The following is a 71,866-nucleotide window of genomic DNA, read 5'->3' as shown; positions in this document are numbered from 1 at the left end:
TTCTCTTCTGTGAAATTGAGATGGACAATCAGGTCAACATGTCAATTTGAACATGAGGCCTAGAAATTAGCTGAAAATTTTGGTTATGCATACTCTATTTTGTGAAGGTGATCTTAAATTTTCTTTTGACTAAACTAGAGAAAGAGGGTTGTGTACTAAAGATGATGAAGACGAGCGAGGCCCATCGACCAAAAAAGGCAATAGGAGAGGGAAGGGAGTGAGAGTAACAATGAGGGAGAGAGAAAAAGGAGGGTTTGAAATCTCCCAACAAGTGGAGCCCAAAAACATGTTCACTGATGTGGAGTGCCTAATATTTTCTACTTCTTTCAAACATGTGAGTGCTAAAAGTGGCAATTTAGCCATTTACCTTATACCTTAACACCATGTCATGATTCAGCATCAAAAGTGACATGGGATATAAAATAAATAAAATTATAAATCATGAACCAAAAAAAGGTGTCAACGCAAAGCTAGGTGGTACTAACCCTAGCCACTTAGGGTTGTTTGGTAACATTTCCAATTTTACATTCCCTATAACTGGAAAAGAATAAAAATATATTTGTGCATGTCGATTAATTTTTCTATTCTCAAGTATACATCAGTGGCCAATGAATATATTTGGAAGAGAAACAAGAAATTAAAAAATATATATTCTACTTTTTGTTTTTTTTTTTTTTTTAGGAACAAAAAGAGATAATGTCATTCTAGAAAAACAAGTTTAGCATAATCTAATATTCGTCTCTGAACTCCCTCTCAAAGAGAGGCAGCTTCCGACACTTAATTTTTACCTTATGCATCATACAAAGAAAAAACAAACTTGAGAATAGGGATTCACTACCACATCGTTTTCCTACATGTCAGGTTTTCTCTCTCAACTTGTAGAGTTTCCCTCTACCTTATGGTAGTCTTCTTCATCAACAAACCCTCAAACCCACATCCGGTTTCTTCGGTTCTCCTGTCACTGTGTTTCTCAATTGGTGTTTTGTCACCGATTTTCTTTTTTCTGGCCATGGTTTCCTTCATCGAATCCACTTGATGCCATTTTCCTTGGTTCCACCCATAATCCCCTTCCTCTTCAATCTCGTTCAGTGTTTCATTAATTTGATTTCTATCTTCGACATCAATGGATACCCTTGTCAACGTTCCAATTTCTCTGCATTCGCCTTGCATCCGAGACCATCGACCAAGCCTTTCAATTGCTTTACAGGAATCCTTCCTCTGTTTAGATATTTGAATTGCTCCTTTCGATAGTGGTTATATGAGATACATACCTTCTTTTCCAAGGCATGCATGCAGATGGAATCCACAAGTCAGGAAGGGGACGCACGCCTTGCTGCTCTATGTAACAAATTAGGTAGCCTTTGGTCCCAGCAAGAGGTTAATGTATGGGATGAAGCTGCTCCTGCAGAGACATTGGTAGAATGTCAATTAATTTTGGTTGGTAAAGTCCTCTCTAATCCGTCTATCAATTTCCCAGCTTTTCAGAATACACTGAAGCGAGTTTGGCACAATGGTAAAGTTGAAATTACTCAACAGGAGGAGGGATTATATGTCTTTAAGTTCAACTCGGCAACCGAAAAACAGAGGATGTTAGATAATACTCCATGGCTATTCTCGAATCATCTAGTTATCTTGAAATCCCAGATACCAAACACCTCATTTCATTACTATGACTTCATTACTTGTGCATTCTTGGTGCAAGTGTTTGGCCTTCCTCTTGAACGATGTACAGAGGAGATGATCAGTAAGACTATGCGAAATATTGGTAAGGTGCAGGAAGTAAAGCTTGAAGGCAGAGAAGGTACGACATTACGGGCAGGAAGGGCTCGTGTAGAACTCAATTTGCAAAAACCACTACAACCAGGGAAGCTCATACGATTAGAAGGCATAAATATATGGCTGGATTTCATATATGAACGATTATCCCACTTTTGTTACTCATGTGGGGTTATTGGCCATTATGCCATGTATTGTCCAACTATACCTTATGATGAAACGCAGCTGGATGGGAAAGATAAATTCTCCTATGGCCAATGGTTAAGGGCTGATGTTCAGAAACATAGCCCGTATTGGCGCGCTTTCTATGAGGCAAATACTACCCATGATGCTGTTGAGGAGGTCATACCTGAAACTCCGCAACACTCGACTCTTCTCTTACCTAGTACTCCTCAGGGCACAAACCAACAACAAACCACTCTGGAAGTTTGCTTAGCTCCGCAAGTTGAATCTCCTCCAGGTCCAGTCAACCAACAGGTATCTCTCACTGACTTTACACGAACAGAGATCGTGTAAAAGCAGAAAACCCCTGTGCAAGAACAGCATATCCTCATCAAAGATCTAGAGGCAAGTTCTTCAAAAGTAAAGAAATTTAAGGCTAGCAAAATTCCTCCTAAGACTAATCCACTCAAGAAGGCCAAAAGATACGCCCCTTATGAATCACATTCTTATATCACAGAAGATTTTAATGATTCACATCTAATGGACAATCCGATTTATGAGACTGACAGGGTAGACAGTTGGGCTATGGTGACTTGCCCCAAAAAGCCACCAATGGACAAATGAAACTACTTAGCTGGAACTGTCAGGGACTGGGAAATACCCTAACAGTTCAAGCACTTAAGGCCCTTGTGGCTCGAGAACGGCCTGACATAGTGTTTTTGATGGAAACGAAAAACTAGAACATAGTAATCCAGAACATTTAGAGGAGGTTGAAATTCCCGAAATCTTTTGTGGTGAGTCTAGTGGGTTTGGCTGGAGGAATGGTTGTTTTCTGGAATGAGCAGGTACATTTATGTATAGAGAGACATATTGCTTACTTTATTGACTTGTTATGCACTACTACTCCAAGAGGAAACCCGATGAGAATTACCTGTATCCATGCGCCTGCAATCTATCACCAAAGACAGCAGCTTTGGGATGAATTGTGACAGATCAGCTACTATAATAACTTGCCATGGATGTGCATTGGAGACTTTAATAAGGTAATGTACCATTGGGAAAAAGTTGGAAAAAAGCTAGCTGAGTCCTATAGGATGCACTCTTTTCGATCATTTATAAATAGTTGTTCGCTAATGGATGTCCAAAGTAAGGGCTATGCTTTCACTTGGGTGAATAATAGGGCAGGGGATAATGCAGTGAAAGAACGTCTTGATAGGATGTTATGCACCATGGAGTGGAGAGTTTCTTACCCGACAGCCAAAGTCTTCGCTTTACCTGCAATTGCGTCTGACCATAGTCCCCTCTTACTGAACACTGATATTCCCAAACAGAAACGTTATAAATCCTTCACTTTTGAAGCCTTTTGGACTCAGAATCAGGAGAGCCGACAAGTCATTGCAGAAGCTTGGGCTTCTTTACCACTACAGCAAGCACCCCTCGATCGCAAGCTTCGACTCGTCTCTACAGTACTTACCTGATGGAGTAAATCTACCTTTTCACATGGTCGTGATCGAATTAATCTGTTATAGCAGCAACTTCAACAGTTTATCAATCGACTAAGCACCAACTATGATAAAGTAACAGTAAATCAGCTTAAGGAAGAAGTTCAAAATCTATGGCAACAAGAGAAGCGGTATTGGGCAATGAGATCGCGCATTAACTGGTTGAAGTGGGGGGACAGAAATACAACGTTTTTCCATTCAACAACTGTATAAAGACGACAATATAACCGTATCACTATGCTTCAGGATGAAAACCATCGATGGATTTGAGATCCCAACCAACTGAAGAATATGACAATGGATTACTTTCGCAATCTATATCAGTCAGCAAGTCAACGTGATTATCTCCCTATTCTGACACAAGTTTCTTCAGTAGTTACAATGGAAATGAACCAAGTTTTAATAGCTGAGGTTTCTCGGGAAGAAGTTAAACATGCTACCTTTCAATTGGGGGCAACTAAAGCCCCGGGGCCATATGGTTTTAATGGTTTGTTCTACCAAAATTATTAGGACATACTCCAAGAAGATATATTTACCTCTGTGCAGAATTTTTTCAGAACAAGTGTGATGCCCCCAGCTTTAAACAGAATGCTCATTACTCTGATTCCAAAGGTCCCGCATGCTGAAAGGTTAGATCATTATCGTCCCATTAGCCTCTGTAATTTTTTTTGCAAAATCATATCCAAAGTATTAGCGAACAGACTAAAACCTTGGTTACTTGAGTTGATCTCGACGGAGCAGAGCACCTTTGTGACTAGTAGACAAATAGGATAACATCTTGGTAGTCCAAGAAGTCCTACAACTGAAAACCAGGGTAAGAAAGAGAAAATTCCAGGCCATTTTAAAGTTGGATATGAAAAAAGCATATGATCAAGTCGAGTGGGACTTTTTAGAGGCCTATTTGTGCAAGCTCGGGTTTCACAACAAATGGGTGCAATGGGTGATGCAGTGCATAACAACGGTTTCCCTTAGCGTTAAATTCAATGGGCAGCCGTTACCCTATTTTCATCCTACAATAGGCCTATTTTCATCCTACAAGAGGACTGCGCCAAGGCGATCCTCTCTCTCCATATATATTCATCATGGTGGCTAATGTTTTATCAACCCTCATTCAACAAGCAGTCGATATGTGAAATCTCAAAGGAATTCAGTTTAACAGGTGGTGTCCTACCCTCTCTCACCTATTTTTTGCCGATGATGCGATATTTTTCTTAGATGGAAGCCTACTTGAATGCCAAAATTTAGCCAACATCCTACAACAATATTGTCTAGCTACAGGTCAAGCAGTGAACAGAAATAAATCTTGACTTTTTCTTAGTAGAGTCTATCCTCATACATTAAAGCACAATTTGGCCAGTGAATTGCGAGTACCTTTGATTGAAAAAACTGGCAAGTACTTAGGAATACCATCTGATTGGGGAGTTTCTATGAATGATATGCTTGCTTGGATACTAAGGAGAGTTAGTGCCAAGTTGGCGGGGTGGAAAGAACAGCTTATATCCAAAGGTGGGAAGGAAATATTACTGAAATCTGTGGTACGGGCCTTACCAAACTATGCTATGTCAATTTTTAAACTTCCAGTCTCTCTATGCAAGTCTATTGAGCAGAAGATAACATAGTTTTGGTGGCAAAATAGTTGTACTAAGTCGGGCATCCATTGGAAAAGTTGGGACCTACTTCAAGAAAGGAAGGAAAATGGGGGGCTGGGTTTTCGCGACCTACTTAGTCTTAATAAAGCACTACTCGGTAAATAGGCATGGCGAATATCCCAATGCCCTTCATCCTTGTGGAGCCGTGTGTTTAAAGGTTTATACTTTCATTCTACTGATTTTTGGCATGCACCTAGAGGATCTACTCCGTCATGGGGCTGGCAAAGTCTGTTGTTAGGTCGAGATTTCATCTCAGCTCAGCTTCAATGGTCAATTGGGAATGGCCAATGCATTCACATTTGCAATGATAAATGGTTAGCTAGAGGAACTCTTGGTGGGCCAACTAGAAGAGGAGAGCCAGAAATGGTTTGAAGTTTTATTCAACAAAATCAGACTAATTGGAATGTTCCTCTTCTTCGACAAAGTTTTGATGACCAGATTATCAAGGAGATTGTTACCATACCTCTCAGTTCAATTCCGACCACATATCAAATTATATGGACAGGAACACCTACTGGAGACTATACGGTCAAAAGCGGCTACAAGTTCATTAAACAAAACGCTCCCAAACACCTTCCCAACTTTGCATCCATATCCCCTCAACTCCCAAGCCCTGTCTGGCGCAAGATTTGGCAACTGAAGACAGCCCCCAAACTTCGAATATTTCTGTGGTCCCTTTGCCACAATGCGCTCTCTACAAGGGAAAACCTATACCGAAGACATATCATCCTCGACCCAGAATGTCAGTTATGTCAAACTCATCTTCCTGAAACCACTGAACACTTATTTCTCCTTTGCCCACAGATATAGGGCCTTTGGTCCCATCCCAAAGTGCAGATTAATCTTTCAGCATACAATACACACAGGATGTCTAATTGGCTAGCAGATCTATTAATGCAGGGAGTAAACGTACCTAAACCGGAGACAGTAGTAGCCCTTCTTTGGCAGATTTGGCAAGCGAGGAATCACTTCATCTTCCGCAACAAGCGGTCAACACATGAACAGGTTGTAGATCTGGCACTTACAAATGCAGAGCTTAATCGTAGTAAGTAGAAGAACGCAACAACTACAGGGCGGTTGGTGTTGCCTACCTCTCGGATCTGGAATCCTCCACCACAAGGAAGAAATCAAAGTGAATATTGATGGAGCTTTCTCTATAGCAGATCAAACAGGCTCGGTCGCCTGTGTTTGCAGAAACCATGAAGGCAATTTGAATGGTGGATCCTCCCAGATCGTTCCCGCTTCATCTCCTCTGCAAACGGAGATTTGAGCCCTACATCAAGCTCTTCACTATCTGTTACAAAAAGGGATGACAGATGATCACCTGCAAATTGATTCCAATTGTTTGGTAATGGTAGAGACGATCAACGATCACCAATCGCCACCATGGGACTGCCGAAACCTAGTTGTGGAAGTTGCAGATTTGATCTCCCGATTTTCCCACTTGCGCATGTGCCACTGTAGACGGGAAGTGAACTCCCTCGCCGACTGGGCCGCTAAGGCCTTTGGCCGTGGCTTTTTGAACTCAAACTGGGCCTCCTCACCTCCTCAGATTATTCTGGATATGCTATGTATCGATGCCCTAAAAATGGGTTGTAATGCTTTCCCTTCGTAAATAAAGTGCTAAGTATTTCCAACCAAAAAAAAAAAACAGGGGCTATATCATGCCAAAAAGAGCTATTTAGCATTTGAATTAGTGTTGGCCCTTCAACTACGATTTATTTGTACTTTAATTTTGAAAAGTTAAAAATTTGACTTTAGAGTTGAATTTTTTGTCAAAATTTTATTTTAAAAAATTCAAAATTTGGCCAAAATTTAGCTTATTAATAAAAAAAAAATGGTGTCAAATTCATATTTGCACTTTCAATTTTAGAAAATATGAAATGGTCAACCATTAAAAAAAGGAAAAAATGGAAAAACTCACAAATCAACATATTTTTATTTCAATTTGACTTCTCTATCATCAATTTTGCAAAAATCAAATAGGAGTCGACTTTTCCCCAATTTGGGAATTTCGATATTTAATTGGCCAAAATAAAAATTAGTACATTTCTAGTCGTCATTTGAGATGGTTTCTTTTACGACATTTGATCTATAGGTCATAGTGCATTTAATTGTTATGCCAATTTTGAGATTACAACTCATCAACAAATTTCCCTATTTTGACCCAATTAGGGGTTTTGAATCAATTCATTATTATGAGTGCAAATTAGCCAAAATTGGATACAATTGATTGGATGGAACTCAATTTCAATATTAATTTTGAAAAAATCACTTCCATTTGGCTTAATTTGATCAAATTAGCAATCATGCACTTGAAAAATCAAGGATGGAACACCCTCATTGACCCAATTTCACTTGACCCATTTCAACATACTTTATTTTTTTCTTGCTCAATCAAACACAGCTTGGCTTGAAACACTTGCATTTGCTCCTTTTGTTTATGTTTAAAAATGTATCAAAGAATGAAAGTGTAATAACATAGTAAGAAGTAGAATTATAAGTACATTTTGCATTTTTTTCACTAAAAATAGTAAGGAAAATCTATAACAAAATTAGTATGCTCGATTAGGCCCATGAGCAGATCGAGACAAGTATCTTTAAGCTCGAACTAAACTCGAAAAACTAATTCAGTTACTTGAGCATGACTTAAGCTCAAAAAAAGTTGAGCCGATCTCACCTAGGCGATGAATCAAGCTATTGTCTTTTTCACCTCTATATCCAAGCTTATGCAATAGAGTATCAAGGACAACTTCTCATGGATTGAGAGTTGGGCACTCAGTTGGACCCAACCCCACGACATAGGTGCCAACTTATCAGGGACATTTTCGAATTACTTTAAAATTAGTCACCCCAGGTTCTCCAGCACCGTTAATTTTACGAGTGGCATGTCTATAGTGGTTCCACATTTCTGACACATGCTTTAGCATTCATTATAGGCTATGAGACTTATATTCTTTCTTCAGCATGTTCACATAATTTTAAAACCAGACTAATACACTCATATCGCTTAAAGAGACGATAAACTTGCTAAAACGTCCACACAAAGACGAAAAACCTTAAAAATATCAGTCCGCGCTGCACGACTTGCATAAACTCTTACAAAATCAGAGCATATCACTCCACATACTTCATATATCACACATCCCCACACGCATATATATAGTCACTTGATCACGATCTCTTCGTCATCGAGAAAGACATCAGTGAGAACCTTCTTGGAGTGAAATGAAGTCCTCAATAGCTTTATACCCTTCACAGTTACAAATCAAATAATTAATAAAGGACATTTACTTTATAAGCTCTGTATTAATGGTGAACACGATCTTGATTTAACCTACAAGCATATACATAATGGTACAAAAGCTAAAATTTTGATTAATCGATATATACCAAAAAATTGTTGAGAATATTTTTTATGGGATGGACCTAGTAATTTCTCTTTCACATAACTCATGTCGATTGAAATTCATTTGTAATTCGTACTTCTTTAAAATAGAGGTTTCACAAATCGTTGAGTCACTTCTAAAATCTAAACATAACCTAGTCGTAAGGGATGGCATGGGCTTACCTCGTCCATTCCCAAGCTGACCACCTTCTCCTCAAGATGCCTAATCTCCTTCACGTTGAACTGGGTAAGCAAAGTAATGCTCGAAATAGTCGACATTGGCTTCACCTCCAGATCGTCCATCACCATGTACGTAACCACCCCGTGCACGAAACCAACCCTACTATTTGATTCAGCTGCTGATGCCGCAGCAGCCGCCGGGTTACCGGCCAGTGATTTGACAAGAGTAATTGGGTGGTTCATGGAATTATTGCACTGGGGACATTGTGCAGAAGGGTCCTCTGCCACATAGCCTGAACAGTTATGATACGAACGTTGAGGGCACCTGTAGTAGGTTTTGGGCGTTGAATCTGAAGAAGTCTCAGGCAATATAAGTGGGATTTCAGAGACGCAGGAGGGTGCTTTGGGTTTCAAGAGAATGTCTTTCTTGGAAGGTTCAATGTACACATCGTTCAGCTTCTCGACGCTGCCGTAGAGATTGCCTAAACTGCCCACCATCCCGGTTTTTGTGAGGAGCTGGATCACCGTTCCAACCGGCAATGCAAGGAAGTGGAAGAGGAAGTCTACAAAATCTTTGCCTGCTTCAGCAAAGAGCACCGTTCGGTTGCTCTTGTTGACCAGAAGCTTCAAGCTCACTTTCTCTGTCGCCATTCTTTGGGTGACTGTATGCAGAGAGGAAGATGAGACATGTCAATGCTCCTTGTGAGTAGATACAATGGAGATTTGGCCGATCATCGTTTGTGCAGTGGCAGTACTTATCCATCTAAGGGCCAAATTGTTAAGAAACGGAGGGAGTGAAAAAGGCAGAAACAAATGAAGAGTCAGGGTGCTGCAAAGAAGTTGTTATCATCTCGGAGAGATTAGACGTGGTTGGTCAAATTGAAAACCGGTAAAATACTTGAACGAATCATATATATGTTCATGCACGTTCAGATCTTGTATTTGTCTTCCAGTAACTAATGAGGACTCATTCCAACTCTGTAATTTTCTCCGAGTTAAAAGATATAGCTCTCCTTAAGGAGGACGAACGAGAGAGATTGTTGTATTCTTGCAAATGAATCTGTATAGTAATTATATTGCTGTAGTCTCTTATTTATATTATTTACCTAGATCCATAGGGATTGGCCAGGTGCATGTAATCTGATTTTACAAAATATATCCAATAATAGAAAAAAACTTCTTCTCACTACTCAATGAAGTATATATAATAAATTACCAATTTATTACCTCTCCTTCAGTAATGAGAATTTTATCTAGGGTTTGCTTCAGTCTCGTTCTAGTCTCTTCTCTTCTTCATTCAGTTCTTGGTAGGCCAACTACCAATTGAACCAGGCGGGAAACTATGTAATCTAATATTCCCTGTGGTAATGGGTAGCTAGTTGAAAGCGCTGAAAAGGACGTAGAAAGTTATTCAAAAGTCTTTCTGAAGGAATCGGATTTGGGACGAGGCAGGGCAGGCCTATCTCACAAGAAAGATATTTATAGCTACTCTTCACATTATGCAAAAGGAAAATTAGGGTCGTAGTTTAGACCGCTCAGTTTTTCTTGCTCACCCTGTAGTGCCTTGTCAGAATAAAGGTAATTACTGGCAAGTGCCGCTTTATGACAGGCGTAGTTCAATTGGAAAAAGAAGTTTAAAGGATATCATGTTGCTAACTCTATTTTTGAAACTTTCTTGATGTGGCTTTCTAAATCATGTACTGGGATATTTATTTCATTTTTCATTCTATTGTCTCTAGCAATAGAATCGAGTTTGACTTCTTTTAACGGCTGGTCTATTCAATAGTCACCACTCTGAGCTTTGATCCAAGTTGATCACGCCAGATCATCACAAATTCACCGAAATATTTCAAATCGAGCTGGAACTAGAGAGAGCAATCGGGAGGCGGTCTCAATGCAAAGCAAGAGAAGATGAAGTATGCAAAAGTTTCTTTCTTTTGTTGAATGAGTAAATCTGCAGAAGTTTCATGAAGTAACATCTACATGAATTGGATGTGGTGATTTCAAGCGAACCACTCTTAATGTCAACAGAGAATAATCGTAAGCTGAGCTCACAAAACACAGAGTGATAACAAAATGTGCACCTCTGGATCGTCGCTTCGACCCTGCAAGTGTGAGGCTGCTTCTTCACAAGTCTTGGTTCCAGACAGAGAGCTTTGCCTTTCTTATCGAAGAGTTCCGGAAATGGGGGGAACTGTTGACAAGGTTGACACTTTTTCTTTTGGGTCAGGACGGGACGGAAAGAAAATTATCGAGACAGATTCTTGCTGGCGAAGCTTTTCGCTTTAGCACAGCCCCGTCGTGCTTCTTGAGGAAGTTATACGGTACCTAATTTTTTCGTCAACAACAAAGGGTTAATCCTATGATGACAATGTACATGATAAAGTTTCATTTTGATGATCAAACTGCTGGTATTCATTCTTTTGACTCTTTTATAGTATGCTTAAATACATTATATGAACATACTTAAATGTTACTCGTGTAAACATCGATTTGTTTAAATATATATAAACAAGAGAATAACATTTTTTCACCATTTAAAAATGATTAATTAAACTTTTCACTAACTTTTCTTGACTCGTTGAGACATAAGAAATAGTTTTAAATTTTTAATCTAACTTTCACTTCTACTATAAAGTTTGAATTATATTCCAACTAATAGTCATAACCAGGCCTTATACTCCATGATCGACGAAGCCCACATGTTTTATTATATAGCTACAGTTGAAATAGTACTTAAATGTGCTATAAAATATAATATTTTGGAATTGTTGCAATTTGATTCAAATGGCAATAAATCTAGGACTCGATTTCATATACTGCAAAATGAGGACTAGATTGCATTGTCAAAAATGTTAAGCACTTGATTGTACTTTGCAAAAAAGTTTACACTCTTAGTATAATTTTCTTTAATTAAAAGACCATAATAAACTATATCATATATTTAGTAAACAAAATGCGAGAAGACATTCAACTAATTATGTCCTACAAAAAGTAAAATCGGTTGGAGATCTCATTAAAATAAAATAAAAAATTTCCTAACCTCGGAGAATGATTCCTCTTGCTTTATTGGATTCGTAAATGATATGCTCTCTTCTCCCTCTTTCTATTTCTTTTCGCGTTGCTCTACTTTGTAACATGCCGACGCAAAAAGGGCCGATGTAGCATTTCGCCCTAAGACCATGCCAAGATGACAAGACGTCAATTAGTTACATGGAATAAGATATAAAGAGAGTTGAACAAAGCTGGGTAGTGGTGGACCTCGCCCGCTTATTGTGGTGTGCTTGAACGCGGCCGCATTAAGGATAAACGGAGAGCTCACGCCATAAATATAAGGCGTGCATGCATATCTTCCTCAAACCACATGAATAGCCGATATGACGAGAGATTTTTACTGACGTCCACTATTAAATTGACATGTGTCCATAGATGTGAAATCAGATTAACAGAATTGAATAAATGCTCTCTATTTAGCTATAGAAGCCTCTTCGCTTCATTGGAGTTGTTGGGCCTGAACTCTGCACCTCCCCTCATCGTCGTCATTGTGGAGTTGCTGACGCCGCGTCCAAGCCAACCATCGTCACTCACGGCTATGGACAAGTCACCGTTGCCAAATTTGGAGATCTCGAGCCATGGTTGCCCATCCAGCAGTCAACCACCGAGCGAACCGTCGCTCGAAGCTATGAGCTGCCATCACCAGGTCTGAAAGTCTAGAACAATGGCCGTGGATTTGGAAGTTCGCAGGGCAAAACTGGTGACTCCAAAACTGGACGTGCGAAGTTGCCGGCATTGGTCCAGATCATAATGTTTGGAAATTCTTGCAATTGGACACCTAGGATAGCAAATTTAGGGCAGAAGTACAGCACAAGTGCCATAACTTGGCACGGGGGACACTTAGATGCCATAACTTCAAAATGGTACACTTAAGTGCCACTTTTTTTTTCTAGTGGGACACTTAAGTGCCACCTCCGGCGACCCTTGCCGGAAATCCTACGTGGCAATATTTTATTATTATTTTTTGTCTACGTGGCTCGCTGGAGAGCTAAGTCGGCTCTAACTCACCAGAAACGACGTCGTCTGCATAATAAAAGCCACAAATCTTCCAAAAACGACGTCATCTCCCCAAATGCCCCAAATCTAAAACCCTAAATCGGCCAAAATCCCTATTGAAGTGCTCGAATTCAAGTCTCGAACCCTAATTTTCATTTGCCCAAAATTCCTTCGTCAAATCTTGGAAATGGAGAGCAGGACTCGCAGCAGCGCCTCAATTTCCTCTCACCGAAGCGAAGGAGAAGGCCAGCGTTTCTGCTTTTGTGGGTTACCGAGTCCAAGAAGAACATCGTGGACTCAAATCAATCCTGGGAGAAGATTTTATGGATGCGCCCGATATAAAGAAGCGTCGAAGTGCAAATACTTCAAATGGATCGATGAGAAGTTCTCTGACTGAGCCACAGAGGTGATATTGGATCTACTTCATAAAAGACAGCAATCTTCATCTGTGTTCGTGGACAACTTAGACGATGTTGACTCAATGCAAGCTCAAGCGTCTTCAGTTAAACTTTTCAAGAATGAAGTCTCAATGCACGCTCAAGCATCTTCAACTAAACCTTTCAAGAATGAAGTTTCAATGATGAAAATTGAACGAAAGTGTTACCAAGCGTGTATTATGGTGTTGTTTTGTTGTCTATTGTACTTTATGATGAAATGTAAAGTACTTGAAAATGAGAAAAAGTTTCTCCGACTGCCATAGTTAAAAATGGTGTTGTTCTGGATTAAACGTAGGGTTTTTTCTTTTTGAAAGATGCGAAGAAGTTTGTGTTGTTCCACAAGATCATTGTGGCTTTGTTGTTGTTTGTGCTGTCGTATGGAGTTGCCATAAGTTTACCATCATCTTCTCTGTTTTGATGCAGAATCATCTTCTCTGTTTTGATGCAGACCAACATATACACAAGACAAAGATGAGTGATTACCCGAGTGCCATAAGTTGTATTTAGTAATCACGTAAGTGCTAGTCGCGATGAAAAAAGGATCACTTAAGTGTCAAGTTATTGTTAAAGTGATCGGTTAAGTGTCACTTGTAGTTAAAAGTGAACAGTTAAGTGCCAAGTTTTTTTAGAATATGATCAGTTAAGTGCCAATTTTTTTGTGGGTTTTCTCTAAAAATTGCGCCAGCCACCAGAACCGGCTGCACCACCAACCATCACCATCACCACTAGCCACACTACACACTAGGTGCTCCAGCCACCACCATGCTGGTGGTGTTGCTGCACAAGATACTAGTGCAAGCTGAGCCTTGCACTAGTTTGCATCAGTACACATGGTGTAAGATGTGCAAACTGCACACTTGTACTAGGTGTAGATGCAGCTGCTTAAGCCTATAACCCCCACCACAAACCGATAATCACCAGGCATCACCACCAGCCACACCAGCACCCCAACAACAAACTAACTACCACCAAACATCACCATCCACCATCACCAGATACACCAGCACTCTAGCTATCACCACAGAACACCAACAAGAAGAAGAACAAGTAAAAGCGAGAATCCATGATAAACAGCAACATAAATTGACAAGCAGCACAAGATCATTTCATTGATATTTCATCAAGTCTGAGTCTGACAACATCAATGAATGAGAAACTAAAGAAAAAAAAAGATAACCATCCATAGAAAGTTTGACAACATCAACGTTTACATAACTGTTTTGACTCATAAGCTCCACAAATCCTATCGCATCTCATCTCATCAATCAATATGCACGACACCCCCTGTTCGTGCTCCTTTCGATGGGCCTTTCACTTGATTCATAATTCTGGCACTCTTTCTAACTGGACGTGCAACTTCTTCTTCAACCTTCTCAGTATCCACTGACTCAGATAGAGCTGCAAATGTCCTAGGCCGAATTGAATCAAAAGGAGCTGGAGCTAGAGCTGGAGCTAGGTTCTTTCTCTTCTTTTTTGTTGGCACAGTTGATGTTTTCTTTTTTGTTGGTGCAGCCGTCGATTCTTGAGTTGGGCCTGAGATAAGAACATCTGAACTTCTCCCAGGCTACAAAAAAACAATAAATTGTTAGCAAAAATCTACAGCATAAATTAAAATTAAATTAAATGTAGCCAATAAAACTTACATTGAGAATAATTGTTCCAAAGACGCTCATCCGTATAAAGGCTATAGCCATATTGTCTTAACCTCTTCCCAAGTGCCCCTCTTGTTTGAATAGGGCGTCACTTTCAGAACTTGTGATTTGTTGCCCCTTTTTCCTACTTTCTTGGGCCCTTTAACTACAGTGGGCTTCTTCAACCAATTGTGTTTGGGCGTCTTCTAGATGGCCTTTGTGTACCGCCCCTTCACCTGGCCTTTTTCTAGTTGTCCTTCCGTGTAGCCCTTCAACTTCAGGTGACACCTCCTTCGTTGGGCCTTCGGTGGTACCGGTGGTGGTACTTGTGGTGCCCCTTGCGGTGATTCTTCCGGTGGCCCCCGTGATGATCCTTGAGGTGGCTCCTGTGATGGCCCTTCAGTTAGTAGTTGAGTTCCAACTTGCTTTCTTCGAACCTGAGAAAAAGGCCAAAAGATACCATAAATATAATATCGAGACATATAATAATAAAAACTAAATACAAATTGGTTGAATTTACCACTGGGTATTTCTTTCGCTGCTAAAGAACAGTCGACTGCACTGGCCGTGATGCTGCTTGGGCTAATCCTTCAGCTGGCCCTGATGCTGCTTGGGTCAAGCCTTCAGCTGGCCGTGATGCTGTTTGAGCCAATCCTTCACCTGGCTGTCTTCTACCTTGCCTTCTTCGAACAGGATGTTCAGTTTCATGACTTACTGAGGTTCTTCTTATGACCTAACAAACACATTACATACAAGGCTAAATAGGATATTATGTACATTTTTATGATAAACGACAAGAAAGCAACATAAACATAAAATAAATTTCATGACTTACCGGGGTTCTACTTGTTGACTGAAGAACAGTCGACTCACTTGGCCCTGCTGTGTGCATTTCTCCAACTATCTATTCATTAGGCCTTTCACCTTGCCTCAACGGTTGTTGTTGCTTCCTTAATTGACAACCTTTAATATTGTGGCCTGTTAGGCGACAATAAGAGCACGTGATCTTTGCACCCTGCCTGCTCATTCTTTGCTGACCCGAGACCTCTCCCTCCACCATTCTTCGTCTTCGTTTTGTCCTTCCAATTTTCTTCTTCACTGGCAAAGGTTGAGGTGCTTCATGATCCGTGGGCTCCCAAAACTTGCTACTTCTAATTGGCTACATCATGAACTGATAGGAAGCAAGATATTTTGATTTATGGTACTAATCATCGATGTAATCATCTGTATTGTCACCTTTCAACTGGATGGCACATATGGCATGTGCACATGGAATTCCACTTACTTGCCATGCTTTACATGAAAACTTCCTACTTCCTAGATTGACAACATACTTATTTGCACCCTTCATGATCTCATATCCGTCATCTCCATTCCAAATGGGATGACAATGCGTACTTGCAGCCAAGTTCTCATCCAATTTCTTGACAATCCTAGGACCATATTATCTTGTCCACTTTGCAGCCTCATCTCTTTGTTTCTGCAGCCGAGTCATAACCGCAACTCGTATATCTTCAAGCATTGAGATGACTGGTTTGCATCTGGCATCTATTATCTTCAAATTAAAGACTTCACAAATGTTGTTGTTGACGTTATCGCACTTGAACTCCTCACTGAAGAATGCCCTGCACCAATGCTTCGGTTCTAGTTGAAATAGGGTAGTACAACCTTCCTTTGTCAACTGAAGTAGTCATTCTTTGGCTATTCTAAAGTTAGCCATGTTTGCACTCTTTGCTAATTGCCAAAATTGCAATTGCAACTTATCCCCTTTATAGTTCTTTGCCCAATTTCCGTATATGTGCCACGCACACATTCGATGTTCAGCATGGGGCAACAACTCGCCATCACGAACCAATCCCCGCAATAATTCAAAGTAAGAAATACTAGAGCAAATTACATGTTCATATTACAAAGCAAATCAAACTATTGACTAAATTTTTCAAAAAGCAACCATTACCTTTTGTTGGTCGCTCATGAATGCCCACCCTTCCCCGTTTGTTATCTCCAAGTCAGCCATCAGATTTTTCAAGAACCAGGACCAATTGTCCTTGTTCTCAATCTTTACAATAGCCCAAGCTAGTGGGAATATTTGGTTATTCGCATCTCTTCCAATCATTGCCAACAATTCTCCCTTACACAAGCCCTTCAAGAAACAGCCGTCCAATCCTATAATCCGTCTACAACCAGCTAAAAATCCTCGTCTGCATGCATCAAAGCACACATAGAACTTATCAAACTTGGTCCCATGATCAGGAAGCGGTCTCTCAATCACATCTACATACACTCTACTTGTAGGGTTTTGCAGCCTACACTCCCAAGCATACTCCCACACCTGCCCATATTCCTTAGCATACTGACCAATAAGTATCTTTATCACCTTTTGCTTTACTCTTTTGCACTGATTCCTAGATACATTGATGCCTACATGCTCCTTCACCAGCATCCTAAAGTTAGCAATTTTCATCTCGGGCATCACCTTGATCAGATCGAAGAAGTGCTTGGACAACCATGCACTTGTTACCCTTTTGTTTTGAAAATTAATGGAACAAGTGTGTTCCTCTTGGTATGCTCTAATCTAAAAAGACCCACTCTTCTTAACAAACGCACCGTAAATCTTCCATGGACAGTTTTGCTGCGAACACCTAGCTCTTACAAATTTCTTGGTATTTCTAATGAAATCAATATTTCTTTGTGCAGCAATGGAGTTCTTCAGTATAGCTTCCCTAAATTGTATCACATCATGGAATTTCATACCTACTGACAAAGTAGGAGAAGCAACAGATGGATCATAGGAAGGAAACTTACTTTTCCTTCTACGCACAGCTCGTTGATCTTCTTCAACTTCGTCCTGGGAAGTTGCGGTGTCGATGCTTTCTTCATAATCTGTCTCCGGACTCCGGCCAACAACACCAACATCTGCAGGGCCTTTGTCTCTATTTGGATGAACAGCTACATGCAAAGTTGCAAATCTATCGACAAAAAGTCCCTTTGTTTTTCATTGACTCGTGTAAGCTCCTCATCGTTGGCGTCACTTAAGATTAATAAATTTTCAGCTTCAAGCCAACCCTTCATCGTCATCGTCATCATCACCGTCACCGGATTCAGCTACTTCCCAATCTAATTCAGTGATTGTGACATCACCCATGTCACAATCGCTCCGGTGAACAAAGATCCGCGCCCCTCTCCTCCCCATCCTGTCCATCATGCCCTACTTCACCCCTAACCTCAGTACTAGCTTGAATACCATCTCCTCCTTCTCCTACTTGGGTGTTATCTCTATCATCATCTTCGTCCTCACTATCACTATTGTTTTCAACAAACACTTTCGCCTCTTCGCCATGAAGATAATGATATAAGACATCCCTAAAACTATTATCATCTTCCAAAACTCTCAAACCGTCTCTCAAGCCTTTCCTAGGAACACAATACAGTAACTTTTGTACTCTACAAGGCAAAAATGTCACTATATCCCTAACAAATCCAATATAAGATGCCTTCTTTATATCTACAAAGATAGTACCCTCATTCCCCCCCTCATACTCCCACTCATCATCCCCAATCACAAAATATCCACCGTAGTAAACGATGACATCAACATAGTCTTTATGCGCCATTTCTGCAACAAAAGAGGACAAATATACAATTAACTTTTGGGACCACATTCATAAAGAACAGACAATTGCAAGTGGAGGTCCCTACACTCTTTATTAAAGAAAAGAAAAGAAGAAAGAGAGAGGGAAGATGTGGTCAGACAACAGCTACAGCTTGAAACAAGAGGCCTCAGGACAAGGACAAATTAAAATAAAGATGGGACCACCCGACAATTGCTTTGATTATGCCGTTGCATTCCTTTAAAATATGGAGAGATTCCTCAACATGGGTCCTCAACAATGCAATTTATTAAAAAAATATCCAGAAGTCCCCATCCCCACAACCTTCGATTCGAACATGTCCAAAGTCCAATACTCTGAACCCTAACAATCACCAATCATCGCACATTTCACATTCGACTACTACAAATTACTTTCGCACATCACAATTCAACACCCTGAATGAATCACACATCACAGTGGATGAGGCGACGTCGAGCCCTACACCGAGCCCTAATTTTCCCCCCGCCGAGCCCTACACCGAGCCTATATTTCAATGCCGCTCCTAAACTGTCAATTCGAACCCCCCAATAGGATTGTAGCACCACATCTGAGCCATAAATCTCACATCAAGCCTGAGCTTTCCCAGTCGACCCCCAAATTTCAAGTTTGAGCCCTAATAAACGAGTCGGAGCCCTAATTTCACCACAGGGGAGAGGAAGAAGAGAAAAAACCTGAGCAAATCGACGACGGCGAGCGACGACGGCAACCGATCACCTGCGAACGGCGAGCTGTGAACGGCGATGGATGGAGAGGACGTCAAACTTAGTGTGAACTGACGAAAGGTTAAGATCCAAATACACCAAACGACGTCGTTTAACACTAAGGAAAAACGACGTCATTTAGTTTGGCCAAATGCACAATGGATGGGGCGACGTCGTTTTCCTCCTCCACGTGTGCTTTTTTTTAAAAAAAAAAATTTGCCACATCAGTTAAGCATATCGCCGGAAAATGTCACGTCTGCATTTTGGTCGGTTTTTGGCCGGATTGGCACTTAAATGTTCCATTTTACTCCGATAATGGCACTTAAGTGTATCATTTTAAAGTTATGGCACTTAAGTGTCCCTCCGTGCCAAGTTATGGCACTCTAGATGTCCCAACCTCCAAATTTAGAACTCAATTTCATATAGTGCAAAATGAAGACTTGATAGTAGTGCTCTATAAAATAGTTTGGACTTTTTTGTGTAATTTTCATTACTTAAAAATAAATCACAATAAATGATATCTTATGTCTGGTCTATATAATGCACGGACTTTCACAAATTATGTCTGACAAAAAAGTGAGATTCATTTGAGATATAATTAAAATGAAAAATAAATAAATTTCCTAACCTCGCTATATGTTTACTTTTCTTCTTCTTCTTTTTGTTCCTACTGCTCTTCTTTCAAACATGCGGACGCAAAAAGTGCCGATGTAGCAATTTACCTGGCATCATTAGTGACATGGAATAAAAAATAGAGAAAATTGGACACATCATCATTATTTCCCCCCACCTTCCTCTCTCCTTGATATGTTTTCCTCTTCTTCTCTACTTTTTTGTCTACTTTTTTATTAATATCTACTTCCAAATTGAAACTTTCCTCTTGTCTATTTTTTAGAAGAAAATACTCAGTGATCCCATAACACAACATCAATAATTGATATGGCGCCCATTATTTAAATACATTCACACGTGTCCATTATGTTACTAAATCATACGTCGATTCCAGAAAAATAATACTCGCAAATAATTCACTGGACATAATATAATAATAATAAAATAACAGAATTAGAATAACACACTAGAAAATTTGTTAACAAAATTCATCCAAACCTGAGCTACGTCTCCGCATAGAGGCACTCTGCGAATCCACTAGACTTCAAAAAAAGTTGGAATACAACAATGATTTTCTCTCAAGATCATGACACAAAGAGATTGAGAACCCCCCGTAAAGAAAAAAACTCACTTTTTTCTTCTCTCTTTTTCTTGCCTCTCTATTTTTCTTTTTCAGCATCTTAACGGCTAGCGTCTTGCCATCGTTAATATAAAGGTATCACTTTTAACCTAAAAGCAAATCTGATAGAAAAAATTTAAAAAAAAAAAAAACCCTAAAAAATATTTGCCTTCATCTATAGTAATCTCTCACTTGAAGACAAATACATCCAAGCACCAAACAACTTTGCATCCATCTTCTTCAAAAAATAGTAGTTGAAAAACTTGTGCCTCTGCGATACTCCTCATCAATCAACATGAAGTAATACCAATAGTAGTAATACAAAAAATATGCTTCTCTTTGTCTACTACCTTGGTCAACATGTCAGCTAGATTCTTCGAGCCATCAATCTTTTGTAGCTTTAACTCTTTATCTTTCAATACTGACCTAATAAAGTGATAATGCTTCTTGATATATCTGGTCCTTGAGTGATAAGCTGCATTCTTTACTAAGTGCACCGCACTTTAACTATCACTTCACAGTGTACTAACTAGCTCTTTTCGATGTAACTCCTCTATGTAATCTTATAACCATATGATTTCCTTGGAGGCTTTTGTGATCGCCACGTATTCTGCCTTTATCATTGATAAAGCCACTATTTTTTGTAGTTGAAATACCCAACTCACTGCTGTACCTATAACTGTAAAAACATATCCAGTGGTACTCTTACCACTATCTCGATCACCCAAATGATCTGCATCTACACAACCCTGCAACTCTAGAGATGTACCACCATAACAAAGTGAGTAATTGGAAGTACCTACTAGATAAATCAATATCAATTTCACTACATTCCAATACTCTCTGCGTGAGTTCTACATATATCGACTCACAACTCCCACTGCATGTACAATGTCTGGTCTCGTGCTCACCATGGCATACATCAAACTCTCAACTGCTGATGCATATGGAAATACCGCCATCTCATCTTTTAAAGCCTAAGTGCGCGGACACATACCATTGGAAAGTTTGAAGTGACTTGTTAGAGGAGTTGAAACTGGTTCTCTTTAACACCTTGTTCACATAATCTTCATGCGATAGCCATAATTTCTTATTTTTCCTGTCCCTGATGATTTTCATGCCTAAAATATTCTTGGCCTCTCCCAAGTCTTTCATAACAAACTGTGATGATAACATCTTCTTCACTTATACGATTCTCTTCATATTGGAACTAACCACCAGCACGTCATCCACATATAAAGCGAGATACACAATGTCACTATCATCATACTTGCGAAAATAAACATAATGATCGGACTCACAAAGTGTAAATCCTTTTTCTTTCATGAAACCACCAAATTTTAGGTACCATTGCCGCAAAACTTGTATCAAGTCATACAAGCTTTTATTCAAGTGTCATACTATGTACTCCTTACCTTTGACTTCAAAACCCTTAAGTTGTGCCATATATAGTTCTTCATCTAAGTCATCATGTAAAAATGTTGTTTTTACGTCTAACTGCTCAAGATGAAGATCCTCCACTACAACTATACTCAGCAGAACTCTAATTGATGAAAATTTTCACTACAGGTGAAAATATCTCGGAGTAGTCAATCCCTTCTTTTTGGCAAAAGCCTTTGACTACAAGTCTCACCTTATATCTAATACTACTATCTGCTTCATTCTTAATCTTGTACACCCATTTGTTTAATAAAATTTTTTTACCTGTGGGCAACTTGGTCAACTCTCAAGTTTTGTTCTGAAGTAACAAGCTCATCTCGTCTTTCATAGCACACTCCCACTGCAAGTGAAACGTGTCTACCTTTACCTCATCATAAGTCTCTAGTTCCCCTGAATATATATATATATAAAACATGACTCAGAACAGTATTAGCTGATGGATCAAAAATTTCCTTTGGCTTTCTCACACATGTAGACCTCCTCCAGACAGGTACTTCAGGCTTGTTAGTTTGCTCTGAATCACTGCGTTCCTCTTGAACTACCTCCTCACTGATAATAGGCTCATCTTAGACCTCTCTTTCTAGTGCACTTTGATCTACTGGAAACATCTTCACGGGCATTGTGTCTAATTCAACATATTCTGGTTCTACTACATTCTCATGCTCTGTCTGACGATCCTTGTACATCTTTTCTTCATGGAATACCACATTGCGACTGCGGATGATTTTGTTATTCTCATAATCCTAAAGCCTATAACCATACTCGTCACCATCATATCCGACAAAGATGCACTTCTAGGACTTAGCATCAAGCTTTTTCCTATCCTCCCTATCAATCAAAGCATATGCAATACAACCAAATACCTTTAGATGTGAATAATTAATCTTTTTACCTGACCATCGCTCTTGTTTATTTCTCCATCCAACACACTATATGGACTTCTGTTGATAAGATAAACAGCTGCATCAACTATGACAGCCCATAAGTGTAACGGGAGACCCGTGTGTAGCCTCATGCATCTCACACGTTCTAGAATAGTCATGTTCATCCTTTCAGCTACACCGTTCTCTTGAGGAGTTCTAAGAACAGTCTTTAACCCATGTATGCTTTCTCGACTCAAATATTCTTCAAATTCCTTACTTATGTATTCACCACCATTATCAAATTTCAAAGCTTTAATCTGATAAGCTGTCTCTTTTTCTACCATGGTCTTCAACATTCTGAACATCCCGAATAATTCTGATTTTTCTCTAAGAGCATAGACCCAAGTCTTTCTTGTTACATCATCAATGAAGGTGAAAATATCTCTTACCGCCATAAGAGAGTTCTTGAGCAGATCCCCATACATCAATATGAACCAACTCTAGCTTTTGGCCTTTATTTTGTCGCACATTCAATTGAAAACTAACAAGTTTTTGTTTTCTATAAATGCAACTCTCACAAAAATCTAACTCAACTTTTTGCAAACCTGGAAGTAATTAATTCGAGCGTAACTGTTTTACACATTTTTCACCAAGATATCCCAAATGATAATGCCAAAGAGCAAACGAATTACCTGTACCCATTGTAATTACAACTATATCATTGATACTGTCTCCTTGGAGAAAGTAAAGTGTACCTCTACGCTTTCCCTTTACTACTACTCTTGCCCCTAAGATTATCTTCCACTCTTCGCATCCAAAGATTGTTACCAAACCTTCTTGGTCAAGTTAACTGGTTGAAATTGGATTTTTTTTAAATTCCGGAATATGCCTTGTTTCACACGAAACTAGAAGTCCTCCACCTAAGATGTTCACGGTCACAGTTCATTTCCCAACAATGGGACACATGTGGCCGTTTCCCACAATCACTTGGTCGAAATCTCCACTAGCATAATCATCAAATATGTCTCTTTGTGAGGTGCAATGAAAAGAAGCATCGGAATCAATAAATCATTTATATGTTGTCAAGTCAAATCCGGTAGACAAACATAAATTATCTAGCAAAGATTCATCGCTAACCACATAAACTCATTAATTCTCATCTCATTGCTTCTTTTTGTAGGCTTCACACTGAAACCTTAAGTGTCCGATTTGATGACAAAACCAACACTCATCTTTTACAACCTGTCTCTTACCCCTTGATTGTGATCTACCACACCTGCTGAATTTTCTTCTACTTTTACTTCTTCCACAATTCTCCACTGCGAGTGCCGTTGAAGATACAGATGCAGAAAAATTATCTCCACCTGAGACTTTCCTTCGCATCTCTTCATCCATGATACTACTCACAGCATCATCAAGAGTTAAATCATCATTCATGGTGCTCGAAATTCCCTACATTGCAGTATTGTAGCTTTCTGGAAGAGAACATAAAAACAATAAAGCTTGAAGCTTCATATCTAAGTTTATGCCTGCGTATTCCAATTGACCCGTGACCTGCGTGAAACTATTAATATGCACTGCCACAGAACCTCTATCAGATAACTTTATATTAACCAGTTTCTTCAGCAAAAATACATGATTTGATATGGACGACTTCTCATAAATATTCATTAGAATATCCATGGCTTCTTTTGCAGTTTTTGCTTTCACAATGTGGTACCCTATCTTTTTCGTCAACCCTAGACGAATCGCACCTAATGCCTTTCGATCAAGAATTTTCCATCCGGCTTCAACTGTCGGATCCACTTCCACCATCTCGGGTTTCCAACCCTCAATGGTGCATAGAGATCTTTTTTATAAAGATAATCCTCGATTTTATCTTCTGCCGTACTGTTTGCTTTCAATTGAACGTCACCGAAAAACCCTTGATGTTCTTAAATAGCCAACCCAGACTTTTTTACGAAATCGTACGTCGATTCCACTTTAACTCCATCACAGCCCAACTCAACTCAAAATCTCAATCACCCACTGGTCTTATACTACAGCTTAATTCCAGCCACTTGCTCCAAAGTCCAGATCAAACCCCACAAAGTAACCCTAACTATAATAAATGTCTACAAGACTCATCATGAATTTCACAAGCTAAAAGACAGTGGGTTTCAACATCAGAATCCAGCTCTTCATTCCTTCAAATGTAGGTAACTCATTTAGAACATGCACATCCAAACAACAAAACTGAACTAAGGCACATTCAGCTTAAGTTACGATATGGATTGAATGGATAGCAGAGTTCAGAGAAACTATCCTGTTTGAATTGATCGAGGACGCTATCACAACAAGATGATGGTTTAAGTAATCAAGCTATCATAGTTGAACGTGCACAGGTGGGCTGTGTGTATGCATGGCACCAGTTGCTTTCAAATAACAAAATGAGGCAGCTGCACATTCCACCAACTCAAAGTGGATCGTTGAAACGAAATATGATGGCCATTAGAAGTCCATTGGACAAATTTCGACGTGCGAACCCTTAGAGTGCCATAACTTTGTACAAATGGACACTTAAATGCCATGACTTACGAAAGGTACACTTAAGTGCTAAAATCGGAGTAAAATGGATCGCTTGAGTGCCAATCCGGCCAAAACGCCGACGTGGCATTTTTTCCGTCGAACCAAGCCCAAAACGACGCCGTTTTGCACGCTAACGTGACCAAATAATGCAAAAACGGCATCATTTTGGGCTGACATAGTAAAAAAAAAGGAAATGGGGGGAGGCGGCTGAGGGTTGAGGGCCACCGCCACCGTCGCCGGGAAGGGCTAGTGACGGCGACGACCCCGGCCGACCAGCGACGAGGGCCGCGAGCTCTCGCCACAGGCCACAAATCTTGGTAAGGTCGCGGCCCTCGCCCGGATCCAACAAGGATCGGCGGCCCTCGCCCGACTAGGCCAAGGGCCGCCGACCCTCACCGGATCCGGGCAAAGGCTGCAACCCTCGCCGCCGTGGACCGGGGTCACCAGCCCTTGGCTAGGGCCCGACAACCCCAGCCGACCCTCCCCGTCATCGCCGACCCTTCCCGGCGACGGCGGGGTGGCAAAGAACGGCGACGGATGAGGACCGATCCCTTAATCGCCTCCATCCCTTTCCTTTTTTAAAATTTTTTTATTATAAAATTATTATTTTTAATATTTTAACTGAATTTAATTTTAAAATTATTATTTTTAAATATTTTAACTAAATTTAATTTTAAATTTAATTTAATTAATTATTATTTTTACTGCGTCAGCCCAAAACGACACTATTTTGCATTATTTGGCCACGTCAGCGTGCAAAATGGCATCATTTTGGGCGCACTTTGCTGGAAAAATACCACGTTGGTGTTTTGGCCGGACTTTGGCCGAAGTAACACTCAAGTGATCCGTTTTTCTTATAATGTGGCACTTAAGTGTACCTTTCATAAGTTATAACACTTAAGTGTCCCTTTGTGCAAAGTTATGGCACTTGAAACGTTCTTTTGCCGACAAGTTTCATATACTGGAAATTTCTAACAGGAGTTCTTGAGAAAATTTGTTAAAGAGTGTCCCAAGACCAAGTAAACATCCAACTAAACAAACTTTACAGTTTCCAGTGCACTATCTATTATCTTGTTACGTGCAATCAATGTTTAAAAAAATGAGCCATTCCATGTAAAGTATGTTTAATGCGCGCCTCACAAGCATTCGTTACCATGACCCTTATCAATAGCTTTAGGCATTCCAAATATTGATACTTGTACAATAATGCAGAAGCACTACTAAAATTTTATGGAGAATGTGTTGATTGTTCAATATGCCAAGGTCAGTCTCCATACCTGAGGACAATTCTCTACAGCCACTTGTGCAATTACAGTCTACAGGCCAACAGAGTCCTACTGTATGGGCAACACTACATGAACAAAAAAATTCAACCTTTAAGTCTGATCATTTCCTCACCTTGGGAAAACCAAGACTTAATTTTCCTTAACTTTTTACAAATTTTACATCATCTTTAGGAGCAAAAAAATTTAGGCATTTTGTAACTTCTAATGCCAAAAGTGAAATCTGATGGGGGCAACACATCTATTGAAGTTTCTCAAAATAAAGCACAAAGAGTTGCTTGACAATACTACTTAGTATTCCATATTTTGTAGAACTATAGTCAAGAATAGCAAGGCATTACTTGGATTTTTTCTTTGATGTTTAAGTACGATAATTCCACCACCTACATCATGCATTTGATGCATGCATATCGCGCAAACAAGCATATGTCTCTCTAGCGAGATATTTAGGATCCATCTGCTAATTTTTCAATCTGTTACTATAGCATGTCCTGGAACATGATGTAAACGCAACTAATTATTTCAAGCCTAGAAATAAATAAATAGATATATAATATTAGAAAGGGTTGCATGCCTTACCTCATCCATCCCAAAATCCGTCACCTTTTCTTCAAGATCCCCAATTTCCCGCACATTGAACTTGTTTATGAGAGTAATACAAGAAATGGTGGACATAGGCTTGACGACCAAATCATCCATCACCATGTATGTTACTACACCTTTCATATAACCACCCTTACTGCCAGATGCCTCAGAAGAGGATGAAGCAGCTGGTCCAACAACCATGAAAGTTTGGTACTCATGCTGCAACCGCAATAAGGACATTTTGCTGAAGGGGCATCAGTGACATAGTAGTTACAGCTTGAAGTTGAAGTATTAGAGCATCTGCAGTAGTTAGTTGGTGCAGAAGATGAAGCTTCAGGTAATAACAACGGTAGCGCTTGGTAGCTTGGGCTGCAACAGAGCCTCTTTCTGGTTTGGTTTCAAATATATGTCATTGAGATTCTCGATATTCTTATACAGGCTGACTAAGCTACCGGTTGCACCTACATTGGTGAGGAAACTAATGACAGTTCCAACTGGTAAGGCCAAGCAATGGAAAAGGAAATCCACAAAGTCCTTTCCAGCTTCAGCAAAAAGCACCATATGGCTTCTTGGTCAACAAGAAGCTTCAAGCTCATCTTGGTTGCTGTCATGCTTGTTTTTGTTCTTGACCTGTCAAGAGAATTAGACCAATCTAAAAACCAGCCTTCCTCCCTATATTACTGAGATAAAAACCAAGTTGAACTTTGACAAGCTTGGTTGTAGGCAATGGGAAACTTCCTTAACTAAAAGATCCTAAAAAGTACATAACATGGATTCACCAAATGCAATAAGAATAAAGAAAGGACAATGTTACCAATCAACCTCCAGATTTTCCATGAAGCATTGGAAAAATCAATCCATCCCTCTTCCTCAGAACTTTCTAACATCGCTGGATATATGTTTATCATGAAAAAGAACCTGACGGTACATGGCAGCATATCTTACTCATGTTTCAAGGTCATCCAGCACCACAAACAAGAATCTCCTTCTGTCCTTCATGCAGAGTGTTAAGTAGGGGCTTTGACCCATGTATCTCAAACATTGTTGCAACTTACTTCGTAAATCACAGGACTTGTTTCCATTTCATATGTGAGATTGTTCGGTTTGCTTTAATTTTTTTTAAGTTTTCCAGTGCTCTTAACAACGAATGAGTGAGAAAACAAAGTATAGCAAATATCAGATGCAAACAGAGAAAAAAAAGGTTGCACTTTGCCTCCTAAGGCGAAACAAAGTAAGAAACTATCAAAAAAATTCAGGCCAAACTTTAGATATCAGACAAAAGGCTTTAAGAGTTTTCAATACTCCAAATAGACCAAGCCAATCACATATAATAAAAAACCTGTGAACCAACATCGGATCAACAAAGCAAAAAGTAAAGATCATAACTTTCCACACGATTCCTACGCTATGATCGATTCTGTTAACCACATCATCCATAAATCAAGTCGGTACCCATCAATTGGTGGGGTTAAATGACCAAGGTATCCCGATTACACAACAACTTCGGACATGAACCAACCTCAGACATGAGATAACAAAGCGACCCTATGTATAAAAATGTGCACACCTCTACTCTGAGAGGGGGAGAAAGAGAATATTTTTGGGTATACTCGAAATTAAAGAGAATTTAATCTTTGGCACACCTCTTTGATCAGTACTCCCTTAGTTACAAAAGCTTCATCGTCTGGGTTTCGCGCGCGCGCGAGAGAGAGAGAGAGAGAGAGAGATAGAGAGAGAGATTCTTGAAGATTATTGGGATGGAGTCTGGAAAGGCTGGATTAAGAAACAAACGAAAAATAAAAGGTCGGCTTTTTGGCGGAGTTCCGAAAGTGTTTTCCGGAGTCTACTGTCGTCCACTCCACTTGGCGGGTATTTCTTTCCACAAACAGCGGTAGCTATGTACAAGGTATTATAGGGGTGTGCAACCGGACCTGGTAAACCCAGTTCCCGGACCGGCCGTCCCAAAACATAGGATTGGGAACCGGTTCCCATTGAAACCAGTCTAGGAACCAGTTCCCAAAATTCGGAACCGGTTTAAACCAATTCGGGAACAGGTTCCGAATAATTACCCATCCGGAAATCGGTTCCTAGACCGGTTTTGTAAGTAGAGGTCCAAAATCCTTTTTTTTTCCCGATTTCTATTTTTACTCCCGCAATCACACGTTTTTCCTCTTGGCTCTTTCAAACATGCACCTCCCTCACCGGCTCCCTCTCGCACCGTCCGATGGACCGACGGTGTTCGTCACCGCCAAATTCTTATGTATCACATGGATTGACTCGCCTACTTTCTCTTTTGTAGGAGCAGTTATGCTTGCATAAATAAGCAACTTCATGTAGTAGTTATGGGAATAGGACTAATATTAAACCCAAGTTATTGTTAATTTTTTGTCTTATGATTTTATTTATTATAATTAGCCTTGTGAATCATTAATTTTTCATTTAGTCAAAAAGTTCATGTATTTATTTATTATAATTAGCCTTGTGAATCCTCAATTATGAGGATTACGTTATTTTCTCGCGTATTAATATAAAATTCAAAGTCATTTAGGATATCGGAAAATTGCAAAACAAATTTAAGTGAAAACAGAGTTGACCCTGAAACCGGATCAGAAAAACAAAGTGAGTCAAGTACAGGATTCAATATAAATAGGATCGGGTATAGGATCTAAAAAAGATGAACCGGTTATAATAGGGTCGGGTTCATAGTCCAAGTTTAGACCCTACCCTACCTAGACCCGACCACCCCTACAAGGTAAGTGGTTTCAAATTCCGTACGGATTTTATATAAATTTAAAATTTACCCATTAAAATAAGTTCTTTATTTTTTTAAATTTAAAACTAAGAACCTACCCATCACTAAATTCATGGTCGGTTCATAGTTTTATCCAAATTCCGCTTCATTTATTAATTAAATAATTGTAATAAATCATCACATTTAATGATCATCATTTGCAACTTATATTTAAACACACAAAGAATCTGAAATATTAACAACATAAAATCTCTATAATAAAATGACATTGAACACTATGAAAAGATATAAACCAAGAAAAACATATAAAAAAAATGGTTATAAATTCCATCTATCTATAACTTAGAACATATCCATTGAAACAAATTCTTCAATTTTTTGAACTTGGAATCTACCTTGTTTACCTTAAAACCTAAAGCTAGATAGGTTTTCATTGGTCTAGTTCTTCAATTTCAATTCTGCTCTGGATCTAAGAAGCACCAACACTCTCCCAAAGCTTTTGTGTCGTGTCAGACATTCTGACACATATCCAACACTCCCGAGTACTCTCCGATACTCAGTCAACACGTGTCGAAAAATTCCGACATGCGAATTTTCGACATATGATTCCAACACACGAGGTCAATTTTAAAAAATTTCAATAAATGAGAAGTCAAAATATATATATATATATATATATATATATGTGTGTGTGTGTGTGTGTGTGTGTGTGTGTGTGTGTGAAAAATAAATAATAATAATAATAATAATAATAATAAATTAGGAAAGAAGAAGAACCTAACATTCTCTTATTTTTCTTACTCTCACTTCCCGTGATACACAATTCAACCCCAAGTTTTTTTCTCTCTTCTCTTCCGATAAGTTTAATACATGAGTCCAGAAATGTGAATTCCTTGTTTTTTTCTCATTTCATTGTTTCAATTTTTGTCAAATTGAATGATTTTAACAAATCGTGGATTCATTTTTTAGTGCAAATTCATTCTGGGCTTTGTTATTATTTATTTATTTATGAATTTGAATTAAATTAATTTGATTAAAATAATCATAAAAATGATAATTTATTATCTGTACATAAAAATACACATTTAATATATAACGTGTTCCAACGTGTCTAAATTTTCTATTTTTTTAAAAAACGGCATGTCAGCGTGTCGTGTCGTGTCATGTCGTGTGGCGTGTCGCGTGTCAACATTGATGCTACTTAGCTCTAGACCATGCTCACCTCTACCTTATAACTTTTCTTTTATGACATTATTGCATTTTATTATGAAGAACTATCATAATATCACAACATAATTTTATAACATTTTATACTTAATTACGAGAAATATGTCATTTTGTTTTGCACAAAGCACCCTCCACTAGACATTGCGACAGACCCATCGCATATGAAAGGAAACACCACAAATTTATTATATTTATGTCAATTCAGTTTTAAATTTTTCCAATCATACCAATTAACTTATAAACCTTTTAACAATTCGTTAATGAATCCTATCTAGCCAATTTTAATTGAAAATGTCTAATATAAACGGCGATCATCCTATATTGGACGATAAACATTAACTTGGATAATTTTTAATTTTTTCTTTGTGGGTTGGTGAGGTCTAGGCAAGGGCCTTCGTGCCCTCACGCGTGGTTGACAGTGGTTGACAAGCAGTGTCATCGGCCTAATGTAAGAAAAACAAAGAAAGCAAGGGGAAAAAATGAAAGAAAACACACAAAAAATAATATTAAAAAATTGTCAATGTCAACGCCGACAGTGGCATCTCAGCGATTTCCAACTAAATATACTACATTGGCAATTTGTCGAAATATTTAAAAATCAATTTACACAATTGAAAAGTTTAAAACTGAATTAGCACAAACACAATAAATTTAGAACTTTTTTATTTATTTTTCCCATATATATTATTTTTCTATTTAAGATCGAAGAAAATTTCCCATAACCATATCTTTGATTGACGTGGTATAAATTAATATTAATGTCCACATGGAAACTTAAATAGAACAAAGTGAATAGTGTAGATGTTTATTACTCATCAATCAAATATACCATTGGAAAGTCCTCCGACCCCAGATTAAGGTCATATATGGGGAATATAGCCTACAAAATGACATTTCACATGGCCCATTAGGTTAGTAAAAATGTTTTCATATTTCCATTTTCGTTGGAAACGATAATTATGCTTCTATTTTCATAAAAACTCTATTGGCATATATGAATATGAAAATTCTATGTTGGAATAGAAATTATGAAAGCATATTTAATGTGCTATTTTCACGATATACACATTTTCATAGATTTTATGCAATCTAAAGTTGTCTATCTCCAAAACAATTTTAAATTTTGATCAACTACTGCATAAGTTAAATGCACAAAATAGGTCATAGTAAAATTAATAGCTAATCAATTTAATTTTAGTACACCCTAGACTTTTCCTCCCATACATAACCGATGTGAGATCCCATGGCACCCCCGATGGGATGCTCTCAAATTGGCGCTAAGTACATTATGCATCAATAGATCATCTGCATCCGATATTATAACTACACAAAAATTATTCTGTTTCACATTTTCAACCTCCTATAGTTCTATTACACTTCTGAAACTGTTGGTAATGTTACTAATGTATAATTAGGGCGTGTTTGTTTTATTGAAACTTTCATAGTAAAGAAAATATTTTCATTTAAAATCATTTCAAAGAAAAATTGTTAGTTTTCATTTAATTGATGGTTTAAGAAAAATAATTTCCTTTTTTTCTAAATAGGGAAGTTTTTTTTCCCCAAATCTAAACTTCTTGTTTTCTAGTTCATTAAAAATGTTTTTAAGATCGATTAGTTTTCCATCATCCAAAATTATAAAGTCGAAAAATAAATTTTCAGAAACAATTTTCTTTCAAACAAATGAATCCGAAGAAGCAAAATTTCACTTGATAGCTTCTTCAAGAACCAAAAAGGCCAACGAATCCCAAGGATCTAATTATCTTGCACTATTGCATTTTTAAAAAAAAATGTATATATAAATACACACGCGCACGTGCCCACACACACATATATCTAAAATGGACTTTTTACATCTTTCTATAGCCTCCTAAATTTGTATCTCTAAAGCTTTCTAGAGTCTCTAAAATTCCTAAAAATTGGAAACAACATATTTCTCTAAATCAATCGCTTAAAATACTATTGAAATACTCGTCGACGAAATTGATATCCCCATAAGTCAAGGTCAACATGATCGATTACCAAATAAAACTTCAACCCGATCTATCCAGTGCATCTCAATCCCATCAATTTCTTCGGAAACATTCTTCGGAAACATTCATATATGAATTCATGAACATTTCCCAATTCCCTTTTCTTCATAATTATCATCCATGGATTGATTTTTCTTTTTCGAGATGGTAAGGCCAAACAATGCATGATACACTCTTCACTGTCTCGTTGTCTTCCTCCAAGCCCCTTGGACTCCCTACCCATGAATGTTCCAATGGGTTAAACTGTGAAGCAAATAGACTCTGCTCCCCGAAAGAAGATAATGGAGTCAACGCCAAAGTTAAAGTTGAAGCTCGTGGTCGACAAGAGCAAGCAAAGATTGGCTTCTGCAGAATCAGGAAAAGACTTTGTGGACTCTCTTCAACGTCAATGGCTCGACGATCGTGACTCGTGCGCACATTCAAGCCGGGAAAGCCGACTCCTTGGACAGCAACTTAGGCAATCTTTTGCAAGAGCCTCGAGGACCTGGAGGATGTGTATAACATGATGCCTCACCACAAGCAGAGCCTCTTGAAGCCCAAATTCCCCAACCGTGGTTCAAGCATCGCATTCCCGTTCGCTCTTTTATTGCCTATTTATTCACCGCCTTCATCACGCCAAGGCTGCCGGGATTGTGGACCAGTTTGAGGTAAGCCAAATCGAACTACATTTGTTTTCCTGGCTAGTTCCTGGATGGATGCTTTTTCTTTTCCGTCTTCCCCCACGTGTACGGCATTTGGTTTTATCCTTACAACTGATCCAATTGGTGAGTACTGGACCAAAGAACGTCGATCAAAATTCAGAATTTACAGTATGTTCAGTCGACGACAATTAACATCCTACATACCCTTTGTTGTTTCTTTTGGCAGGGAAAATTGCAGCTGGAGGCATTATTGCTGTCCCAAGACAGTTCTAACCGATGTCTTCCGTAGCAAGAAAGGCCGAAATGATTTTGCTACGATCAGTGCTTGTATTACAAACTAGGGGTGAGCATTGGTCCATATTACCGGTCCAATCCTACAAATCCTGGTCCAGTTCCCAGGAGGATTGAGTTAGTCCTTGGTCTTGGGATCTCTGGAAAAGCACAGTGCGGATTGGTCCTCGATCCTAAAAGTTTAGGGTCACTCCAATTCAGACCAACCCTAACTGCATATATTATATATAATATATCTAAAATATATTATATATCTAATATATTATTTATAATTTTCTTTATATATTTTAAAGAGAAAACCTAAAGTCAATCTCATATCTTTATGAGCGGTCTTAATCGTTTTTATGGTTTCTTGCATTTAGCAGGTGTGAAATTTGTATTGATGTCTTATCTTAAATTTGTTGAAGATGTACCGGCATTTATAGTTTGGTTTCAAAATGTCGTATTATCGATGGATATGTAATTTGAAATTGTAGATTTGCCTTTTCAAGAAATACACAAAATGTAATGAAAAAATTATCGATCGGTCCCGAGTTGACCCTAGAATCGGACCGAATCCACTAGGTCAGTTTAGTCCTTGGTCCTAGGCTTAATGGGGTTGGTCCTTGGTCTCAAAAATTGAGGACCAACACTGTGCAGGTTGATCCCATGATTAAGGGGTGGGCCGACCCAACTCAGACCATGCTCACCCCTATTACAGACCCTAACTCATCTATAGCAATGCGGCAATAACAGAGGAATTTTAGCGATACCTCATTATAACTTACTAATCGTGTGATTGTCGCACTTATCTCGCAAATGTTTTCATTTTCTTTGGGAAAGCAGTTCATAGGAGATATATTAATTTCGTGAACCAATGGATCTATTCACATGAGACACATTTGTGCAACTTGACAATCATGTGTGTACATTAGAGGCAACATAGTCATACACACCATAGGACCACATATCAGTCATCACCAGAAACTAATTTCTGAGTAAGCTCACATATGGAAGAAACTAATTTTCTCAACGGCGATTGAATAGCTTCATCAGCATCTTACAAACCAGCACGAATAAACCAACGCAGGAAGCAAATATATCATAAGGACTAATTTTAAGAGCTGAAGGGTAGCGTTTCACCGATTTCCTCTCGCTGAATATGTCCGTGAGAACCGTTTTGGAGTGCAATGAAGCGTTCAACAGCTTTATGGCCTGAGCAAAGATCACATAGAGCAAGACAAGTAAAAAAGGGGTACTCGAGAAAGTACAGCGCGGCTGCCTTTATAAGAAACGGTAATAGCGCTTTTGCAATAGCTAACATATTCAGAACTGAATCATAAATGTAAGTTGAAGAACTATTGTGGGCTGCGGGTGTTAAAGCATACAGAGACTCAGATAAGTGTTTACAGGAATCTTCAGTTTCTTCTTCTGTATAACCGAGGATTGATGTGCTCTTAGTTGATGAGTTAACAAAATAGTAATCGGATGGATCGAGCCTTCCGATCTCACATAAGCATTGCAATAGCTTAGAACCGATTTCTCTCAAATGCCATGGCTCAAAATTGAATCGACGAACATTTACCAGTCGAAAAAACCCTCAGGTGTTATTGTAGAATTTCAAATCTCGTTCAAATATTTGTAAGAGGTTGCGAGTTTTGCAGGCCTTACCTCATCCAAGCCGAAGTCGACGACCTTCTCTTGAAGATCCTCGATTTCTTGCACATTGAACCTCTTGAGGAGAGTAATGGAAGAGATAGGGGACATGGGCTTCACAACCAGTTCGTCCGTCACCATGTATGTGACGCCTGTCACATAACCACCCTCCCCACCAGGTACCTCAGCCGAGGATGCGGCATCGGCATCTGGTCCCACGACCCATGACAATTTCTTGCTCATCACGTCGTTGCAACCAGGACATTTCGTAGAAGGGGAACCCGTCACACAGCTACGGCATGAGGTGTTTACACCGAAGAGATCACTGGAAATACGAGGACAAGCGTAGTAGGTAATTGGCACAGAAGGTGGAGCCTCGGGCAACAATGAGAGCAGAACATCTGGACTGGACCTCTGTGTCTTGGGATTCAAAAGAACATCTTTCTCTCTAGGTTTAATGAATGTGTCACCGAGATTCTCGACACTCCCGTAAAGATTGCCAATGCCACCCACCGTGCCTGCTTTGGTGAGGAGACTCATAATAGTTCCGACCGGCAAAGCCAGGCAATGGAAAAGGAAATTCACAAAGTCCTTCTCGGCTTCGGCAAAGAGCACGGTCTGGTTTCTCTTGTCGACAAGAAGCTTCAAACTCATCTTGGTTGCTGCCATGCTGGGACTTGGTCTATGCAGAGAATGAACTGTACAAACAAGATGGTTTTAATCCATAATTTCACTATAACAAGGAGTGAATTAGGGTGCTGTTTGGTTAAAGAAAATCATAGTTTCCATCCAACTCAATGACTCTTCAAAGTACGAGATTCATCGAAATGCAGATACAACTATGCAAATCATCTGTACTGAATTCTTCCAGCATTTAATATTTCAATGATCGTTACTCGGTGCCTCTTGTGCTGATGTGGCGAGGCATAATCATAGTTACCGCATCATAAATCCCGTAACTTCCTTTTGGTTCTGGTTCCAGAACTTCGCTAGTTTTTCCTCCCAGTTTTAATTTTCTCCATGAAGTTGGAGACATATGACATCGGTGGTGTCCAGCGGGGCTAACTCTGATATCGAGCCCAGAAACTCTGCCTTTTTAACTTGCATTTTTCTTTTCAATTGAACCCTTTACCTCGTGCAATTCGTGCAATCAAATCATTTAACCATCAATTACTAGTGGTATTACAAAATCTAATCTAAATAAATCGAGAAAACAGATCATCACAAATCCACTGAAAATATTTCAAATCAAGCTGGACTTAGAGAGAACAATCGCGAGACCGTCTCCATGGAAAACGAGAGAAAATGAAGAAATACGCAACAGTTTGTTTCTTTTGTCGGATAAGCGAATGTGCAGCAGTTGGAAACTACATGATACTCTAAAATAACAACAACTCCTGCTGGAGAAAATCATCAGCGATGCACGTCAACATGCGGAAGCTTCTCTATACAATCATGGGTAGTAACCGAAAAAGCAAGAGCGTGTCTACTTCAGTTTCTTTCTGCCAACACAGGCTAGCAAGAGCGTCGACCAGATCACATGAATGGATGTGGCAAGAACCACTCTTAATGCCCGCAAAGAATAAGTCGCAAACCAAGCTCGTAAAACAGAGAGTGATAACGAAAATGCGCACCTCCAGACCGTGGCTTCGACTCTGCAAGTGCAAGAGCTGCTTCTTCTCCAGAGTCTCTTGGTCCCGGACAGAGAAAGCTTCGCCTCTTTTATGGTGGAGTCCGTTTTCCTTTTGAGACAGGGCCTTCTTGACTAAGTCTTTCGCTGTAGTGCAGCGCTGGAGGTGCTTCTCGAGGAAGTTTTCGCAGTTTTTTTTTAATTTTTTATTCGAAGTTGCGTTTTTTCTAGGTTTTGCATAAAGTTCGAACTTTATCCGGTCGATGATCCTAACAACTAGACGGTGATCGACCAATCTCACATGTTTTATCATTTAGGATTTGATTGTGCTAGTGCATATTTTTGTTCAATTACAAAAGATAAATCTTGATAAATGAAATCATATGGTTTGGTCTGCAAAATGCGCAGGGCCTTTTTATTAGTTATGTCCAGCAGAAAATTAGATCGGTTGAAGATCTAATTTAAAATGAAAAAAACAAAATTAAGATTCCTAACCTTCTGTATGTTCGACGTCGACGGGGCTTCAAAGAAAGGTGCCGGGAAAAGCTGTGTGGCGGTGGCTCCTTCGGCCAACCCTCGCCTTTCCTCTCTCCTTCATATGATTTCTTCTTCTTTTTCTTTACTTTAATAATCTTTTTCTTAATTAAAACTCAGCCCTTGGTGTGCTCTTGAGGCAATTTTTGCTTCTTCTTTTTTTTTTTTTAACTTGTAGCGTTTACCATTAGTTTTTATTTGGTTTTAATTTCTAAATTCAAAAGCATATAACTGTTGACCTTTAAGCTCATATGATTTTTTTTCTCTGTTTTGTAATATTTAAACTATAGATATATATTTTACATTTCGGAGGAGATCTAATCGGAGACCCACTATTTCTAACAAGAAATTCCTACATAAATAAGAAAAGCCTTGCCATTTAGTGTTATTTGAACTATCAACGGTATAGTTCTAAGTAACCATTTAGTTTTATACCGAAATCTAGAAATTGATGACTTATCCAATCTCAATACCTCTAAAACATAGATCTACAACCCACGTATATAGCTTTTTACCCCGCTAGACTTGTATTTCCCACTTCATACAAACCATGGACTCGTGAAAAAAGAAAAGCCAGTTTTGTAATATCGGGGATTACCAAAAAAGTTCTAAACTTATCACACTTATATCAATTCAGTCATAAACTTTTAAATTTGATCGATTTAATTCTAAACATTTTGATGATTTATCAATGTAGTCATTTTAGATAATTTTGATAAGAAAACGTTAACGTGGATGCCAGCTATCCACGTAACATCGTCAACGCAAATGTTGATTTTGGGGTGGATAAGGTAAGCCAAATCCAACTATATCTGTTTTCCTGGCTTGTTCTTGGGTACGTGCTTTTTTCGTCTTTCTCCACATGCTCGCCATTTAGTTTCATCCTCACAGCTAGACTATAAGAGCCCTGAACAAATTCAGACGATGTATGTGGTCAGAATTCTTCTGAAATCTTTTTCAGCATCTGCCGTTTGCTCGGTCAACAATAATTAACATTGTATTAACCCTTTGGTGGTTCCTTTGGCAGGGAAAATTGCTGCTGGAGCCATCGTTACATTCCAAGACAGTTCTAAGCGATGTCTTCCTTGGCAAGAAAGGCATAGACGATATTGCTACAATCACTTCCTTGTTTTACAGAGCCTAGCTTCTCTAGAGCAATGCAGTAATAAATTAGGAATTTTGGTGCTACCCAATAACAAATTACTAATCATGTGATTGTCGCACTTATTTTGCACATGTTTTCATTTTCTTTGCCATGTCTGTTTACAGTAGACCTATCAATTTGGTGAAACCGGTTTATCCATTCACATAAAACACATTAGTGCGACTTGACAAGCATATGTACATTAAAGACAACTTACGTCTTACGCACCACTGTACCACATACCAATCGTCACTCAGAAACTAATTTCTGAGTAAGCTAATACATAACAGAGACTAATTTCTCAATGGGGATTAAATGGCTTCATCAACATCTTACAAAGTCACACTCGCAGGTATAAACTCCCCCAGCAAGCTAATACATAAGAGAACATAGTTTCTGAAGATGAGGAGTAGCTTTTCACTGATGTTTCCTCTCGCTGAATATGTCCGTGAGAACCGTTTTTGAGTGCAAAGAAGCATTCAACAGCTTTAGGGCCTGAGCAATGATCACATAGCAGAAGACCAGTTAAACAAGTGGCACTTAAGAAGGGACACCGGTGGCTGCTTTTTTTGGCAAGTTTAGAATGGGGACAGTATGTTTCTTAAAAACTGAAACAGCACTTTTGCAGTAGTGCACATAATCAGAACTTGATCACCTTGTCAAAGACTTCTGATAATTTAAATCAAAGAATTCATGCGGGCAGCAGGTCTAAAAGAATATTAACATGGAGACTCAGATATGTGTTTATCGGATATGTCCCTGTAATTAGAAAGGAATCTTTAGTTTCTTCTTCCATATATCTGGGCATTGCAGTGTTCCTAGATGATGAGATAACCAGATAATGTTCGGATGAATCAAGCCTTCTAACCTCACAAGAATATTCTAATAGCTTTAGAACCGGTTATTCTTAAATAATTGAATGCCACGTCGCCAAACTTGAAGCAAACCAAAAACCGCCAGTCAAAAAAGCTCTCAGATTTCATTGTTGAATTTCAAATGCGGTTGGAATATATGTAATAGGTCGCTACTTTTGCGGGCCTTACCTCATCCAAGCCGAAATCGACCACCTTCTCTTCAAGATCTCCGATTTTCTGCACATTCAACCTGCTGAGGAGAGTATTGGAAGAGATGGTGGACAAGGGCTTCACAACCAGATCGTCCATCACCATGTATGTAAAGCCACTCACATAACCACTTTCCCCACCGGGTACCTCCGCTGAGGATGACGCATCTGCAGCTGGTCCCGCAACCCATGAGACTTTGTTGCTCATTGCATTGTTGCAACCAGGACATTTCGTAGAAGGGAATCCGTCACCCAGCTATGGCATGAACCGTCTGGACTGAAACTACTCCTGCAAGAAAAAGAACAGGTGTAGTAGTTGATTGGCGCTGAAGGCAGAGCTTTGGGCAACAGTAAGTGCAGAACGTCTGAACCGGAGCTCAGAGCTTTGGGAGCTTTGGGATTCAACAGAGCTTCTTTCTCTCTAGGTTTAATGTATGGGTCGCTAAGATTCTCGACACTCGCATAAAGATTGCCAAAGCCACCCGCCACACCGGTTTTAGCGAGAAGACTCATAATAGTTCCCACTGGCAAAGCCAGACAATGGAAAAGGAAATCCACAAAGTCCTTCCCGGCTTCAGCAAAGAGCACAGTCTGGTTTCTCTTGTCGACGAGAAGCTTCAAACTCATCTTGGTTGCTGCCACACTCGGCCTTGATCCGGTAAGACGTCTGCAAGCTGTACCAACAAGCCAGTTTTAATACATAATTTTACTAAAACACAAAGTGAATCGGGCCGCTGTTTAGTTACAGAAAATTAAGATTTAGTCTGATTCCATGAGTCTTCAAAAGTAAGAGATTCATTGAATTGCAGAAATAATCGTGAGATGATAGGAAGAGCAAAAGGTTGCAAATCAATTGTACCAAATTCTTCCAGCATTTTATTTTTCGATGATTGTTACTCTGCGCCTCTTTATCCTGTGCTATGCAACGAGGCATAATCATATGAGAAAAATATTCGACATTAAGACTATGCAGTAGAGGTCATGCTCGACAGATCGACGTCACCCCCATAATTAATCCCGGAACTTCCTTTTGTTTCCTATTTCAGAACTTTTCTAGCTTTTCTTCCTAATTCTCTCCATGAAGTTGAAGACAAATGACATCAATGGAAGCAAAGTACTGCGAGGGTCGATGATTGATGATGGTGGGAAGTGAAAATAAGAAACGGGCTGGTTTGGCTGGGCTACTTTTGATATTAAGCCTAGAAAATCTTCTCATGCCGGCCATGATAAAGGAAAAAGTCAACTAGTCCTTTTAACTTGCATTTTTGTTTTCAATCGAGTCCTTTCGATTGGTGCAATCGAGCCCTTTAGTTCGTGCGATTTGAGCAAGCGAATCATTTAATCATCAACTCCTAGTTGCATTGCAAAATCTAATCGAAAAAGAAGGAGAAAACATATAATTTTAAATGTAGCGTTTAAGCTAATAAAAGAAAAACAAGAAAGGAGAAAATTGTAGGAAATGCAAGGCACACTGATTGGGGGCATCGCCACAAAAAAAATGTTAGCCCGTGACGCTAGAGTGAGAGAGAGCTCACGAAATGACAATCGAGTTAAATGTCTGCTTGACAACAAAGGTGATCATTCGATTGAAGGTCAAGCCTAAATTTTTGCCCCAGCATACCATTTTATAGAATTTTTATTTAAAAATCTTAGATTCGGATGGACCGAATTTTCTCGGTTAATTTCCTTGTCCAAGCCTGTCCAAAAATGCCTTCAGGCTCTTGTGGCTCGGGCTGGGCCCGCCGGCACGCGGGTTGTTTGACCCATGATAGGATCTAACCGACGGTCCCTGCTCTAAGCTTTGGTCCAAGTCGATCACACCAAATCATCCCAAATCCACCGAAATATTTCTAACCAAGCTGGACTTAGAGAGCGCAATCGAAGGTGGTCTCAATGGAAAACGAGAGAAAATGGAGAAATACGCAAAAGAGTGTGTGTGTGTGTATGTTTTTTTTTTTTTTTTTTGGTTTCTGGATAAGTAAACGTGCAAAAGTTACATGAAGAAACATCTTGATGATATACTAAAACCAACTCCCGCTGGGGGAACATCATTAGCGCAGCATGTCGATATGCGGAAGCCTAGCTCCAACGAATAAACAACAGCATCCCTACTTCAACTTCTTTATGCTAACACAAACTCACGAGAGCATCAATCAGATCCAGCGAATCGATGCGGCAAGTTCAAGCGAACCACTCCTAATGCCCACAGAGAGAAATCCTGAAACCGAGCTCATAAAACACAAAGTGATTCCGAAATGCGCACCTCTGATTCTTCGTGGCTGCATCCCTGCAAGTGTAAGAGCTGCTGCTTCACGAGTCTCGGTCGCGGACAGAGAGCTTCGCCTTTTTTTGTAGTGGAGCTGGGAAGAAGCCCGGGGGTGGGGGCGGCGGCTTTTTGAAAAAGACAACAGTTCTTTCTTTTGGGTCGGAGGAAATTATTGAGACAGGGACCATCGAGGCGAAGTTTTTCACTGTAACACAGCGCTGAAGGTGCTTCTTGAGGAAGTATTCGCAATGGGAAATTATCATTAGGAGCGGTTAGTTCTCGATCTGGCTCCGATTCCCATTCCAAGGGGGATCGAGAACCAGACCGGGAGGATCAATTCCCAAAATTCGAAGCCTGAGCCCGAACAGTTGGTCTTAGGATTTGGAACCGGACACTTTTTTTCTTTTCCACTACTTTTTTTCTTATTATTATTTGTTTTCATTACTTGGAACCTGAGATAGTGTTTAATTCACATTTTACTAATTTTTTAAAGAAATACAAAAGTACATTTAGTCGGTCCGGTCCGGTCCCGTTCCCCCTTGAAATCAGGAATGGGACCACCCTGACATTGGTTCTACTTTTAATAATCGGGAACTGGACCGACACTCTCAAGAACTGGACAAACCAGCCAGTCAGTCAGGTTTGGATGGTTCTCAATTCGAGCAGTCCGTTTTGCACAATCCGACGCCACTTTCTTATTCATCAATTGGAAATAATGAATTCGATAGTAGAATATAATTACTCGGTAGATTATTCATCGTCAACAACGGACTAATCTAATGATGAAAATATTAAAATGTTATTCGCATAAACCAGACCCATTCATATAATATATCCAGTAAGTAGAATAACTTTCCTACGCCTTTTTCTTCGCTTACATATAATAAGGATTCATTTTTCAAACGTGCCATGTCGAGAATTGATGCAAGAGCATCAGGCTTTATCAATGAACTCTCAAGCTCACCTTTGAACTCGTTGATTGATCCTTATTCCAACAAGCAAAGATTGATTTTGCCTATACTTTGATTCAAGGGGAGTTGAAGTTGTCAATTTTGATGATTGTCAATTGGCTACCTAGATGTTGATTTACACGGTCGGTGTCCACTACAAGACTCTAAATCCATTACCTAGAAACTAAAAGTTTTCCAAATCGATTTCCATCGCTGTTTAAAGATCTCATTCGATCATTATTTGGCTTCCAAGGCTAGTGCACAAATTTGGAAGAGTCAAAATTCAAGTTTTTATAGGTTTCGTTTCTAGTTCCTAGAACTTTATTGTGTTTTTTAATACCTATGTATTTATTAGTTGGGTAGTTCCCATGTCTCAAATACTTTGTCCATTTCCTATGTATTAGATTCCTCTATAAATAGAGTAGAGTTCTTAATTGTATTGTTAGGAGAATACTATGTAATTGAATACTTATCCAATTCTTTATCCAACGTCGTTAGTGGTGAATCAAACAGTTCTGTATCCTTGAACGATGGAGTAATCGTTTGCACCTTAGCCGGTGACTTGTGCTTTTATGCTTTGATGGTGAACCTTCTTAATCTAATTTTTCTCAACACACTTGTCCATGCACATAACCATGCAAACCCCCATTTTGGGATCACTTGTTCTACACACTCATCAAGTTAGTATCAAATCTCGAGATTGAACTTATTTTGAGTGATTTCTTCTATTACCCACCTCCCATCCTATTTCAGACTCTCTTTAAAAAAAAAAAAAAAAAGTAAAAAAACTAGGTTGATAAGATTCTAAGAGGCTTGGCTTTGGACCAAGTCAACAACGAAAGGCATGGTCGTGCAATAAAGGATCTCTGGCAGTAAATGAAGAAAGCCCTCACCCTCCTAGAGACATGACTAAAGGGTGCCAAAATATATTCAGCTAAGCCTTTAACTAAAGGTACACCCTTCTTTAAGGATGCTTGTTCTAATTAGGTTGAGAATACTTTGAAGTAGGAAACAACATATATAAGCCCCTTGAGTTCGTTAAAGAGTGCCAAAAAGAATTAAATGGTGAAAATAGCAAGTGCTTTAAGTGTCACGACTTTGGACATCTACAAGTATATCGTCCAAACTAGAGGGCTATCTCCACACTAGAAATTGAAAAATTAGGTAGTTCCCATGTCTTTAATACTTATTCTATTTCCTCTGTATTAGTTCCTCTATAAATAGAGGATAGTTCTCAATTGTCACGAAGAGTTGATGAATATATGAGAATTTATCCGTGTGAGTGAATATTTATCCAATTCTTTATCCAACGTTGTTGGTGGTGAATCAAACGATTTTGTATCCTTAGTTGGTGGAGCAATCCTTTATGCCTTGGTGATGAGTTGCCATTATCTCGGTTCTTTATCCTTGATTGGTGGCTTGTGCCTTTATGCTTTAGTGTTGAACCTTCTTTATCTAATCCATCTCAACACATCCATCCATACACATAACTAAGCAAACCCTCATTTTCGGAATCACTCATCCCACGAACGCATTTGGAAAGGATTTCATAAGTTGTGACACAAATAACATACATTCGGTGAGAGATAATTTGAGGTCGATGAATGGGTTATTTAAAATGAGACCAAAGTAAGCACTTCATATACTGTCAATATTTCACAATCAAAACAAACAATGTAATGTTGTTCAGAGATTATGTGCATAATGTATAATAGATTACTAAATAAAGTTAGACCAGCATAAGATCAAGAGCAAAGTGGTGCAATAGAGTCAATAAGTTTGGTGGCAACTGTCTTGTGTAGAATGAATTAGTTGATAAGCTTATAGGCCTTTGGCTGACCACAGCATGAGCACTATTGTCTCCAATCGAAACACACATGCATGTGAAGATAGAGGGAGAGATAGAGTAGGAGAGAGAAGTGGTGACACGTGGCCATTACTCAAGCCAACTATAGTGGGATCAAGCTACCTCAGCCCAATGAGAAAATATTAGGTAGAGCTCTGAGTCTAGGTGTCAAAATCTCAGTTCATTCACCAGGCGACATGCCCTTGCTCATCACGCCAGAACCCTTCTCCTCCCTCATTGTCTTGCCTCTCTCTTTCCTCTCTTCTTTTTTCCTTTATTTTTCTTTTTTCTTCCTTTTCACTCCAACAGGGACGATAATAGACGTTCGTCCCCTTCCACCACCACCACCTCACCACTATCTCAATCCTCCACATTGTTGTTGTTTCGATCCTCCATTGTCGAGCTCGAGCTCGGCCGACAAACTTGAGTCTCTGATTTTGGATCTAAGGCCAAGTGAGTCCTAGATTTGTGATCTAGAGCTCAACTCGACCTTGAAATGAGTTGATTTGAGGTTGACTAGGGCCAGCTTAGGCAATGAATGAGGTGGAGGCGTGGTTAGTCGACACAGCATAGGGCCTCAACCTCTTGGCCAATGCATACGTTGACGCGGAAGGTGCCAAGAGGAGTCAGGTAGGTGGCGGCAACGCTGGATATCAGAGAAGGAGCAAGCGAAGATGGAGGTGATGTGTTGGAGGCGGCAGCAAGTCCATAGTCGGGCTCGAGGTTGAGGTCAAGAAGGGAAAATGGGGCAACAAAGGAGAGAGAGAAAGAGGAAGACCGTGAAGAGAGGAAAGAGAGAGGAGAGCCAGTGAGGTGAAGTACGACACGTGTCGCAAGGTGAATGAACTAGCTTTTTTTACACACCGACCTCAGAGCTCTACTTAATATTTTCTGCAAGCCAACTGTTACCAAAGTCCCGCAACCCCCGGGTGAGAACTGGCACACCGTGGGTCATGCTACCTCGGCCAACTATTGCCCTAGTCGTACAGCACTGGCCATCATCAGCTTATGGGCTTTGGCCCCAATCAATGGCCTCAATGCTTGCTGGGTCAAACGTTTCTTTTTTCTAATTTTCAAACTTTTTTTCTTTTATTTTTATTATTTTTTTCGAAAACTTTGAAAGCGATGTAGGTTATTGCGTCTGCACCACATCACCATCTAAGGATGACTAATCAACCCATCAGTATTTCTATTTACTTTTTAACATAATAACCAATTCAAATTAGAAAATATATATTGCTTAGGGACTATATTGGCCAAAAAAAAAAATCTCCATTAACGAAATTAAGCAATAGCTTCCACCGCTGAAGTAAATAAATATAAACATCTTATCAAACTTATATTGAAATTCCTCCACAAGCTCAACTGGTTGCTATGGACTAGTGAAAAAATTTGTGGTCACTATTGCACCGTAATTAGTCAGAAAAAACGGCACTGTCCTGAGCAATTTTAGTTTTTTATTGTATATGTTATTTTGTGCACGGTTTAGCCAGCCCTCTTAGTCGTTACCCCTCTCCGTTCTCTTCTTTTGTCACTATTTAGTTATAACTTCTTGTATTTAAGAAATAGTTTTTCACTGTAAAACTTCATTTATTTCATGAAAAATAAATTATTTAAATAAAAATTTCTTTAAAGAATAACTAGTATCGCTTGTAAAAATAAATGAACCAAAAATATTCTCACCGTCAATGAGAATGTTTAGATGTAAATTGTTGTCGGTAATAAAAATATTTTTTATTGACTAAATATTTCAAGTATTACAAGCGATCATTTTATTCATTTTATACGAAATAAACCAAGCATAACATAAGCTAGGTGTTGTGGTGGCCCCCGGCCACTTTTGACCGTCGTCGCTTTCCTAACCTTCCTCTTGCCGTCATATGTTTTGATGTTCTTGTTCTTCTGTCTTAACTTTTTGTTTTACCTTTTGTTCCATTAAAACTTAGCTCTAGGAGTATTTTTAGGGGATTCTAACATTTCACTTTTAGCATTTAACATTAGATTTACACAATTTTAAACTTTCGGTTTCAATGGTATATAGCATTAGTTTATGTGTGTGAATAAATTTTCGCAGCCGATCTTGGGTGAACATGGAGATTAGCTCCTTCCAAGTATTAGATCTTTGTTTTTTCACTCTTTTGATGTTGGCACCTCTGCACGGTGATAGGAATGAGGATGTTAAATCTAGATGTGCACTGCAAGCCATTGCAAATGGAGTGGGAGATCTTGGCATTTGCTTATCATAGAATTTGTCAAATCTATTTTTTAGGGATGAGAGTTCACTTCTAGCTGCAGATCTATGCTTTGTTATTTGCTTTCTGGTTTTGCTTGGTTCTCAATTATTTGGGCTTTGCTAGGCTTGGAAACCTTCCATTTACCTCTCGAGTATCATTCAGATATATGAATGTATTTTTGTTTCGAATAAAAAAAAGCTTGTAAGAAATATTTTTATAAATTTTAATGGAATATAGAAATTCATGTGGAAATAGAAAATGCCTTATCATTTAGATTCCGTTTGTTTCGCGGAAAATATCACAATTTTGGAAAATGTATTTTATAAAGCCATTTTTTAGGAAAATGACAATATTTTTCGATGTTTGGCTAAAACCTAAATATAAACTAGAAAATATTTTCCGCTATTCAATATTGGATTTGATTTTTTGGGAAAATTTACCGTAAAAATCTAAAATTTTATATATATATATATATATATATATATATATATAATGAATTTTTAATTATTTTTATTTTAAAATCCAATTTTGTTTATATTTATTTCTTTCTTTTTTTTTTTTTTTTCCTTCCTCCTTCTTCCTCCTTTTTCCTCCGCTGGCCACTTGCCTTAGCAATGGCTAGCAGCTCGGCGATTGGCCAAGATGCGGGTTACCGAGAATGAGGCTCAATCATCTAAGTGAGCTCAAGCTTGCTTGAGGCAAGATGGGCGAGCTTGACCCTCACCAGATCCATGCGAGCTGGGCAAGGCTTAAGCCTTATTCGAGGTCACCATACATTGGCAAGGCTTTAGCGACCGTCGAGCCAGGCTCAAACTCCCCCAACTTGCTGGATTTGGCCTCAAGCAAGCTTGAGCTCGCTAGATTAGGTGAGGTAGAGCCTCACTAGCCTCGACAACCTCGCCACAGGTTGACACGCTTGAGTCTTGTCAGTATCTAGCAATCTCGAGCCTCACCAGCTTGTGGTGAGGCTTGACCTAACTTGTGGCTGGTCATCAGCTGCCGCCATGACTAGCGATCGGCCAAAGAAGAAGGAAAAAAAGGAAAAAAAAAGTTAAAAACTCAATTTTTTAAAAAAAGAAAAAAAACATAAAACATAAAAGGAAAATGTGTTTGGTGAAAGTTGGAGAGGTGAAAGAAGATATGGAAAATGTTTTTCACTTTCTGAAAAGTGGAAAACATTTTCCCCACTTTTGAATGTGTTTTTCTATTAGTGGAAAATGTTTTTCGTAACTAGTTTATTTTCTATGAAACGAATGCTGAAAATCAAGAAAACATTTTCTTGGATGTTGTTTTCCACAAAAGGAATGGAGTCTTAGTGTTTTTAGAACTACTATTTATATAGATGGGAGTAACCATTTAGTTTTATGTCGAACTCGTAAATCGATGATTTATCTAATCTTAATATCTCGAACAAAAAAAGAAGAAGAATGAATCCATTGTAATATCATAGGCTTTTAAGATGAATATTGTCTTTTCTTTTCTCACAAAAAGCAGCTGTATGTAAAATTATATACAACATAGGTTTGTTACTGGCTAGCATTTGCGAAGAAATCAACAATTTTAAGTGAAAAATAAATTGGATAACGGGAGAGTATATTTGTTAAGAGTGACAAAGTTGAGAGAATAACTTATGGAATGGAGGGGAGAATTACTAAAAAAAAATTAAATTTATTACAATTGTGTTAATTCAGTTCTAATTTTTTTTTTTATTAATTCATTCCTAAATATTTTGTAATAATGCCAATTTAGTGCATTTAGTCAATTTTGGCCGACCCAGACGGCGCGTGGATGTCGAGTGGCATCTGTCGTCCGACTAACGTTGATGTGATAATTTTTTAGCAAATTTTTTAGTTTTCAGCAAATTTTTTATTTTTTGAATTTTTATATTGATTTTTTTCCTTTTTTTCCTCTTCTTTTTCTTTTGCATTTTCCCCCAACAATGGCTGGCCAGCTAGGCTCCAGTGAGGGCTGCAAAGCCCTTGTCTGCCACCGACGAGGGTCATGGCCCTCGCCGGCCTCCCGGGACACGCTGGGGACTCTGCTCGACCCATCGAAGACGACCCAAGCACCTGCGTTCTTTTTTCTCTTCTTCTTCGTGCATGAAACTCAAGTCTCCCCACAGCAAAATGTCAGATGGAATGCCGACCAACTCCGGGGGAGAAGACGAGCAGCCAGCAGCATCCCCCACTTCACGCGTCCATCGCTTTGCTTGTTTCGCAAGTCTGACTCTCGCCATCGATCCTGGTTCTTGGTCTCGTTAAGTTTCCTCAGCAGTCGAAACGGTCGCTCCCCATTCAATCCCGTCTCTTTGAGGTCTCCTCTTCGCTCCTCTTCCCCACCACCCAAAAAAAAAAAAAAAAAAAAAAACGAAAACTTACTTTATACTTCCCCAATGTCTGCATATCTCTCTCTCTCTCTCCAGTCGACCCATTGAAGACGCCTAGGGAGTTGGCATCGGGGGTGACGAGGGAGGTGAGGTCACCTTCGCCTGCAGCCGGCAAGGCCATGGCAAGCCCAGCCTCGCCAAAATCTGGGCAAAGCCGCCTCATCCGCAGCCTTGAGCGAGGACCCCTACCATTCCCGGCCGTTGTGGGAGGAAAAAAGTAAAAAAAGGAAGAAGAAGAAGAGAAAAAAGAAAAAAAATTAATAAAAAACTTGAAAATGATCAAATTTATTAAAAAATTGCCATGTCAGTATTAGTCGAACAGGCGACACCGATCGGCGTTCATATTAGTGTCGGCTGGCCAAAATTGACTAGATTAACTGAATTGTGCCAAAAGGTCTAGGACTGAATTTGGAAAAAAAGAGAGAGAGAATTTGGACCAAATTAGCACAATTACAAAAGATTTAGAAGTTTTTTTTAGTAATTTTCTCTAGAACGGAGCAAACATGACATATAATTTTCACCAACTATTGGAAGAATTTAGAGTAATTTATTATGAACTAGAATTATAAACACCATGCATGAGACAGAATAATAAATACAATCATAAATCTTCACATTCCTTGGTAAAATAGGCTAAGGATAAATAATTAAGTAAGTACATTGTTACTTCTAGTTGAAGTCAATATTAGCTATTTTTATTCAATGATACATTACTCTAAAGCAATAAAAAAATTTATGCTGGAAAGAAAGTAATTTAAAAATGAATTTGCTTGACGTCCTATTAACATATCTAGCTTGCTTCTATCAATTCACACTTGAAAGATTTGTGTGTCTGTGCATGTACACACACACACACACACACACACACACACATATATATATATATATATATAATTGATTAGATTTTATTTTAAGTTCTAAAAGTCTTTTACCGGTACTTGAGGATCCAATAGCTAGATACCAACAACATATAATTTGTTTTATTTCATTGAATAAGATTAAACAACGTCTTAAAAAATCGGCATATTAATTTTATCATAGATATTTCCACTGATTATGAGCATCATTAAGGGTGTTGCCCTGCAAAGATCTGAAAATAAAGTATACTGATGTATGATTAGCTTCTTTCATGCGATATACGTTTGCTTGAAAGACAGAATTGTATATTGATTTATTATTAGATGTCACATATATATTTACATATTTAGTTATATCAAATCATTTATTAGATAATACACGCACTTATACCAATACAATCGAGAACCGAGTGTTAAATTTAAAAAGTTTTCAACTTTATTTGGAAAAACAAATTGTCACTTCCGACAATGGTTATTTGGGTGCGAAAACATTCATGAACGATGAATTGAACAATAGCAAGACCTTACTTTGTAATATTGATCAAGGATACTTTGAAATGAAAAATAGTCTTAAAAATCACAAATCCAATTCTAATACCAAAAAGAAAACAAAATATAAAAATGAAAAACATAAGTCACCCACCAATTCTCCACAAAATTGAAAATGAAAGACATAAAAATTAATAAATTCATGAAAAATTAGGTACATCACCCTTTTATTATTCTGTCCGAAGCCAAAATTCGGCACCTTATACTTACTGCAGAGTTCACCATAAGTCCATATTTGCCTCCCAAGGTCAATTCAGATGGCATGTGGGGTATCCTTCGGGATCGTACCAACAATCGTTTGAATTATTTGTTGACTCGGCTGAACTTGGCGCCGATTGCCGTGTTCACCGTCATCAAAGCTTGTCATTTGGTGCTCAGGGGGATTGGGATGACAAAGTTGGTCGCGCAGATTCTTGTAAGTTAAATTTCGCTTCTTTTCCAAATCCTTGAATGGCATGAAGTGTTTTCTGGGATGAGAAGGTGGTGGAGAAGATGAATTTGGTTTCGATGGTGGGTTCATTTTAACATAGAGTTTGGAAACAATTTGCTGATGAAGAATGTTCTGTCGTCTTCACTGATCCTTATGAGCATCTTGATGCAATCGATGATCTTGTTTCTTTATCTGGACAAAGTTTTTCTTTTTTCTTTTTTAATGGTTTGAGATGAGCCTTGGCAAGTTTTGATAGCATTAGATATGGCAAAGCTAAACAAATCCATGGCTTTTGAATGACTTTTGGACATCATGCTCGATAAAAAGTTCGGATGCGATGAAACACGTTAAGTCATAGAGGACTCTCTTTTCACTGTAGCGTCTTCCTGGAAATATATCGAAACTAATTATGTTCTTCAATGTCGGAGAAAGATGTAATGCTTTCCCCATTTATCCATTCCGTTCCATAAATTAAGCAGAATCTTTTTCATTGGCTAAAGACGGTGTGGAACCAGGCTGGCATGGTTTCTCTTGACGGTGTGACGATTGACATCAGCATGGTTCTGATGACTGGAGAAAACGGTCTATACGCTGGCGTGGCATCATCGTTGATGCCATTGCGGCTTGGACTATTAGGTGTGGTAAAACACGGTGCTGTGTGACACCTTTCTTGTGATAGCGAACTGGCTCTAATAAACGTCGCTGCATTGCAGTCTATAACTCCATGTCCCGTCATTGCTTGCCTCCTCGATGACCTCAAAATCTTGAACTCAGAACTCGGCCGTTTAGGACTGTCTTCTGAGCTGATCACTGACATGCTGAGCACGTTTCTTCAACTTATAACCACCTCGGCTATTAGTGGAGTTAACGCAGATAAGCATTTGACAGCTATACGAAGGGTTGTGGGTGTGCTCGTGTACCTTGCATTCGTTATCGAAGTGATGCGGCCAGCGATGATTCGGATCATGACAAACTCCAGAAGGTGGGCCAGCTAAGAACGTGTATGTCTTTGCCATAATTCTGTATTTCCTCGCTTCTTCGGTGATATTCCATTTTGCGGGGATTTCTAGCTTCCTTGCGCCGTTTATTCTGGGTTAGGCCATTCCCGATGGCCCGCCATTGGGAGCTAACTTAGTGGATAAGTTGGACTGCTTTACTACGGGTGTGCTTTTGCCTCTCTTTATAACGACAAGGGTGATGAAGGCCATCTTCTCGGAGATCCATTTCGGCAGAGACATTGTCCAGGTTAGCAGCATCTCCCTGCTGTAAAAGTTGTGGCAAGACTCATAGGCTCCATGGTTCCTTCGTTAGTCTTGAATTTGCCTAAACGAGACACGTTGGCCCTTTGCTTTCACAACGAGCAGCAAAGTTGTGGTGGACTTGGTTGGGATGAGCTTTCTCAGGGGCTATAAGGTACTCCACAGATCAATGAAAATGAATTGTCACCTCTCGTCTGATGTCCATTTATCATGGAAACTCTGTATTTTGAAGAGTGTAAACTATTTCTAAAGTTCTCTTTTTGGCATATGATCTTTTGAGAAATTTCCTTGATTAATCAACATTTTGGAAAATCCACCAAATAACAAGGAAAAATCACAAGAGGAGCTCATTAGTGATCACCTTCGAGGAAATGGGCGGGTTACCAGTGGAGGAACATCTTGCATCTGAAACCTTATGCATTGTAGCCATCACTCATAAACTAGACAATGTTGCAGTGATCCCCTGTTGGGAGAGCGCAATAAAAGTCTAATACCTTCATTTGAGAATATCGCTAAGAAGAAGCCCAAATTTGAGTCTGTCAATATATTCAATTGGATCTATATTCACTCAAAAGCATAAGTCAACAAGTTATGGGCCAACTACGATATATTAACTGCTTTACACCACATCAATTTTTAATGTGAGATTTCTCTAACTTAACTTACTCATACGTGCATCCTAACATCCTCAACTTATTAGATGCCATCTATCTCACCAAAGAACTAACAATTGCCCTCTATGGCCTCCACCTTTTTGAGCTGGTTGGTCGAGCCTCCCGTCTTTATTCTCATAGGATGCAGAAAAGGACTCTCATCAGGAGCTTATACTTGGAGAACATCGTCACTGCCTACAGTCACTACGGGCAAGACCATTGGGACGTCGTGTCAGCGTACGTCTTCACGGCTTTCTCACTGCCAAGGTTGATGGGCAAGGACATATGCATGTTGGCACTTGACAAACTTGCCTCCTTCATAGCTTACCTTTTGATCATAAGTGGTCCGAGGACGGTACCTGGAATTGGAGGACAAAAGCGGAGGATCCTGAGCAGCAGTGCTCTCGAGAGGACTCCTCCTTCGGTCGGTATACTAGTGGACTGCGGTCGCCTAGGATGCTCCAATTCGCTACTGTCGTCAGAGCAGTCACCTTTTTGAATGGCTATGATCTTTCTTGGAAGGCAACGACGACAGGGAGGCATTGACTCTAGCGAATCGCATGGCGAACGGTACAAACATCACTTGTAGTCGTCCACATCACCCACCATTCGGACCAAGGCATTACCAACTGGGAAAAGATGTGTGATTCTGAAATCCTCAATGACGTCAATAATGGCAGTATAGGTAACCGGAATGTTTTGTACATGAGAGAAGGTGGATGAGGGACCTAACACTGCACTAATAGTAATAAGACCCATGGAATTGAGTATGATCTAATTATAGTGGGGCGGTGCTAGAAAGAAGCATCCCCTTAGACAGTAGGATTTTTCGAATGGAGTGAATTCCTCGAGTTAGTAGTGATCGGTGACCTGCTGGGAAGACGCTTGATTTTGGGGTGCAACTATGACGGAGAGTAGATTTTCGGTCTTGGGCATACAACAACAGAAGATTTCGCCCAAAAATGGGAAGACGGTGTCGGTCGATTTGGGGGTGCATCTAGCTGTGAAGATGGAGATGCTTGTATCTCTTGAATTTTCAATGAAGGGAAACCGATTTCTTCCCTTTCTGCAGAGTCTAGATCTTCGATGGAGTTGTATACAAGGCATTCTTATGCTTCAAATTTGTCAAAGACTAGCGTGACAATCCCGTTGCAAACGGTCAGATGCAACAAGCTATAACACTTTGATACCAAACAGTGAACCCGGTGGCAGAATGTGCTGGACGAAATAATTCTTCATGCTTTTAAGAACAACGACAAGTTTTAATACTTTGATACCCAAAATAAAAGAAGTTTCAATAGATGGAGGACCACTGCCACCGGGACCTCTGCCTGGCTTTGAGGGACACAGGCACCAGGCACTGGAATTGGGTCCCCAAGCCTGGCCATCGGGGTCTCGGGCATGGGTGCCAAGGGCTCGGCTCGGGCCCAACCTCGAGAGACTTGAGAGAGGGCACGAGCGCTAGCCACTCGAGTGTGGGAGCCGGCCACCGGGGCCTTGTGCAATGCCACAGGACCTTATCACAAGCCTCGTGATCCTGGGCCCAGCCTAGGGGATCTGGTCCCGGTGCTAGAGTTGCGAGCTCGAACACTGGGTACCATGACTCATGGCGCTTGGAACCCATCCCAAGTCATCAAGGTCCTCAGCCCAGCTTCAGGGGATATGAGCCCGCGCACCCGTGTCTTGGGTCCAAACGTCTAAGTCTAGACTGTTTTTTTAAGCGATCTAACTGCCGAAAAACGTGAAAAATGTTTCCGGACGAGACATTTTCCAAGAAACAGGAGGACCAAAATAGATGAACAAATATTGCCTAACGAAAAAACGTAAAGTAATATCATTTATGTGAATGGTTGAAATTACTCTGTTCGGCAGCTTCCATAGATGGAGCAAAGTTCAGGTGCCGCCGATGGATTGACATCGAATGCCCTTGGAAAACTACTGATTCATTTATTGCAACATACCTTGACAAATTTGCAGCTTTGATTACTTGTGCTGGTGCACAAGACAAGATGTAGAAGTCTCTCTTCTATAAAATGCCTAGTCAAATCAAATACCCAGGAGATGATGATCAATCTCCAGGGAGGAAAGGGAAAAATTGCAGAAGATGGGAAAACGCCCTTTTGCGAAAGTTGTATAATTCATGGGTGGAAGGCAAGACCTGTCCACAAAAAGGATTCTCCGGGCCGACCGAGACACCTGGCTTTGCTGTATGAATTTCGTCGCTTTCATAGTTTTATTTTTGGTTTCATAGATGAATGAAGGCACTTTCCATGTATAAATTCCTAGCCGGTTCATTATTCGCAGCAACATGAGCATTGAAAAATACATAAGTTAGGTTTTTCAAAGGATTAATTTGGATTTTTTTTTTAATATAAAAGGGGGGCGCTTTTTTAATATAAAGTGTGTGTGGCTGTTTGTTAATTTTGGATAAGAAACAGTGTCTTGAAATTAAAGGAAGGTAAAGTGTGAATACCAGAATTTAGAGTATACGAACCGTAAATTTGTAAAGAACCGATTCTTGTTGGAGCTTCTTTACAAAAATTCACTCATTGATGGCAAATACAAGTAATCCGTTGTTACTTTAAATCTACTAATGACTCACTAAGTTACGATTATTGATACACGTTCCTCAAGATTTTAGGCAACATTCGTTGTGCTCCAATAATCATTACTCAAGTTCAAATTTCGAGACTATCGAGACAACCAACCATCAATTTTGTATTAAAATCGACGCATCTTGTCTTTCTTTAATCTCCAATACTAAGCAAAATTTATAATAACTAATTATTGATGACCCTAGTCATTCAGTGAAGGCTTTTGTCGATAACTTCCTCCATATCTATTGTCCACGACTTTGGCAACAAGTATTTGGTTCTCTTCATCTTGACCACTATTTTCATTGACGAGATCATTTCCCAAAGCTTAAAACTCTTGGACAATAAAAAAAATTCTCATTTTATTTTATTTTATTGTCAACAACGTTTTATGCATATTATGATTTGATTATGTTTTCCTCAGTAATTGGTTGAGCAATTATAACAATCTCCAAGCATTTTATCTAGGAGAAAAATCAATTCAATAATTCTTCTAAATTCTAAATTTCGTAATCTTTTTTTATCGGTAATTTCATAGTTCATTATATCTTATAATTATGAAGTGAAAATAATTTATGATTTTAATTTAAACTCGATAAATTGTTGATTGACCTTGCACTTTTATGCATTTCCATGCAAAGCGCATATATTATTATTCTAGTGACTAAATGTTGCATTCCATTTATTTATTTTTTGGATTAAAATTAGGGACTGATGATTCCTAATAAACATTTTCGGGAAAAAAAAATCAAGGATTTGAGCATGTTGAAAGAAAGAAAGTGATTTTTCTTGACCTGCCAGACCATTATTAAGGGAGAAAAAAAAAAGAAAAACAAAACCTTCTGGTAAAAAGACCTTTTTATTCGGCTGGTCCAGCTGTTCACACACTCGCCCCCATCATTACGCACCGCGAAATCCCCGAAATGCCCCCCCTGGGGGGCGCCGGTCACTGCTGACTCGCTGTTTTTTATTTTTATTTTTTATCATTTCTGAATTTTGAAGAAAGAAAATACACCACATGTTCGGCGGCGTTTGACCGTTAATTCGAAAAAAAATGGGAAATTAGTAAACAAAGAGAGCAAATACCATTAAAATAAAAACTCCAAACTATAATTGCGGTGGCATAAATATCTTAAATTTATTTTATTTCACAAAAAATTCTAAATTTATTTGTCGTAGCACAAATACTTTCAATTTTTTTATACTACGAAAACGAACTTCATTTTATATATTTGTGATATATATATGTCATCTATTTTTATTCTATTTAATATTTATGTCAAAATAATGGGTAAATTTAGAATTTTCAGCAACAAAAAAAAAAAAAAAGTTGAGAATATAATTTACATATTTTGTTGGGTATTAACGATAAAGAAAATAAAAAAAAAAAAAAGGGTAGCAGAAGGCCCTTGGTGCTGCCGCGGGTGAGCCAAGCTTTTCCTTCTCCTCCTCCCTCCCTCCCTCCCTCCCTCCCTCCCTCCGCCTCCTTTGACTCGGTCACGCCCTCAACGACGACGACGACAACGACGACTCCCCGCTTTTTCTTCCTCCCTGTTCCAAAATAATAATAATAATAATAAAATAATAATAATGATAATAATAATAAAAAGAAAGAAAGAAGGAGAGGGGGCAAAAAAAAAAAAAAAAAAAAAAAAAGAAAAGAGGCAAAGAAAATAAAGCGAAAAAACAGCGACACAGTGGAGAATCGAAAAATGGTGCGTCGCTGAAACTCTGAATCTGCTCCCCACCTCGTCTCCCTCCCTGCTGCCTCCTCCTGCGGCCGGCCGGGCATCCTCCGATTTCGGCAGATCCACTCGCGTCGGAGCTCCTCTCTCTACTCCGACCGAGCTTCCGTAGAGAGAGAAAACCGGCGATTCACTCGAATCGGGTCTCTCTCTCTCTCTCTCTCTACGCAAGCGTTTCACACAGAGAGAGACAGAGACGGAGAGAGATTGGCGAGGTTTTCTTCTAGGTTTTGGGTTTTTTCGGTCGGGGAGGGGACAGTGAAATCTCGAGAGCTCGCGGGGGCAGAGGGCGAGGGAGAGGGGGCGTTGGCAGCGGCGGCAGCAAGATGATGATATCGCGAGGGCTGTTCGGCTGGTCGCCGCCGCACATCCAGCCGCTGACGCCGGTCTCGGAGGTGTCCGAGCCGCCCGAGTCCCCGTCCCCGTACGTCGACGCGAGCGTCGAGGGCGGGGGCCCCGCCGGGGCCCAGGTGGAGCCGGAGGAGGAGATGGAGGAGCCGGAGGAGGTGGAGCCGCCCCCCGCTGCGGTGCCCTTCTCGCGGCTCTTCGCCTGCGCGGACCAGTTCGATTGGGGCCTGATGATCGTGGGATCCCTCGCCGCGGCCGCCCACGGCACCGCCCTCGTGTTCTACTTGCATTACTTCGCGAAGATTGTGGACGTCCTTCGCTTAGGACGTGTGCAAGAGTCTCCTCCGGGTGGAGCTGCGCCGCCTCCTCCTTCTGATCTCGAGATGTTTGACCAGTTTAAAGAGGTAACTGGACCTTCTTCAAAACCCTAGTCTTTGTATTGTTCATGCGGTGCTAATTTGGTTCTGTTTGGCTTGAGGAAGAATGTTGGCAGTAGGACTTAGGGAGTAGGAGTTAGTGCATTTAGTGATGGAGATTGTTGGGTGAACTGAATTTAGCTTATATGAACTGAGGAGATTTATTGGATGGGTTATTCTTTGTGTGGAAAGTTGTCATTTTTACCCAAGTGCTTTTGCTAAATGACTTGCTTGATAAATCATCAGCTGCTCTGCTAGGTTTGCTAAAGGAATTTGGCCAATTTGGTTTTGTCTTGAGCTATAGCAATGGCATCTGTATCCTGCCTGGTCTTCCCACCTGTTCAGAAACACAGGGCTCATTGCGAAAGTTGGTGGAGTTTTTTTTGTTTTAATATCTCCAAACTATTTTTGGGTGTTCTACTTGTAGGCTTGTGACTTGTTCATGTAAACACTGTGCTGATTAAATTTGTTTCAGAAATCTAGCTGTACTAGTGTCCTAAATTATTTTGCAAGGCAGTGAATTGACCAGTGAACACTGCAAAAGTGGGATTGAATCCAATAACTCTGACCAGGAATGATGTGTTCCTCTAGTTGTTCTTCTGTATGAAGAAGAAAAGTTATGGGTGCAAGCTGCATTCGGTTTGTTATACTTTTATTCTCTATATGTTACTGTTCTTGGGACATATTTATCCACCACAAAAGCCAAAGGGGTGGAAAGGCACCAAAAAAGTCTTGTCTCCTTCACTTTGAACTGGTAAATGTGTTTGTGAGGTACGCATGTAGGAAGCTGGGTATACTCTACCAAGAAAAGAAGTAAGGTATACTTGGGGCAACTTATTTTTGATTTGATTCATTATGACCCAAGTTTAACAATTGAAATTTGATGCCGATATAAGTGAGTTTTTGTACTATAGTTTTTTTTTTTTTTTGAAATGTCTTGATAACAAGTGCACTTTCAATGAAGATTATCTCAATTTCCAAAACATTTGTTAAACATAGTATGAGAAAACAATGTTTTGAAAACTGCATACATTCCTTATTTGGTTGCTTAACAAGTGTCCCACAGCACTCATTAACGAAATCTTTTCTTGAAATGAAAATATGCCTTGTTATGGATTTAGTATTGAGAACCCACTGGTTGGTAAGGCTGAAGTGTCATGTATTAGAAAAAGATGAAGAATTTAATGAAAACTAAACCTGTCAAGCATAGTTTTTCCAGTTGGTTTGTAATGCGTAACCAGATTTATAAATGTCTACGTAGATCATATTATTTTGAGATATGAAATATGCCTTGTCAAGGATTTGGTAGAGAATGGATATTAGAGGTAAAGTGTGTTGTAAGTTCTTGAAAGTTGAGGCTGAAAATATAAATAAATACAATGGACGTCAAGCATGATTATTTCTTACGGGTTTTTATGTAGGGTATGGGCACCTCGGTTTCCAGTACATTACGATGATATTGTCTGTGCTTATATTTTTAAAAATCATTATGACACCTCTCATATTCTACAGTAAAGTGACTCACAGCTCCATAAAGTCATTCAACCTAGAATAGTTCTACGACAGTGGTTATGGCCTTTACTGTGTTCACTTAGACTAAGATTGTTGAATAATTAATTATTTTGTCAGTTTAGATGTTTGATAGAGTGAATTGCCATCAGTCAACTCAAATTGTGCATGTATACAGTATGATATGGAACCGTGTTATCAATCTCAGTCTATCTAGGCTTCATAGAGCTCCTTTAAAAATATATGAGGTGTCGTTATAATATTTCATAAGCATAAGGTGTCGTAGTAAATATTTCATAAAGCATAAGGTGTGTGGTGTGGTTACTTAAAAAATGTATGAGGTGTCATCATGCTATCCCCAATACCATGGCTGGTCATCCTTTTGTCTAATAGACATGTATGCAATTGGCCGTTTGTCCTCTTCCTCTCCTCTTAAAGTGCATATCCACAAGGCGGAAGAGAGGAGTACTAGTGTAATTGATGAACTTGACAATGTAGTCGATGTTTTAAGGAATCATGTATATAGAGAAATTATCAATACATAGTTGGTCCCAACCGTCATTAAGTTGTTTTTTTATTGGCGTATCGCCTTTTTTTTTCTTGATAAAGTAGTGAGTGATGAAAGTTCTGCTGAAATTTCCCGATTTATTGAGCAACCGGTGAGGAACATCATTTCCTTAAAAAATAGTCAATGATGTCAAAAGGTGTGATTTAATTGGAGATATTGATTGATGAAAGGAGATACTTTACCATCTGGTGCATAGTGGTTCTCAATCATGTCTCTGGTGGAAAATTCATTGGGGAGGAGGTGATTGTATACAAAGCCTGGTCCCTTATACATTTAGGGCACTCTTCTGGTCTACTGTCCTCCCAATGACCATATATATCACCATGCTAATAATAATTTTTTAAATTAAGTTATATGTGAACTGTGATTTGTTGATTTGATCTCACACTTTTCATTTCTGTGTACGTCTTTTCTGCAGCTCTCTTTGTCACTTCTTTGGATTGCAGTTGGCGTCTTTGCTTTTGGTTGGATTGGTAAGATTTGATAATTATGTGCTCTACAAATTAAAAGGTGATGCATTGCTGCCTCAACACTAACTTATTCTTTGTAATAGAGGTCTCATGCTGGATATTGACGGGGGAAAGACAGACAGCAGTCATCCGGTCAAAGTATGTCCAAGTGTTGCTTAACCAGGACATGAGTTTTTTCGATACATATGGAAACAATGGGGACATCGTGAGCCAAGTATTGAGTGACGTGCTACTCATTCAGTCTGCTCTCAGTGAAAAAGTACAGTCTCTTCTGTGCTCTGAGCCTCTTCTTTTTGAAATTTATTGTTGTGAGACTGAAGTAATGGAACCATTTTCTCGATGCAAATATTTTTTGGTAATTGGATTAGCCTTTCTAATTGCAGGTTGGAAATTATATTCATAACATGGCCACTTTTTTCAGTGGGCTAGTTATTGGATTTGTCAACTGTTGGCAGATTGCCCTGATAACATTAGCAACTGGTCCTTTCATTGTTGCTGCTGGAGGAATATCCAATATATTTCTTCATAGGCTTGCTGAGAATATCCAAGATGCATATGCGGAAGCAGCTAGCATTGCTGAACAGGTACCTTCCCTTCTCTATAATTTTGCTAACCCCACGCAAGGGTCGCCCCCACTCCCCACCGGCCCCCACCCCCCCGGGGACAATGTGTTTACTGATACCTGCGATGTTTGAACATTAATTGCACTCTTCTGTCACTGATTTCATGTTTATGAAGAGTATAAATTTGAAGTTGGGTGACTATCAGGTGCACCAAAATCATGAAGAATAAAGATTGAGTGAAATGGAATTGCAAATACAACTTAATTCTATATGGTGACTTTTTGATCCTATAAAACTGACTAACTCTCCATTGCTTCTCTTTGACTCAACTATCTATTTTCACCAAAATGGAAAAATAAAAGTACAAACCAAAAGATGATTGCACTGCTTCAGGACGAGTCATTTTTCAAGGTTTGCATACTAAAAGGTCCTCACTACCTTCCTCTCTTTTCTCTTCTTCCTTAATTCTCGAGGTTTTTTAGAGCCAAATCTGCTTGTAATTCTCGACCTTTGAGACAGTCCTTCGTTGATGTAGAATATTCTTGGTTTGGAAGAGCTTGCCTTCCCAAGCAATTTTATAGTAATCTTGTCTAAGAAAATCTTGTGTCGCTACTAACAGTTTCTTTGTGGGTGCAAACGTGACTCATGTCACGTATGAGGCCTCTCTTTTTGTTTGCTGAAGCGTGTATCCAACCAAAGCAGTCAGAAACCTCCTGGTCTTCCTAGCTTTACTAGGAAAGGCGGTGGGAATTGGTTTGGCTTAAAAGACTCTGAATGTGGGCCTTATGAACAACTTGTTCAAATTGATTTGTAATTTTCAGTTTCTGCAACATGTGGTGGGTGCTTGTCCACCATTTGGGCTGCACAAGTGCAGTGTCCAAAAATCTTCCTGAAAGGTCCCTTATAGGGTCTTTCTGGTTGTAATATTCTTCCATAGGTGTTGGGAACATTGCAAGTCATCTCCTTGTAGAAAGGGTCAATCTCAAATGACCTGGCTTGCTTTAAAAACATATTAAACCACCTGCCTCAATATTGCATTTAGATGACAAATCTTATTATTAAAAAGTGAGGTTTTAATGCAACCACAGTTGACAAGTGTCCGCAAATGAATAGGACTTTTATTGACCTTTTAACATTCTAAAGGATATATTAGGTATGTTAAGTTGTGGGACAATGTCCACTTTTACCTACTCAATCACTGTCCTTATTTGATAATGCTTCTTTATATTATGGTTGAAAATATATTAGTGTTTAGTGTATATTTACACTTTAAAATTATTTCATTCATATTATACAACGAGAGTGCTAAAAAGTACAAAATGCAATTTACAGAAAAAAACCTCTGTATCATTATTTTCAACCTGTGGCATCACTTGAGTAAGCCATTAGTCAGATTTACAATTCAGATTCGAAACCATTTATAATGTTTTATTTGTAGATGTATATGTCCACACAATTGTCTATGCAGTTGTAGTTAGACATAGCTGAGTTTTCAATGAATAGCATTTGATATCTTTTTTGAAATTGGCTAGAAATATTATTGTCCAGATGTGAAGTTAATGTTGGTGGTTAAGTTTGAAAGTGAGGCAGGTGATGTGAACCTAGACCTATTTAGAGGCTTCCCCCTATTTTGGAAATATGGAATATTGCTATGTGAACTTGATGCTTTTGGCTTGAAGGCCGCAGAAATGCCCTTTGCTAGGGACTGACCAATCCCTATTGAGTTGTTGATTAACATGTGATTATTGTGTCACTTGTTTGTGGCCATCTTGATGCAGGATGAGAAATCCCACAGTAGAGAATCAATCTTGAGGCTTCACATCCAAAGCTTCCTAATCACATCTAGGTTTCGTAAGCATCATCCTAAGAGAAGAATTGCATTGCACAATCCCAAAGCAAATACTTGCAATATTCAAGTAACCATTGACTCTATTGAAAAAGAAGAATTACAATGATGTGAATAAAGTCTCAATAAGAATAAAATCCAAAAAGATATGAGACTGCTAATTTATCTGCAATAAGAATCCTAATTCCTTAGGACTTTAACTTGATTTGTGAAGTCCATCTTCTCCAAAACTTGGTAGAAATGTCAATATTTGAGTAAATATCATCTTTCATGATTTTGTTGGCTGCATCATTCTCCCCTCTTTAGAGAAGACTTATCCTCAATTTTAGTTTTCTTTGTTAAATTCCTTGAGTTTTGAAGCGTCAAACAATTTAATTTTCAGCTTCATCTGCATTATGATAAGTTTTGTCCTTCTAGCTGAAAGAAGTTCAATAGTGGCATGTTTTGAGACAAATCTTGATCAAACTCTTTCTGATAATCCATGTTGGATGGTATCATGAAATCCGTATCCTCAATTTTGCTTGCATGATCTTCACAGCCGCCGTGAACTGGATTTTGCTTGTTATACCCAATATGAAATGTCTCTGGACATTGATAAGCAACATGACCAGAATCTCCACACCAGAAGGACAGACTTTCAGGCCATCCTCCGTGCTTGATCCGTTTTTATTTTCAATCTCTTTCATGCAATCAACAGTGTCATGTGATTCAAGATCTTCTTTCTTGAGTTCGGATTCTTCTAATACTTGAAAATCTTGAACACCTTTAGTTTTTTAATTTTGTGGAGGGACTTAATTGATGGTTCTTTCTATTGGTTGCACTTCTAGGGCAATAAACAACTTTATTTGCCCTGAGAGTTCATCGAACTTGCTGTTTTGTTGCTTGAAACAGTGTTCATGATCTTTATGCAAAGCATCCAACTCGGATGTCAACTCACCAACTTTGGAATTCAACTCAGCTTTGGTCACCATTGTTGGAGAAAGTGTAGGAACCTTTACCTGATACCAAAATTGATATAGAATGACAAATCTCACAATAGAGAATATATTTTTAGGCTTCACACTGAAAGCTTACTAAGCATCACACCTAGGGTTTCTTAAGCATCACACCTAAGAGAATAATTGCATCGCACAATACCTAGACAAATACTTGAAAAATTCAAATGATCGTCGACTCTATTGAGAAGAGAGAAGTACAATGACAGACTCTCTAAAGTTCTACATCTAGTTGAGACTGGAAAAATCTAAACAAGAAAAACAATATAGAATAGGGAACATAATATTTTATCCAAAATAAAATGGGCACTCAATAAAACCCTAATAAGAATCAAATCCTAAATGATATAAGACTGGTAATTTACCTTAGGATTCTTACTTGATTTGCAAAGTCCATCTTCACCAAAACTTGGTAGAAACATCAATATTTGAACAAATATCATCTTGCATGATTTGGTTGGCTGCATCGCATCTGTTTCCTGGACTCCACCCTTGAGCCTATTTGCTTTTTGCAGTTTCTTTGTTTTTGTCCTTTTTGCTTTGTGGTGTTTCTGTACATTTCTAAGTTCTGTGGACTTGGATTGAGTCTCTATGACATGTGAAGGAACAGAGCTCTTCTATTAGGCAAGCAATTTCGATGGTTCCTTATTCCACCTATAATGCCTGGTTAATGACTTCCACTTTTGACGAAAGAAGCCGTGGATGATTAAAATTTTGACTTATCATTCTGTGACTTTTCAGAAAGTTTCTAATCAAATATTGATTCTATTATACTTGAAGCAAACAACAAAAAAGTCTCCCTTTATATTAGATAGGTAAGCACGTATTTTTTTTTTAAAATGAGGCGTAAGGTAAGCATTGATTCATTAGCCTGTCACTTGTGAGAAACGTTGAAGCTGTTACCTCATTTCGATATGTTTCCAATTATGCAGGCAGTTTCATGTATTAGGACCTTATATGCATTCACCAATGAAACATTGGCCAAGTATTCATATGCAACTTCACTACAAGCAACACTGAGATATGGTATACTGATAAGTCTTGTGCAAGGGCTTGGGCTTGGATTTACATATGGGCTTGCAATATGTTCTTGCGCCTTACAACTTTGGGTTGGGAGGTTCCTAGTTACAAATGGAAAAGCTCATGGTGGTCAAGTCATAGCAGCCTTGTTTGCTATAATACTAAGTGGCCTGTAAGCGTATTAAGCACAACTTTTACTTACAGATCTCCCCATAATTTTCACAACTTCTCAAGGGAAACTTATTTTATGTGTGTGTAGAGGTCTGAATCAAGCTGCAACAAATTTCTACTCATTTGATCAAGGAAGGATTGCTGCTTATAGACTTTTTGAGATGATTAGCCGATCATCCTCTTCAGTCAATCATGATGGGAATATTCTGGAGTCTGTTCAAGGAAATATTGAGTTCCGGAACGTTTATTTCAGCTATCTTTCTCGTCCTGAAATCCCTATTCTGAGTGGATTTTATCTCACCGTACCTGCTAAGAAAGCCGTTGCACTTGTTGGACGGAACGGTTCAGGGAAGAGCAGTATCATTCCTTTGATGGAGCGGTTTTATGATCCCACGTTAGGTATGACAAGTTCCTCTTATTACTGTAGTCCCTAGACATTCTGTTCCGAAAGTTCCATTGAAATCTTTTGGCAACTATTTGGGGATTACGGATTCCTATGTTTTTATTTTTCTGATGCAGGAGAAGTTCTTCTTGATGGAGAAAATATTAAGAATATGAAATTGGAATGGCTAAGACGCCAAATAGGACTGGTTACCCAGGAACCTGCCTTACTAAGCCTGAGCATCATTGATAACATTGCTTATGGCCGGGATGTTAATATGGATCAAATTGAGGAAGCTGCCAAAATTGCACATGCGCATACTTTCATCACTTCACTTGAAAAAGGATACGAGACACAGGTAAAATGCAGAAGTTTGAATTCATGTTTGAAATGCTGAAGTTAAATGGAACTTTAAATGGATGTTCTTTTCTCATCAATTCCATTTTAAAGGAGCTTGTATGCTTTGCAGGTCGGTAGAGCTGGTTTAGCGTTGACAGAAGAACAGAAAATTAAACTTTCTATTGCGAGAGCTGTGCTTCTAAATCCATCAATTCTTCTGCTTGATGAGGTCACTGGTGGCCTTGATTTTGAGGCTGAAAAGGTTGTCCAGGCAGCTCTTGATCTCCTTATGTTGGGGCGCTCTACTATAATCATTGCCCGGCGTCTTAGCCTCATCAGGAATGCTGATTACATTGCTGTGATGGAGGAGGGACAGCTCGTTGAAATGGGCACACATGATGAATTAGTAGGGCTGGATGGTCTTTATGCAGAGCTTCTTAGATGCGAAGAAGCAGCAAAGCTTCCTAGGAGGTACACATTTTACTTAAAGACATTGCTAACTTTCTGATGCCTAGTGTCCCAAATGACAAGTGATTCTTTTTCATTCAGGATGCCTGTTAAACATTATAAAGGAGCTACTGCTGCTTTTGAAATTGAAAAGGATTCTTCAGTAAGTCATAGCTTCCAAGAACCTTCATCTCCCAAGCTGGTAAAATCACCCTCTCTTCAGCGGGTTCCTGGCGTTCATGGATTTAGACAACAAGAATCACCAAAAGTTCGGAGCCCACCTCCTGAGCATATGCAGGAAAATGGTATCGCAACAGATGCAGGGGATAAGGAGCCATCAATGAGAAGGCAGGATAGTTTTGAGATGAGATTGCCAGAGTTACCAAAGATTGATGTTCAGTCTGTACAACAACAAGTGAACGGTTCAGATCCTGAGTCTCCTGTTTCACCCCTTCTGACATCAGATCCGAAAAATGAGCGTTCACATTCTCAGACATTTAGTCGACCCCATAGTCACTCTGATGATATTCCAATAAAATCAAAGGATGCAAAGGACAGGACACATGGGGAAGCACCATCACTGTGGCGATTGGCAGAGCTTAGTTTTCCAGAATGGCTTTATGCTGCATTAGGCAGTGTTGGTGCTGCAATATTTGGTTCTTTTAATCCTCTCCTTGCTTATGTAATCGCATTGATAGTAACAGCATACTATAGATCTCGTGGCGATCATCTGAGGCAGGAGGTTGATAAATGGTGCTTGATCATAGCTTGCATGGGAATAGTGACCGTAGTGGCCAATTTTCTTCAGCACTTCTATTTTGGTATCATGGGGGAGAAAATGACAGAACGAGTTCGTAGGATGATGTTTTCAGGTAACATCTGCAAATAAGTCTATTTTCTCTTCCATTCTTCATTAGACTTGTCCCATAAGCTTAGATATCTTATATTTATAACATGAAATGATGGGCATTTACCTTGTTGAAACAGCAATGCTTCGCAATGAAGTTGGATGGTTTGATGGAGAGGAGAATAGTGCTGACACTTTATCCATGCGCTTGGCAAATGATGCTACTTTTGTCCGAGCTGCCTTTAGTAATCGTCTTTCCATATTTATACAGGACAGTGCTGCTGTTATTGTGGCTATTCTTATAGGCATGCTGTTAGAATGGCGACTAGCACTTGTGGCTTTCGCAACCCTGCCCGTTCTTACTGTTTCAGCTATTGCACAGGTTTGTTCATAATCTAATGTTGTTGTCAAATCTCTGTTTTTCACATAACTCCACCATCACTTGCCATTGAAAGAAAGAATAACCTGATCTGGTTTTGACTACTTTTTCTTATGTATCCTGATGGGCTCCTTTTTCTGACCTGTTGATTCCCTAATCTTAAATCCAGTTGTGTAAGTAATATGTAACTTGGTGGTCAATATCACATTCTTTTGTTATACGCCCTTCTCTGGCCCTTACTGCTCAACATAAGAGTGGACAGCCATGTATTTCCTGCTGGCCTGGTCAGTTCACGAGAAGTTCACACAGTCCCTCTTGTCTCGAAGAGTGACACTATTCCTAAGTTTTAAGTAGCCTTAATCCTTTTGAAGTGCAATATCCCTGATTCTTGAAGATTACTGGCCCTAGAGGATGCTATGATCCTATTGGCCAAGCTTGATACCTTCTCTTTGTTACTATCATTACCTGGATGGATGGATGCTTAAAATTTAATTGTAGTGGAAGTGGAATTTATGTCCATTTGTTATTTATACCATTATTCTTGTAATTTATTACTGATGATGATACCACAGCTGCATTAAATTGATGTTTGGAAGGGAAAGAAGCTTTGATAGCCACTTATTATTATTCGGCTCTAGAAGCAATTTAGAGATTCAATTGATGAAAAAGATGGGTTTTATTCTTTTGGAGAAAAGGAACTTATTTTGATAAGTTTCATTTGGTTAACACTTGACGATTTATACCCCTGATTAGCTTTATCTTTGAGTCTTGATTATAGTCTTACACATTTTGAAACATGAAAATATGTTGGAGGAAAGGGAAGGAGCTGTAGGAATGGGAAGCTATGTGGGCACTGGTGTAGGCATGCTTTTAACCCTGTAGACCACACTTCCATCTAATCTAAGTAATGAAATCACTAGAGAATTACAAGTTAAAACATTTGATGATTAGAAATTTTTGCAATTTGAATAATTTGTAAATCTTGGTGGGGAAGTACTTTTTGCTTGAACTTAATCTTAAACAAACAGGCCCTTATAGTGTTTGCATTTCCAAAATATCTCTTTGCTTGCTATATCCTATCCATTGTGCCGAGTATATTTGTTGCACTCTTTTCTACCCTCTTGTTCCCAAATTACTGATTAGATGGCAAATTTGGTTTGCCAGAAACTGTGGCTTGGTGGCTTCTCAAGGGGCATCCAGGAAATGCACCGGAAGGCATCTTTGGTCCTTGAGGATGCAGTAAGAAACATATACACTGTGGTTGCATTTTGTGCTGGTAACAAAGTCATGGAACTGTACAGATCACAATTAAAGAGAATACTCAAGCAGAGTTTTCTTCATGGAGTGGCAATTGGTTTTGCGTTTGGTTTCTCCCAGTTTCTCCTTTTCGCTTGCAATGCCCTTCTTCTGTGGTACACTGCATTATTGATTAAGAATAAAGAAATGGATCCACCAACGGGCATTAAGGAATTTATGGTTTTCTCCTTTGCAACATTTGCTCTAGTGGAGCCTTTTGGACTGGCTCCATATATACTGAAACGACGGAAATCTCTTACCTCTGTATTCGAGATAATTGACCGAGCGCCTAAAATCGACCCAGATGATAATTCAGCGCTGAAGCCTCCTAATGTCTATGGGAGCATTGAGTTAAAAAATGTTGACTTTTGTTATCCAACTCGGCCAGAAGTGTTGGTCCTGAGTAATTTCAGTCTTAAGGTAAATGGGGGACAAACTGTGGCAGTGGTTGGAGTTTCTGGATCTGGAAAGAGCACCATAATCTCTTTGATTGAAAGATTCTATGATCCAGTTGCTGGTCAGGTTTTGCTAGATGGACGAGATTTGAAGCTTTACAACTTGAGATGGTTGAGAAACCACCTAGGCCTTGTTCAGCAGGAACCCATTATATTTTCAACAACCATCAGAGAAAATATCATCTATGCCAGGCACAATGCAAGCGAAGCAGAGATGAAGGAGGCTGCTAGAATAGCAAATGCACATCATTTCATCAGCAGCTTGCCTCATGGTTATGACACGCATGTGGGGATGAGAGGTGTTGATCTAACCCCAGGACAGAAACAGAGAATTGCAATTGCTCGTGTAGTTCTGAAGAATGCTCCCATATTGTTATTAGATGAAGCTAGCTCATCCATTGAATCTGAGTCAAGTAGGGTGGTGCAGGAGGCTCTTGATACGCTGGTGATGGGAAACAAGACCACCATTCTTATAGCCCACAGAGCTGCAATGATGCGGCATGTTGACAACATTGTAGTTCTAAATGGTGGACGCATTGTGGAAGAAGGATCCCATGATTCTTTAATGTCCAAGAATGGTTTGTATGTACGTTTGATGCAACCTCACTTTGGGAAGGGCTTGCGTCAACACCGTCTCATTTAGCAGTAGCAGTGGGGTTTATGTGGATTGTAGTTTTGGTTCTTCAAAGTACCTAATTCTCCCCGCCGATTGCTGGAGATGCTGATGAGAGATAAAGCATGGGGAGATTTGCCGGAGATGCTTGCTCGGTCTTCTCAGAATGTTTGATGAATGCCAGAAGGCACACAGATGAAAGAAATGACCTAGGCTTCTATAAATGCTAAAGCAGGAAAGATCACATTGTCAAAATATCGGGGGAGAATACATATTTAGGTGTCCAGTTGGCTTGTTGAGGATGTGGTTCAGGTTAGATGCATATTCTTTTGGAGGCAAGCACCATTGTATAAAAGCCTAATTAGCCTCTGGGGCAGGATCGATTTGTTAATTTATTGGTAAAAGAGTGATATAGTGATTCTGATCGGGATGAGGTATGTTTTCTTTGCTGGTCTCTCTTTTTCCCTAGGGTTCTTGTTGTTTCTTGCTGTGTATCTTTCCCAATTTTGTGCATGCTATATAGAATGATTATAGATTGGAGAGAGAAAAAGTGAAGGCTGTCCATTCCCAGTTATCCTGGTTATCACTATTGTTCTCAAGCTCAGTGTGAATTCTATGGTCTAACTGGCAAGACTGTATCTCTTATAGATTTCGCGGCCCTGAAGGAGGTTCATTGTTCAATTCTCCTATTCGTGTCTTAGCAGTTGCTCAGCTTGGTCTAGAATTCACCTCGGTTGACATGCCCGAGAGGATTACTCGTTGTTGGGGTCATTCAGGCAATGTCTACAAATTCAATGCGCCCTACACGAGGCCTTCACCACAAGTTCTGCAGCTTAGACTTTGGATATTTAAAAAAACATGGCAAATTGTCATAAAAAATCCTAACCTTGCCTATTGTGGCACAGATACTCCCAACTTTTACGTGTGGGGATATGTATCCTATATTTCAGTTATATTTAAGCTATATTTGTCACATTGATATTAGTTCGGGAATTTTTTCATGATAAAAAAAAAAATTCTGGGTATTTGTGTCATAATGGGCAAATTTTGAGTTTTTAGTAATAAAAAAAAAGGTTCTGGTATTTGTATTACAATGGGCATAATTTGATTTTTTTTTTTTTTTTTGTGATATTAATCCTAAAAAGTTATTAGGAATCTAAATCATGGTTTATTAGGTTTCGAAAATGAGTGTTCAATTCAATGTGTTAACTACAACCTTGAGAACTCTTTTTTCAACCAATACGGGACTGAAAAGCTCATAGGCTTCTATAGCTTTTCGTAGCATATAGCGGCTCGGGCGCTTTTTAATGTTTCCTGGCCTAATGCTTTTGTTGGATAATTTTACTGTTATTCACAAAACCAGGAGCATATTGCATGGCCCGTGTAA

General features: G+C 39.2%; 4 protein-coding genes and 1 pseudogene across 7 annotated transcripts; 2 read left to right on the top strand and 3 right to left on the bottom strand.

Moving 5' to 3' along the window:
* Positions 1-8,011: 8,011 nt before the first annotated feature.
* Positions 8,012-10,854, bottom strand: LOC104420936. Its single transcript, XM_039303550.1, has 3 exons — positions 10,742-10,854; positions 8,661-9,309; positions 8,012-8,342 (listed from the first exon to the last, which is right to left on the bottom strand). Exons 2-3 carry the CDS (start codon positions 9,306-9,308, stop codon positions 8,256-8,258), a joined length of 735 nt encoding a protein of 244 aa, XP_039159484.1. The 5' UTR covers position 9,309; positions 10,742-10,854; the 3' UTR covers positions 8,012-8,255.
* A 24,066-nt stretch (positions 10,855-34,920) lies between these two features.
* On the bottom strand, positions 34,921-37,469 carry LOC104420929. 2 transcript variants are annotated; one of them, XM_018864173.2, is made up of 3 exons: positions 37,310-37,469; positions 35,691-36,373; positions 34,921-35,234 (listed from the first exon to the last, which is right to left on the bottom strand). In XM_018864173.2, the coding sequence occupies exons 2-3, from the start codon at positions 36,342-36,344 to the stop codon at positions 35,049-35,051; spliced, it is 840 nt and encodes a 279-aa protein (XP_018719718.2). In that variant the 5' UTR covers positions 36,345-36,373; positions 37,310-37,469; the 3' UTR covers positions 34,921-35,048. The 2 variants fall into 2 exon arrangements, with proteins under 2 accessions (XP_018719718.2, XP_039159483.1); XM_039303549.1 differs by lacking the exon at positions 34,921-35,234 and adding an exon at positions 35,250-35,555 and having other exon boundaries at positions 35,599-36,373.
* A 1,710-nt stretch (positions 37,470-39,179) lies between these two features.
* Positions 39,180-42,450, bottom strand: LOC104420928. Its single transcript, XM_010032704.3, has 3 exons — positions 42,310-42,450; positions 40,027-40,720; positions 39,180-39,478 (listed from the first exon to the last, which is right to left on the bottom strand). The coding sequence occupies exons 2-3, from the start codon at positions 40,252-40,254 to the stop codon at positions 39,401-39,403; spliced, it is 306 nt and encodes a 101-aa protein (XP_010031006.3). The 5' UTR covers positions 40,255-40,720; positions 42,310-42,450; the 3' UTR covers positions 39,180-39,400.
* Positions 42,451-52,085: 9,635 nt separating this feature from the next.
* On the top strand, positions 52,086-53,975 carry LOC104423312 (annotated as a pseudogene).
* Positions 53,976-57,764: 3,789 nt separating this feature from the next.
* On the top strand, positions 57,765-71,454 carry LOC104420927 (ABC transporter B family member 20). Of its 3 annotated transcripts, XR_720910.3 has the most exons (12): positions 57,765-58,567; positions 61,075-61,129; positions 61,210-61,385; positions 61,510-61,710; positions 65,463-65,722; positions 65,810-66,120; positions 66,241-66,461; positions 66,573-66,913; positions 66,992-67,761; positions 67,877-68,118; positions 69,280-70,913; positions 71,128-71,454. XR_720910.3 is itself a non-coding variant. In XM_010032703.3 (11 exons), exons 1-11 carry the CDS (start codon positions 58,142-58,144, stop codon positions 70,507-70,509), a joined length of 4,233 nt encoding a protein of 1,410 aa, XP_010031005.1. In that variant the 5' UTR covers positions 57,765-58,141; the 3' UTR covers positions 70,510-71,160. The 3 variants fall into 3 exon arrangements, 2 of the variants coding, with proteins under 2 accessions (XP_010031005.1, XP_018719664.1); XM_010032703.3 differs by having other exon boundaries at positions 69,280-71,160; XM_018864119.2 differs by lacking the exon at positions 57,765-58,567 and having other exon boundaries at positions 61,080-61,129; positions 61,212-61,385; positions 69,280-71,160.
* The last annotated feature ends 412 nt before the right edge of the window (positions 71,455-71,866 follow it).

Source organism: Eucalyptus grandis, chromosome 10 (genome assembly GCF_016545825.1).
Source record: "Eucalyptus grandis isolate ANBG69807.140 chromosome 10, ASM1654582v1, whole genome shotgun sequence".
NCBI lineage: Eukaryota > Viridiplantae > Streptophyta > Magnoliopsida > Myrtales > Myrtaceae > Eucalyptus > Eucalyptus grandis.
The sequence above is the reverse complement of the archived record's forward strand: the minus strand, read 5'-3'. Positions and strand labels throughout refer to the sequence as shown.

Excerpts from the sequence above, each read along its gene's own strand:
- LOC104420936 (XM_039303550.1), bottom strand. The coding sequence starts at position 9,308 with ATGGCGACAGAGAAAGTGAGCTTGAAGCTTCTGGTCAACAAGAGCAAC. Across the intron at positions 8,343-8,660 it reads TCAGCTTGGGAATGGACGAG|GGTATAAAGCTATTGAGGAC; the intron begins GTAAGCCCATGC and ends GTAACTGTGAAG.
- LOC104420929 (XM_018864173.2), bottom strand. The coding sequence starts at position 36,344 with ATGGCAGCAACCAAGATGAGTTTGAAGCTTCTTGTCGACAAGAGAAAC. Across the intron at positions 35,235-35,690 it reads TCGACTTCGGCTTGGATGAG|GCCATAAAGCTGTTGAACGC; the intron begins GTAAGGCCTGCA and ends ATCTTTGCTCAG.
- LOC104420928 (XM_010032704.3), bottom strand. The coding sequence starts at position 40,254 with ATGAGCAACAAAGTCTCATGGGTTGCGGGACCAGCTGCAGATGCGTCA. Across the intron at positions 39,479-40,026 it reads TCGATTTCGGCTTGGATGAG|GCCCTAAAGCTGTTGAATGC; the intron begins GTAAGGCCCGCA and ends ATCATTGCTCAG.
- LOC104420927 (XM_010032703.3), top strand. The coding sequence starts at position 58,142 with ATGATGATATCGCGAGGGCTGTTCGGCTGGTCGCCGCCGCACATCCAG. Across the intron at positions 66,121-66,240 it reads GTTTTATGATCCCACGTTAG|GAGAAGTTCTTCTTGATGGA; the intron begins GTATGACAAGTT and ends TTTCTGATGCAG. Across the intron at positions 66,462-66,572 it reads AAAAAGGATACGAGACACAG|GTCGGTAGAGCTGGTTTAGC; the intron begins GTAAAATGCAGA and ends TATGCTTTGCAG.